Source organism: Equus przewalskii, chromosome 5 (genome assembly GCF_037783145.1).
Source record: "Equus przewalskii isolate Varuska chromosome 5, EquPr2, whole genome shotgun sequence".
Lineage (NCBI taxonomy): Eukaryota > Metazoa > Chordata > Mammalia > Perissodactyla > Equidae > Equus > Equus przewalskii.
The window spans coordinates 36,714,598-36,786,686 of NC_091835.1; the positions used below are offsets into that span (position 1 = coordinate 36,714,598).

At 41.3% G+C, this 72,089-nt stretch overlaps 2 protein-coding genes and 1 pseudogene across 5 annotated transcripts; 1 reads left to right on the top strand and 2 right to left on the bottom strand.

The window, feature by feature from the left end:
* The first annotated feature begins 20,752 nt into the window (after positions 1 to 20,752).
* Positions 20,753 to 32,383, top strand: LOC103556661 (C-type lectin domain family 4 member C-like; annotated as a pseudogene).
* A 901-nt stretch (positions 32,384 to 33,284) lies between these two features.
* Positions 33,285 to 34,475, bottom strand: LOC103556653 (small ribosomal subunit protein eS4, X isoform). The gene has a single exon (XM_008528865.2). The coding sequence runs from the start codon at positions 34,191 to 34,193 to the stop codon at positions 33,402 to 33,404; it is 792 nt and encodes a 263-aa protein (XP_008527087.2). The 5' UTR covers positions 34,194 to 34,475; the 3' UTR covers positions 33,285 to 33,401.
* Positions 34,476 to 42,408: 7,933 nt separating this feature from the next.
* On the bottom strand, positions 42,409 to 55,021 carry DPPA3 (developmental pluripotency associated 3). 4 transcript variants are annotated; one of them, XR_011540312.1, is made up of 4 exons: positions 54,673 to 55,021; positions 44,063 to 44,316; positions 43,780 to 43,812; positions 42,409 to 43,009 (listed from the first exon to the last, which is right to left on the bottom strand). XR_011540312.1 is itself a non-coding variant. In XM_008528863.2 (4 exons), the coding sequence occupies exons 1-4, from the start codon at positions 46,422 to 46,424 to the stop codon at positions 42,899 to 42,901; spliced, it is 480 nt and encodes a 159-aa protein (XP_008527085.2). In that variant the 5' UTR covers positions 46,425 to 47,083; the 3' UTR covers positions 42,409 to 42,898. The 4 variants fall into 4 exon arrangements, 1 of the variants encoding a protein (XP_008527085.2); XR_011540311.1 differs by lacking the exon at positions 54,673 to 55,021 and adding an exon at positions 46,003 to 46,319; XR_011540313.1 differs by lacking the exon at positions 54,673 to 55,021 and adding an exon at positions 45,290 to 46,008.
* Positions 55,022 to 72,089: the final 17,068 nt, after the last annotated feature.

Here is a 72,089-nt window from a genome sequence, read left to right on the forward strand (position 1 = left end):
AAAAATGCCTCCAGACATTGCCAAATGTGGGGGGGAGGCGCGGGGAGAGGGCAAAATTGCCCCCAGATAAAAACTATCTTGTGTCGCATCATCTGTCTGAGCTTGGTATATGCTGCTCTCAACTTCGTACTGATTCTACCTTCTTAGTTTGAGAGGTATCGGGAGTAAAAAGAGTTTAAAGATTGTAAAAAGAAGGTTCAGGGATTGAGAAATATGAGCCACATACACTATTTTCCATGGAATCACTCTTTTTTCTTTCCTGAGAAGGATGCGTGGATGTGAAACTTCAGGTGGGAATGTCTTTACAGATACTGGCAGAGCAGCCAGGGCAGTGGTTCCCAACCTTGGCAGTAGGTTAGAATCAGCTGGAAAATAAACAGATTGATAGATGATGATGATAGATAGATAGATTATTATTATATAAATGTATAAAATATATATAATATAATATGTTTTATATCAGCCTCAAGTCTGTCTAGGGAAATTCACATTTGACAGTCCAGAGATGGGCCCCGAAGAGGTATTGTTTACAAGTGTCCCAGATGAGTCTAACTGCAGACCCTGTTGAGAATGATCTAGGGTTATGAAGGAGCACTGTAGCAAACAATAATTAGACAATACATTTTTTTCATGGATAAAACTTTTAGGGCAAAGAATGATTTTCTGGCAGATTCAAATATCTGAAACGTGGATGCATCTTATCTGAATACAGACAACGTTTTGAGTTTAGATTCCTTTCTAAGTATAAGGAGGAAATCTTCAAAATTTGAAAAAGATATTAATCATTAAAATCAAATGGTTTCTGGGGCCGGCCCCGTGGCCGAGTGGTTAATTTGTGCACTCCATTTCGGTGGCCCAGGGATTTGCCGGTTCAGATCCTGAGTTTGGACCTAGCCCTGCTCAAGCCATGCTGAAGTGGTATCCCAAATAGCACAGCTAGAGGGACCTACAACTAGCAAATAAAGCTATGTACTGGGGGGCTTTGGGGAGAAGGGAAAAAAAAATTGGCAACAGATATTAGCTCAGGTGCCAATCTTTAAAAAAAAAAACGTAGAACACCAAGCAAGAGGAAAACTGCTTCCAGACTTCACCATCCTGAGCATTAAGGAGCTAAAGGCATTGAATTTTGTAGTTTGGGTAACTCCTCTTGATACTATTCAAACATTCTTTTTTTTTTTTAAAGGAAGATTAGCCCTGAGCTAACATCTGCTGCCAATCCTCCTCTTTTTGCTGAGGAAGACTGGCCCTGAGCTAACATCCGTGCCCACCTTCCTCTACTTTATATGTGGGATGCCTACCACAGCATGGTGTGCCAAGTGGTGCCATGTCCGCACCCGGGATCCGAACTGGTGAACCCAGGGCCACCGAAGCAGAACGTGCACACTTAACCGCTGTGCCACCGGGTGGGCCCCTCAAGCGTTCTTTAATATATTTGTGACAGAGACTAATAGTTGCTTCTCAAATAAATTCTCTGTCTTCCTTAGTAAAAGACTGTAATTTTTAGCTTGAGATGTTGCTGCTCAGCTCAATGCATACATTTCCAAGCCATTTTTTTTGTTCAGATTTGGCTAACTTCTATTTTAACAAGATAATTCCCTCATGACTCTCCCTGTCTTCTTTTTTCTCTTTCTTTTTCTTCTCCCCAAAGACCCCCTAGTAGATAGCTGTGTATTCTAGTTGTGAGTGCCTCTGGTTGTGGTATGTCGGATGCCACCTCAGCATGGCCTGATGAGTCGTGCCATGTCCATGCCTGGGATCCAAACCAGCGAAACCCTGGGCTGCCAACGTGGAGCACATGAACTTAACCACTCGGCCACGGGGCTGGCCCTCAAGCCATTTTTATAATTAGATACGGCCATGGGATTAAGTTCTAGCCAAAGAAGGACGAGTAGATGTGTTGTATGAGGCTTCCCACAAAGGTCCTTGAAAGGAACGGATTGATGGACAGATGAATGGATAAGCAAAATGTGGTATATACATACTGTGGAATATTATTCAGCTTTAGAAAGGAAGGAAATCCTGATGCATACTACAACATAGATGAGCCTTGAAGACATTATGCCAAGTGAAATGAGCAAATGCAAAAGGACAAGTATTGTATGATTACACTTATATGAGGAGGTAGATAGAATAGTTAAATTCAAGGAGATAGAAGTAAAATGGTGGTTAGCAGGGGCTGGGGGAGGGGCTATGGGGAGTTATTGTTTAATGGCTACAGAGTTTCAGTTGGGGAAGATGAAAAAGTTCTGGAGATGGAGTGTGGTGATGACTGCACAGCAATGTGGAGATATTTCATGCCACCGAACTGGATAATTAAAAATAATTAAAATAATTTTTTTGGTGTGTATATTTGACCACAATTAAAAAAATAAAAGGAAGGGGTTGGGTTTTTGACAAAGGCACAGAATTCAATGGAGGAAAGACAGACTTTCCAGCAAATGCTGGTAGAGCAATGGAACATCTATGGGCAAAAATGTGAACTTGACCTAAGCTTCATACCTTACACAAAAACGAACTCAAAATGGATCATGACTTAAATTTAAAGCATAAAACTAAAAACATAGGATGAATCTTCAGTATCTAGGTCTAGGCAAAGAGATCTTAGAATTGACACCAAAATATGATCTATAAAAGGAAAAATTGATAAATTGAACTTCATTAAAATTAAGAACTTTTGCTCCATGAGAAACCTTGTTAAGAGGATGAAGAGATGAGCTCAGGGTGGGGGAAAATATTTGCAAACTACATTTCCCACAAAGGACTAGTATCTAGAGGATATAAAGAACTCTTAAAACTCCGTAAAAAGGGGCAGGCCCGGTGGCGCAGCGGTTGAGTGCACATGTTCGGCTTTGACGGCCCGGGGTTCGCCAGTTTGGATCCTGGGTTCGGACATGGCACTGCTTGGCACGCCATGCTGTGGTAGGCGTCCCATATATAAAGTAGAGGAAGATGGGCACGGATGTTAGCTCAGGGCCAGTATTCCTCAGCAAAAAGAGGAGGATTGGCAGCAGTTAGCTTGGGGCTAATCTTCCTCAAAAAAAAAAAAAAAAAACAGTAAAAAAACCAAACCACCCAATTAGAAAATGAGCAGACATAGAGATGATAAATAAACACATGAAAAAATGTTCAACATTATTAACCATTGGGGAAATGCAAATCAAAACCACAATGAGATATCACTGCATACCTATCAGAATGGCTAAAATAAAAAATAATGAAAATACCAAGCGTTGGAGGATGTGCAGAAACTGGATTCCTCACACATTGCGGGAACGGGAAAGCCACCTGGGAAAGAGTGAGGCAGTCTGTTTAAAACTGTATCCCTGGGTATTTATCTCAGAGGAAAGACACTTACTTTACACATAAACCTTTACACGAATGTTTATAGCTGCTTTATTGATAATAACCCCAAATTGGAAACTGAAAGCAATCTTCAACAGTGAGCAGTTAAACAGACTGGCACAATGACACCGTGGAATACCAGTCAGCGATACAAGGAATGAACTGTTGATACGTGCATACAACATCCTGGATGAGCTTCCAGAGGATTCTGCTGAGCAAAAAAAGTTAGCCCCCAAAGGTTAAATATTGTGTGATTCTTTTTTTCTTTTTGAGGAAGATTAGCCCTGAGCTAACTGCTACCAATCCTCCTCTTTTTGCTGAGGAAGACTGGCCCTGAGCTAACATCTGTGGCCATCTTCCTCTACTTTATATGTGGGACGCCTACCACAGCATGGCTTGCCAAGCAGTGCCATGTCTGCACCCGGGATCCGAACCGGCGAACCCCGGGCCGCTGAAGCGGAACGTGTGCACTTAACTGCTGCGCCACCAGGCCGGCCCCTGTGTAATTCATTTTTATAACATTTTTGAAATTACAAAATTATAGAAATGGAGAGCAGATTAGTGGTTGCCAGGGTTTAAGAAGAGAGTGGGGGCAGATGGTGGTGAGTATGGTTATAAAAGGGTGACATGAGGATCCTTACATTGATGGAGATAAATTTTGACTGTTTCAGTATCAATATCTTGGTTGTGATATTGTACTTGAGTTTTATAAGATATTAGCACTGGGGGAAACTGTGTGTGTGTGGGAATCTGTCTGTCTTATTTCTTATAACTGCACGTGAATCTACAATTATTTCAAAATGAGAAGTTTAATTACAAAAAAAAATTACAAAGAAGGGTCGTGCCCCCATCTGCTTTCCTTCCTTCTTCTGGTTTGCAATGGGGTCGTGATGGCTGAGGCTCTAGCAACTATCATAGATGGTGAAGTGACCTTGAGGATGAATGTCATATGCCAACTTTTGCACATTTACCAGCACATTATTGCATCAGGAAAATCCATAAACCAACTTCATTCATCTCCATCCTCCCAATCACCTACTGGTCCCTCCCTTTATTCAAACAAAGGAGGATCAGGGAAGCTTGTTAACACATCCATGAAGATTGTCTTCCCAGGGCACAGAGCTGGATGAGGAATTCTGTGGAGTAAATCTGGACAGAAAATATGTGATCTATTTTGTAGATTTTGTTAATTAATTTGTATTTGTTAGATAATAAAAATAAGCCAATGAAGGAAATTCAACTCCAAGATAATTTTGGTGTTTTTTTTATATAGGTCCACCCTCACTTTGCAACTTTAGCTCTGGAAAATCAGGGTTTGCAGCACCTGTTATTAAAATAAACAGTAAAAATCAATTAAGAGTTAAAGATGTCACGTCAAAGATTCCTTGACAGTTTCCTTCTTCTTATTCATGGAAAATAATAGCAAATTTCTCATTAAGGCTTGCATTTGAGAGGACTTGAAATTTATTTTATTTTATTCATATTCATAAGCTGGTTTCCATTTTATTTTTTAAGAAATTGGACCTTAACTTTTGGCGTAAAAGAATGAGAGTGATAAGCCATATTCATTTTAGTTTATTGTTTAAAGGAAATCAATTTCCCATCAAAAATATCATATACAAACTTTTGTGGGAATATATTTATGTGCATTTTTCTGAGGATGGTTTTCAGCGATCCCCAGAAAAATGGGCCCAGGGTCCATGCAGTTTTAACACTGTCACTGTTCTAACATGAGTTCAGGACTCCTCACCCTACAACTACTGTGCCTTAAAAGGCATTTTAATATGGACTAAGGAAAAAGTCCAGTCCTCAAACTTATACATGCAGGATGTAGGTTAGATGATAAGCTTTCAGTGGAAGTTATAAAGAGACTACATATGAAGATGGACAAATATTCTTCTTTTCTTTCTCCCAGATACTTTCTCTTCTCTATGGTGTACACTTTTCTCTTTTCTTTATGTTTTACCAGTATGCAACGCCAGGCCTGGGTAAACCTATTGAGGAAATAGGCACCATAGCCATTATCCTAGAGGAAAAATGCATGCGATGGGAAGCCTAGATTGATACTACCCCAGGACTGAAGGTGAAGGGAATGTATTTTGAGTCTCTTTTCCCTGCCCCTTCTTGAAATCAGTAGGGCCAAGACCGGGGTGTGAGCCCAGGTGAAAGTACTGTTCCTAGATTAGGGGGAAATTCCTTAAGACTAACATAGTCCTGACTGGTTTTCTTAATAGGGTTTCTTTCTGAAAATGATTTTTCTGGATGGGTAGGACTTATGAAAAAAAATGCCACCAGGTAATGAGCTTTTCTATTTGTCAACAAATTGTTCCCTAAATTAAATCTATAGGCCTTAAGTTTGATGTAAGATGAAGCAACTTTAATAGGGCAGTAGTTTCCATTTGGCATAAATAGTATGTTTTAAGTATAAGACAGCGATTGTCTTTTAATGTGATCATTTGAAAGGATGGGGAAGTTGCTTGCACAAAGGCCTTGAAAAGTATATGCACATTGGGGCTTGTTTTCTTGCTACTGTTGGAACTCTCCTAGAGAATGTGGTGGGAGCATAAAGCAGTGACAGAACAGGCATTGAGGTGATAGGGATGACTTTGGGAGGAGAGGTAGACAATTCTGAATGAAAGAATGGTGAAATCATAATAATTTCAGTATTAAAGTAGGCATGGAAGCAAGATACTAGGATCAGGGAAAGAAGAAAGGAGGAAACCAAAACCAAAACAACCCAGGCCTAGAAGCCTTTGAAAGAATAAAAATGTGACCAGACAAAGAGATGAGAAATTGAAGATCAGTGATATTGAAGAAAGTAGGGAATCATGGGAAGGATATGAGATTCCAAGGAAAAGAGAGAAGGGAATTGGAAATTGCAGTTTACTCTGGATGAATTTTGCCTGAATTTGTTTCGGGCTTCAGGTTACTATTTGGTCATTTGTTCTGAAGGAATTTCTGTCTTTCATATTTTTTCTCCTTTAATTAGTTTGTTCATAGGCTTTTAAAATTAATTTATTTTTTGATGTTTGTTTATTACTTTTTAAATTAGTTTGTTCTAATTAGTTGAATCAGAACTTCTCCTCTGTCCTAAGCTACTGGAGACTCTGATTTCCCTGGGCCTCTGGCAGTGGAGATGATAACTTGGTGCATTTGTCTTGCTGGTCTGACAAAGAAAGGAGTCTGGTGGCTTGAGATGAAGCCTGGTCTACTGCTGTAATATCCGTCTCACTCTTCAGTGCCTGTTTCATTGTGAGCTCTTTGGGTGAGTTCTTGGCTGAAGTGCAGTGATCTCTTCATCCCTTTCCTGGTCACACTTTATAGATATCCATTAAGTACATTAAGATGTACAATAGTTTTCCCTTTCCTGCCATAAAATGACAACCCTTACTGAGAATGCCATACTTTTCATAAAATAAGTTGTTGTTGGGCCAGCCCCGTGGCCAGATGGTTAAGTTTGCTCGCTCTGCTTTCGGGCCAGTTCGTATCTTGGGCGTGGACATGGTACTACTCGTCAGGCCATGCTGAGGCGGTGTCCCACATAGCACAACCAGAATGACCTCCAACTAGAATGTACAACTATGTATTGGGTTGCTTTGGGGAAGAAGAAGAAGAGAGAAAAAAAAGACTGGCAACAAACGTTAGCTCAGTTGCCAATCTTTAAAAAAAAAATTAAGTTGTTGGTGTTATTATTATTAATTTGGGATAATTATCTATCCTTCCAGGTTTAGTTTGCCCTGTCTTAGTTGCGTTTTCTTCGTTGTGATCATAACTGTCTCAGTCAGCTTTGGCTGCTGTAACAAAATACCATAGACTGAATGGCTCATAGAACAGAAATTTATTTCCTCACAGTTCTGGAGGCTGAAAGCAGGAGATCAGGTGGCACCATGGTTGGGTTCTGGAAAGAGCTCTTTTTCTGGCTGGCAGACAGCTGTCTTCATGCTCTGTCCTCAGATGGTGGAGAGAGAGAGAAAGAGAGATAGAGAGAGAGAGGGAGGGAGGGAGGGATAGAGAGAGAGAGAGGGAGTTCAGCTCTCTGGTATCTCTTGTTATAAGGGCACTAACCCTATCATGAGCTCCCCACCCTCATGACTTCATCTAACCCTAATTACCTACCAAAGGCCCCACGTGTGTGCCAGTTGTAATCGTAATCACCATCTAGTATAGCATCTCCCACTACTGGGTTTATCAGATCACCAATGTTGATCTGTTCCTTTGTTTTAAAAAGCTTTCTATTGGGAGTAGAACTGCCGTTCCTTCTATGATTGTAATAATTGGGTTTTTGGTCTTCATGTGAGAATCTTCCCAATGTGAGAAGGAAATTGTTTGAACAATTATACAATGGAGGAATAAAGAAAATAAATTATTTAATTGCTGCACTCTTTGCCAGATTTTATATTTTTGCTAGACTTCAAAAATTTCTCTACTCTCTCCTGTACCATTTGGTCATCAAAACTTGCTGTACTTTCTGGTATTATGATTACAAATAGAGATAAAACATGTATGAGGAAGTTACAGAATATGGCTTCCTATGGCAAGTGAAAACATGTTTATAATGGTCTGCAGTTTCCTCCTAGTTGTAAATAGGTCTCACAGTCCTTAGTATAACCCTCAGAAACAGAATGATTACTAAAGTCAAACTTTGTTTTACTTCTTACAGTCAAGGACAAGAGGCAAAAGAGACAGAGGGGTTTAAGGATGGTTAATTGTTTGAGAGGAAAGAAGACATGCAGGAACTTAAAGACATAAATTAAGAGACAGAGGAGTTTGAATTTAGTGTCAACATCAGAATGATGAGATAAATGAGTAAAAAATTGAGCGAGGATAAGAGAAAGGTCAGATCTTGCTCCACGTGCATGCTGGTGAACAGACGAGACTATTTTTAGTGAAAGACATCTAAAAGTCTCCAAAAGGTTAGGTTTCACCTTATTTTTCATTTTACCCCATCTATTTTTTTTGTCATGAGAAAGATAGTCTCTGAGCTAGCATCCGTGCTAATCTTCCTCTATTTTATATGGGATGCCACCACAGCATGGCTTGACAAGCGGTGCTACGTCTGTGCTGGGGCGTGCAAACTCAACCACCGTGCCACAGGCCAGCCCCATTTTACCCCATCTACTTATTGGTAGTTACAGCAATCAGAAAACTTCAGGAAAATCAAAAGACCAGTGATCTTTCAGGATTAATAGAATTAGGGAGAAGCTGTTAAGCAGTGGGTCAGCAAAAACTTATTGAATTTCTACTATGGACAGGTTGCTATTTTTGGTGCAGTGTATACAGTGTGAATAAAGTAAAATTTCTTTCCTACACTGTAGTTCACATTCTAGAAGGAGGAAACCAAGATATATATGTAAACTTGTAAACAAATAAGACAAGTGAATACGAGGCCGGCCTGGTGGTGCAGCGGTTAAATGCACATGTTCCACTTTGGTGGCCTGGGGTTCCCCGGTTCGGATCCCGAGTGCAGACGTGGCACTGTGTGGCAAGCCATGCTGTGGTAGGCGTCCTGCATATTAAGTAGAGGAAGATGGGCACGGATGTTAGCTCAGGGCCAGTCTGCCTCAGTAAAAAGAGGAGGATTGGCAGCAGATGTTAGCTCAGGGCTAATCTTCCTCAAAAAAAAAAAAAAAAAAAAAGGCAAGTGAGTACAACAAAGCAGAGTTGGCAGCACATTTTTTACTGGGCTTACACAGAAAGAAGCATCAGAGGACAATAGTGTGGGGTGAAGTGGGATGGGAGAGAAAGACAGGTGTTGTAGACTTTATAGGAGCATAAGGCTCTGTGGCCCAACATAGATAACACTTAAAGGAGTAAGAACTAATCTTTCTTTCTCTTTCCCAGTGACTCATAAGAATTCTGTGTATAGCAAAATTGGCAAGAGGCTGTCCAAGTCACAAGAGTATCAAGGATGCTCAAGTTCGGGGCCGGCCCCATGGCTGAGAGGTTAAGTTTGCACGCTCCACTTCAGGGGCCCAGGGTTTTGCCAGGTTGGACCCTGGACGTGGACATAGCACCACTCATCAGGCCACGCTGAGGTGGAGACCCACATAGCACAACCAGAAGGACCTACAACAAGAACATACAACTATGTACTGGGGGGCTTTTGGGAGAAGAAGAAGGAAAAAAAAAGTTGGCAACAGATGTTAGTTCAGGTGCCAATCTTTAAAAAAAAGTAGCATTCAAGTTTGACCTGCTTTCTCGAAGGAAAGGACATACAAAGCACTTCCTTTCCTGTTAATCTAGTTCCTAGTCAGATATTTTACATTTTTGGCACTGAAATTCTCAAATTCTAGGCTGGTTTATCCTACTGCTCTCTTAAACTAACTAATTGAATATTTTAAAGAGACTTCTCAAAATTGAATTACCAAACAAGGCCCTAGATTTTATTCTCAAAACTCGCTCCTCCCCCTGCCCTATTGTTTGCCCAAGCCTGAAACTTGAGGCTCATCCTTAACAGTTCCTCTTTACTCATCATCCTCACCCCCTCATCCGTTCATCATCAGGTTTAATAGTAAATAATATCCAGCTCCCCAAAGAGTTCTGAATCAACCAAGAAATAAATATAGACAAGATTCAGATAAGAATATAATTGTCAGCTTGGTTGATGGTAAAACTGAATGGTGAAATATGGCTTAGGGTAAATGTTGCTCCCAAGTCCAGGCTTGGTCATCTCCTGGGGGAGAGCTGGTCAGCTGTGTCCAGGATCGAGGACCGCGCATAGCCCAGTGCAGAGAGCCAAAGAGAGGTGAGCCACACCTGTGTGGCCAGTGCCTCTGTGAGCAGTGGCACTGTGGCCTTACTCCTCTCCAGAAAAGAAGTAGGGACCCAAAGGATAGCAGACTTTTGCTATTCAAGAACAAAATAATAATAATTCACTTTTCACTCATAGGGAGAAACTCATAGGGAGAGGGGAAGCAATGGCAAAATCTTCTTGCTCAGTGCTGCCGCACGGAATAGAAATGCTCCCTTGGCAAGAATATGGGGGATGTATGGGGAATGTAAGAATATTCTCTTATTTTTGGTAGTTGTTTCACATTTGCTTTAACAGCAGCTACAATAGAACGTAATGAGCACAGCCCATCTTTATTACCAAGCCAGTCAGTTCCATCAGACTTACTATGTCAGAAAAACTAGTTTTCTATTCATATAACCTCATTAATATGCATTTTGGAAAATAAAAAAACAAAAACACTGAGAAATTCTAAATGCATCTTTCAGGATGCATTTAGGGAAGTCAATTTTAAATTATGGAAACTGTAATATGTTACTTTATCCATTATAAGTCTATGAAAATTTCTCATTAATTTATAATAACGTAGCTAAAATTATGTTTCATAGGAAGTAAGAAACAAGATAGAGGGCATTATATTACTTTGGGAAATGTATTTACATTGATATAATTAACTCTGGTTTGGAAATATAATTAACTTGGTTTAGGAAATGTTAAATGGGAATAAGCATAAAAATTCAGAAATAATCCCATTAATTTTAGTAAACGTTATGATCAAAATTTCTCCTTTTAAGTGAAAAATAAAGATATACAGTCATCTGTTGGTATCTGTGGGGAATTGGTTCCAGAACCCTCTGCGGACACCAAAATCTGTGGATGCTCGAGTCCCTTTTGTAAAATAGCCTAGTATTTGCATATAACCTATGCACATCCTCCTGTACACTTTAATTTATCTCTAGATTACTCATAATATACAACACAATGTAAATGCTGTGCAAATAGTTGTGTGTATTGTTTGTGGAATAGTGACCAGAAAAAATCTGTACATGTTCATTACAGACACAACTGTCATGGGCCTGCAATCTGCAGTTGGTAGACTCCACAGAAGTGAAATTCATGGATGCCGAGGCTTGACTGAATTTCCAAAAGCTAATTGGTGCAGCAACTAGCATACGATTTTATTTTTTGCTGTTGGGGCCTGAAAATAATAAACATTAGAAAAAGTGAAATAGGGGACTGGCCCAGCAGCCGAGCGGTTAAGTTCATGTGCTCTACTTTCGTGGCCCAGGGTTCACCAGTTCGGATCCTGGGTGTGGACGGACACGCCACTTGTCAGGCCATGCTGTGGTGGCGTCCCGCATAGAGGAACTGCAGGGGCTTATGGCTAGGATATACAAGCATGTGCCAAGGCTTTGGGGTGGAAAAAAAAAGAGGAAGATTGGCTACAGATGTTAGCTCAGGGACAATGTTCAAAAAAAAATAAATAGGGGCCAACCTCATGGCATAGTAGTTAGGTGCGGCATGCTCTGTTTCAGTGGCCCAGGTTTGTGGGTTCGTATCCCAGGCAAGGACCTACACCACTCGTCAGCCAAGCTGAGGTGGTGACCTGCATACAAAATAGAGGAAGATTAGCACAGATGTTAGCTCAGGGCTAATCTTCCTCATGCAAAAAAAAGAGGAAGACTGGCAACAAATGTTAGCTCAGGGTGAATCTTCCTCACCAAAAATAAATAAATAAATAAATAAATAAAAGAAAAAGTGAAGTAGAAGATTGACTGTAAATGTATAAATATTTCATGTGATTCATAAAATAGATTATGATTAATTTATTGAATAATACACATGGAATTTAAAAGGAATTACATAATATTTGTATCTGGGAGTTTTATCTAGTTCAATCTGAAAATGTTGGAAGTATCAGAAATTTCCCAGTGTACTTAAAAGTTTCAGTGTCACTAATCCATACCGTTTCAGCTATTCAAAGGTGATTTTTCCTTCCAACCACTGACGTATCCTAGTGATGATTATTGAGAATGGCTGAAAAGAATTGCCTACAGTTAAATCCTGAAAATGCCACTTCTAGTGTTTAATATTTCTCATCAAATCTCTCTGCCCTTACAGACTGTCCCTTTAGGCCCAGAGCCTAGATCAAACATACTTTGACAAAAAGTAGGGTACAGAAGAGGTGAAGTCGTTAAGACTGTCTGTCATCATTTCCACTATACAGTTGACTTCACAGCATCCCTACCAGAACCAGGATATTCCATTTCTAAGGCTTAAAAGGAAATTCATGCTTAAAAGGAAATGTATAGGACAACTCCGGGGAATGTAGATTTCTGGTGACTTGATTAATCATTAAAGGAGGTGTCTAAAAATATTTTAAATGGTCCTTTCACTCAGTGGAGTTTTTACATCCTGAGGTATAGTGAGTTTCAGGATGGATGAAAGGTATGCCTTTATTTTGTAGCATAGAAGAGCTAACATGGGAAAGAAAGTGGGACTTATATGATGGTAAGAAAGAATACATACTTTTGCTGCCACCTGACCTTTGCAATCCTTGGGTATGCACACCCAGTTTGAAGATTTCTGGGCAAAGACCATCTTTCAAAGTGATAGCTCCTCCAGGACCCATGAGGTAAATGAATCCCACCAACCCTCTCTTTCCAAAAAGCACAGATGATTTACGGGGCATTGAAGATTATCATAGCACCAATGAATTATCTTCAAATTGTTATATACGCAAACAAAGCCCCAATATTTTAGCGGTTATCCCAAACAAATTATGTTCCCAGAATCTAGAGCACAGTTCAACCCAGGTGTGCATTTTTATGGCCACTTAAAATTCGTAGCAGAATGATTTTTAGAGAAGACACAGAAAATGCGACAGAAAAACCACCTTGGTTTCAGTCTCACAAGGCTAGGCAGGCTGTGTTGGTCCAGAGTGAGCACAGAGAGGATAAATACGGTGCTCTCTTACAGTGGGAAAAATCTGCCAATGCATGAGACCTCCTCACTTTGGGTGTCATCTGAAATAGTCCCGCCTTCTGACAAACTTGTGAAATTGGCGATGATGATGATCACAGTTGCTGGGGCTTATTTGAGACTCCAGTTGTCTGCACCCCACATCTTTATTATTTTTTTAATGTTATTTTCTTATTGTGGCAAAATATACCTAACATAAAATTTACCATTTCAACTTTTTTAAAAGTTTTAACCATTTTTAAGTGTCCAATTCGGTGGCATTAAGTACATTCACAATGTTGCACAACCAGCAACATTATTCTTTCCAGAATTCTTTCATCATTCCAAACAGAAACTTTGTATCCATTAAACACTAACGCCCCACCCCTCCCTCCCCCCAGCCCCTGGTAACCATCATTCTAGTTTCTGTCTCTATGAATTTGCCTATTCCAGGTACATTTGTGTCTGGCTTATTTCACCTAGCGTAATCTCCTCAAGGTTCATCCATGTTGTAGCATGTTTCAGAATTTCTTTTTTAAGGCTAAGTAAAAATCCATTGTATGTGTATACCACATTTTGTTTACCCATTCTTCTGTTGATGGACACCTGGGTTGTTTGGCTCTTGTGCATAATGCTGCTATGAACACTGAGTACAAGTACTATCTGTTTAAGTCCCTCCTTTCACGTCTTTTAAAATCTATTCATTTTTATTACCTTCTCGGACAGCGTGCTCCACATTTTAAGCAGACAGTTCTCTAAGCCCACTTTATAAATTTCCATTCTCTCTGGCTTTTGTTCATTTCTCTGTCTCCATCCACACCAAGTTCCCAAGAAGATTTCAGCTCTCCGCTCAGTGGGAGCTGTTACTGCATCTTCATTTGCCTCGAGGGGCTTTTCCCTCTACATCTGGGTCAGCTCGATTGCACTCAGCACATTCCTGATCCCAAGCCTCTGTGCTAAGGTCCAGGCACTCAGGCCCCAGGGAGGAATGTTGCGTGCTCCGCTATATGCTCTTTCTTCAAACATTGTCATTCCTCAGCTTTTGAATTTCCCAGGCCTTGAGAAACTAGTTTTATTTTAATGACAACATTCCATCCTATGCTGTGCTATTACACTTCTCCTTAAAGGCAGCATCAGATGTAATTTTAACCTCCCAAAAGTGGTGACATTTGGGGCTAGCTTTGAAGCCTTTCCTTTTTACTTTGCTTTCTTGACAAAAACTTTATCTTTTTCTCCTTGTTTCTTTCTTTCTTTTATACAAATACACCTCAAGGTTTCACCTTGCGGAGTCCTCTGTACTGAAAGATACAAGGCCAATGAATTCTGGACCTGACAGAGTCATCCATTATTCAAACAAGTTCTGTTTACCTACTGAGTTTGGATTTCACATAGGAAAATTCCTCCCATATGTCCGATATCTCTTATTGGCCTGGAGATGACTTACTGTTGTCCCAACTGATTACTTTTTAGTGAATAATGTCCCCTCCACCCTGTAATATCCTTAGAGTCTTTACTCTATTACCTTCTCAAGCATATTTCCTTAGGGCAGGGAAATACCTATATATTTACCCATGACACAGTCACCTTGTAAACATGACTAATAAAGCTCGAAGTATTTCACGCTGTCATCCTCATATTCCTGACCTGAATCTGTCTAAATATTATGTAACCATGTAGCTTACCTGTCCTAGTTCATTAAGAGGAAGTCGTTGTTCCATGATTGCTCTTTCTTTTAGTCTGCTTTCCTGAAACTTTGAGAACACACTTTTAAATTGGTTTCTGAATCCAGGCTCCCTCATGAAATAATCATTCCAGTCTGCTTCCTGAGCTCTGACCTCTCTTTGTTAGAGCTTATTTAATGGCAACTCATCACAATTCTAAATGGCACCTTCTACCATATATGACTCTTTCCATTGGTTCATCTCTAAGCTGATCTCTCCTATGCTAGTCTTTCAACTGCAAGATGAAAAGTAAGGGTTTTTCACTGGCCTGGTATTCAGGTCAAAGGACCGATTCACAAGGACAAAGTATGTCAGAGATAAGCCTCTTGAATTTCCTTTAACTTTTGGTTTAGTATTTCTTCTTGTATTTTTCCTTTCATTTAACGTCTACCCGAGAAAATGACTTATTTCTTAAACAATAAAGATCCTTGCCCTCTTTCTCTTTCTATTGTTGAGGCACTTTACTTGAAGTCATTCTAGTTCTTTGAAGTTCTTGGAGGCATTTTTAGACTTCTGAAGGCTGCAAACTGCAGGAAGGTAAAACCAACTTGACACAATGTGATAAAAGGAAGATTCTAGAATCTAAGGAATAAATCTCATGAATCCAAGAGTTTGGCATCTCTACATCTTGGTCCTTGGTCTTCAATGATGTTTACAACAATATAAAGAGAAACAGAATTGGTAGCAGGTTTAGCGATACTCATTAATGGCTAAACCTAAAATTTCACTGGGCGGAAACTCATATATGAGTGTCCTGAACCTCGCATGGAATGTAATTGCTTTTGCAGCTTCATCTTCTGTCTTGTACTCCTGGCTGAGAAACATAATAAAGAGAGCCATATTTCATCTAGTGTTGCCTTAGAAGCTCTTATTGGCTCTGGTGAAAGCACTGGCCTCTCCACTTTGGAATCTGAAGTCCTAGGGAAAGGATATTCCCTTTCCTATGTAATGTCTCCTGAGTGCAGGGGAAAAAAATCTCTACATTCAATTATTTAAGACCAGATTTCAGGGCTGGCCCAGTGGTGCAGTGGTTAAATTTGCACATTCTGCTTTGGTGGCCTGGGCTTTGCTGGTTTGAATCCCTGGTGTGGGATCTATACACCACTTGTCAAGCCAAGCTGTGGCAGGTTCCCATATATAAAGTGGCAGGAGATGGGCAGGAATGTTAGCTCAGGGCTAGTCTTCCTCAGCAAAAAGAGGAGGATTTGCAGTATATGTTAGCTCAGGGCTAATCTTTCTCCAAAAAAAAAAAAAAAAAGACTAGATTTCTTTTATCCATTTTGAAGTATTGAATAGACTGATCTTAACCCATAATAGAATCCTTTTCCTTGTTAATTCCATCTGGCACTCTGCAAATGAGGACAACAGCTGAAAATGTGAAAATTCCAAATGCCACAGCTTACCTCTATTAAAGCTTCCTTTCAAAACTTTGACCTTTGAACGTTGCATGTGTGCAGACACTGGCTATAATCGCATGAAACACCTTAGTCTCCTCACATGTTGTTTGGTCCTCAGCTATTCTTGTACATATTCTAACACTTTCACAGCCAACCCAGTGGGTGTTGGGGTTTGAGAGTGTAAGTGAAACAAAAGTTTATCTCCACCCATCTTAGGTTTCCAGCTGAGGCTCTTTATCAAAAAGACAGATTAACAAGAGAAAAACAGTTTACTAACATGTGCAGCACACATCATAAGGAAGAAACTTCAAGGAGAGTAACTCAAAGCCGTGGCGTAGAACTCTCACTTATATAGCACCTTCAACAGAAAGCAATACATGTGTGGAGAAATAACAGGACCAAGAAAAAGCAGTTTCAGGCTTCCAAAGGCAGCAAACCGCAGGAAGGTAAATGTATGGGAGGAAACTAATGGGGTGAGGTTTGTTTGCAGAATCCTCTGCTGCCCTCTCTGGGCTGATAAGATTCTGTCTCCACTAAAAGAAGAATTTAGATCTTGCCTATAAGCAGAAAAAAGGGAGCGTGGAGACAGCTTTTCCTGCATTTTCTGCCTCTTGACTGCCTTCAGCTCAAAACAATTTTTATATCAAAGAGGCATATTTGGGGGTGACATGTTCTGGTTTCCTTCAGAGCAACCAGGCCTGCCTTGTTTCCCTTAAAGACAGTCAAAGGGAGATAGGCCTGTGAAAAGAAAGAGCACCCCAGCAAGAACAAGCAAAGGCTATTTATTCGGAGGGAGGGGGTTAGCAATGCCGACTGGGGGCTGTTGATGCAGGGAAGCTGGGGGCAGACGAACTGGAAGTGGGGCTTCCTCTTTGATTGGTTAGGGGAGCACGTTTAGCTTTCTCCACTTGGTCCTAAGTTGGAGTCAGGGGCACGAATTAGGGAAGCTGTCAGTTATTGATTAATTCCGAGCTGCTAAGGCCAAGTGCTACAGAGGTTGTGGTTTGGCTTCCTGGACAGGTTGCTGATATGGTTTATGGTTTGACTGCCTGGGCTGGTTGTTGCACGTTGTGAGTCAGAGTTCTGTTTTTATACGTGTTCTGGTCACTGTCCGTTTGTCTATTCAGTCTCTCAATCTTATGTGTATTTATGACCTTCAATGATATATTCTGTGCAATTATAAAACATGGACCAATGGAGATTGGACACTTGCCTCTTGTCTGCCAAAAACCACTCATCTATTCAATGGGAAGAAAATGTAATCTTTTCTTTTTTTTCAGAGACAAAGGACTTTATTACTCAAAGCACAGCAAGTAGTATAAGTTTCGTGTTTTGTGTTGTTCCTCTTGCCCCACAGGTCCCATGGGGGTGATGTGAAGCAGCACAGGTAGATGCCGAGCACACAGTGGGTCTGCATCACAGCTGAGGAGCCCCAAGCTTAGAGAACTTAAATCTTTTATAAAAAACTACAAGCAAATCTGCCCAGCCTTTGCCCTGGAAGGAGACATTATTATACTAGACAGTAAACAAACTTGCTCTCTGCTCTGGAGGAGACACTATCTCTGTCTACCAAGACTGTTCAATATACAAACATCTTTGAAAAGATAGTCCAGGGGGCCGGCCCAATGGTGCAGTGGTTAAGTTCTCACATTCCGCTTCAGCGGCTCAGGGTTCAGTGGGTCGGATCCCGGGTGCAGACCTACGCACCACTCGGCAAGCCATGCTGTGGCAGGCGGCCCACATATAAAGTAGAGGAAGATGGACATGGATGTTAGCTCAGGGCCAGTCTTCCTCAAAAAAAAAAAAAGAAAGAAAGAAAAAACAAGATAAATCAAATAAGAGGCAAAATTGGCGTAAAGTGAAAATAAAGGTAGGGAAGACAAAGCAAAACCAGGAATAAGTTTAGCACACACATTGTGGTCTTAATCTCACACCCTATTACTCCAGGGGTCTCTGGATTGGGTTCTGAGTTGGCCAGGACAAAAAGGGAAGTTACAGCATCACAGGATCCAAAACATAAACACAGGCAGTTATTCAGAAGAAAAGTTGGCCGTTTCTGTACTCAGATAGGAGATAGAGTTCTTCCCCTGCTCCTCTTTGAGAGCACACCCTGTAGTGTAGTGAAAGCTTCCTCAACAACATCCCTTCCCCAAACACAGCAATATGCCTGTGACGCTCTCCCACAGTCTCCCTTCCTGCAGGATACACATATCCCACACCTCAATTCAACTAGGGAAATTCGAGGGGGACAAAAAACCCCACGGCTGCTCAGAGGTCGCTCAGAAAGCTTGAAAGAGGTCAGATTTGGTGACCAAGGCCTCACCTGCTGACCTGCCTTGCTGAGACCTGCTCTGACCTCATTCCTGGGAACTCGCGCCTGTGATGGAGGTCCCTCAGCGGCCCTAGTCTAATCACTAGGCCTCCATCCTGCAGCCTTGGCCCCAGTCCCTTCTGGCTTCCCCTCCCACAACAGTGGCAGACATCACTAATCCAAAATGCAGTCTTTTTTGTTTGTTTGTTTGTTTTTAATCAATGCTTCTCTGAAAGGTGACAGTGCTAGTAGAAGAAGACAGTGTTAACAGGATGAGTCAGGAATGTGGAGAGGGGAGTTCAAGCCACTATTAACTCTTGCCTGGAGCCTTGTATACTTTCTTAACCGATTTCTCTGCTTCGACTCTTCCTCCTCCCTCAAACCATTCCAACACAATGCCAGAAGAATCTCTAAAACTGTAAGTCAGATCTTGTTATTCCACTGCTTTAAACCCTTCAGCCCTACTCTTTTTTCTTTTTTTAAGGATTGGCACCTGGGCTAACAACTGTTGCCAATCTTTTTTTTTTTTCTTTTTCTGCTTTATTTCCCAACCACCCACCCCCCCGCCCCCGACACAGTTGTATGTCTTGGTTGCAGGTCCTTCTAGTTGTGGTATTTGGGACGCCGCCTCTACGTGGCCTGACAAGCAGTGCCATGTCCGCACCCAGGATCCGAAGCCTGAGCCGACCACAGCAGAACGCGCGAACTTAACCACTGGGCCACGGAGCCGGCCCCCCTGCTTGATGAGGTCTGGACCCACCTATCCAGTCTTCTCCCTGTTTTTCACAGCTACCTCTCTCCCTCTTATTAATTATGCTCCTGCCCCTACTCTCTTTCCTGCCTCAAGGGTTTGTGTTTACTATTCCTCGTAAACTCTTCCAGGGGCTGGCCCCTTCCAAGTGGTTAAATTCGCGAGCTCTGCTTCGGCAGCCCGGGGTTTCTCCAGTTCAGATCCTGGGTACAGACATGGCACCGCTCATCAAACCATGCTGTGGTAGGCATCCCACATGCCACAACTAGAAGGACCCACAACTAAAAATACACAACTATGTACCAGGGGGCTTTAGGGAGAAAAAGGAAAAATAAAATCTTAAAATAAACCCAAAACCCAAAAAAATAACTATCCATACATGTCAAATTATACCAAAATATTTGTTTGAGTATAGTATGTGCCAAAATATATAAATAAATATTTTGGTATAATAAATTAAAATATAAATTTTTTTTTCTGCTTTTTCTCCCCAAATCCCCCCAGTACATAGTTATATCTTTTAGTTGTGAGTGCCTCTAGTTGTGGCATGTGGGATACCACCTCAGCTTGGCCTGACGAGCGGTGCCATGTCTGTCGCGCCCAGGATACCAACCAGGGAAACCCTGGGCCGCCGAAGTGGAGCATGCAAATTTAACCACTTGGCCACGGGACTGGCCCTAAAATATGAATATTTATTTTGAGATAATATGTACCAAAATATAAATGAAAATATTTTGACATGGTCTACATATTCACAATATGTTAGAGGGAATACATTGATTTCTGTAGTGCTATGACAGCAGCAAAATTGGTGCTTCTAAAGAGGAGAGAATTGATTTTTTCAGGATTTATTGCTCTTAAGTACCTTGCACATATTACATCATCTCAATCTCTCAAAATTCTGAGAAACATCCCTATTTACAAATGAAAAAAATAAATTTAAGTCTCAGAGTGGTTATATAACTCTCAAAATTACAGTGCAGAAAATGAGGTCCACACTATTCTAGGCTCATACTTTGTGACTGGATACTAAATTCTGAAGGATATTTACATTTATATTTAATAAGAACCTTTAAACTATAATAGAAAATTGTCAAGATTATTTTCACCAATGATGTAGAGATGGGCCATGTTTAACCCCCAATAAATGATGAGTACCGGGAGTCAAAGTATTTGTGTGTAAAATAACTTTACGGGCTTAAAGCAGGGAGTGGAAAACTAAGGCCCACGGGCCAAATTCAACCAGCTGTCTGCTTTTGTAAATAAAATTGTGTTAGAACACATGCCCATTCATTTCCATATTGTCTGTGTTCGCTTTCACGATGCAATAATGGAGTTGGGTGGTGGCAACACAGACTATATGGCTTGCAAACCCTAAGATATTTACCATTTGGCCTTTTACAAGAAAATTTTGCTCGTTCCCTTTTAGAGTGAAATGATTTAGGGATTAGTAAATATACCAGTAAATGAATTCAGCTTTGGAAAATCAGTGGGTAGCCCTGATAAATCTAACTGAAATGGTGAGCCTCATAACTTTATATGAAAGGTCAATTTTTTTCTTCTTCTTCTATATTCATTCTGAAAGACTGGAGCTGTTGCCCAGCCCTCTAGAGTTCATTTGAGTCCAGCTGCTACTATGTTTCTACTGTGAAGCAATCTTAGGCTGAGAGTCAGAAGAATTGCTCTCCCAAGGGAGCGCGTCTGATGGTGATCACCACTAGGGATGAGCAGGTACTTTTTTTTTTAACTTTTTTTTTTTGAGGAAGATTAGCCCTGAGCTAACATCGGCTGCCAATCCTCCTCTTTTTGCTGAGAAGACTGACCCTGAGCTAACATCCATGCCCATCTTCCTCTACTTTATATGTGGGATGCCTGCCACAGCATGGCTTGACAAGCAGTACCAGGTCCACACCTGGAATCCAAACCGGCTAACCCGAAGCCGCCGAAGTGGAACGTGCAAACAACCACTGCGCCACCAGGCCTGCCCGAGCAGGTACTTTTTTGATAGGCAAGGTGGTCAGCAAGACTTCATTCCTCTTTTAGCTTAGAAGATTTGTTATGGCCCTGAAATTTGGAGACAGAGGAAAGATTTCTGGTAAAAAATAAAAACAGAAAAAGAAGAAGAAAGAAAGAAGGAAGGAAGGAAGAAAGATCTTCCTAATCTGGCACATTCAAGAGCTATTTTAAGAAAACAAACTCTGGAACAAAATTCAGGAAAACAAAATAGTGGATTTTTTCTCCCTGAAGCCCCAGTGCATGTTGTGCATCCTAGTTGTAAGTCTTTCTAGTTCTTCTGCGTGGATGCCGCCAGAGCACGGCGTGATGCATGGTGTGTACATCTGTGCCCAGGATCCGAACTGGTGAACCCCAGGCCGCCAAAGCAGAGCATGCAAGCTTAATCACTATGCCCCTGGGCCAGCCCCCAAAATAGTGAATTTGAGAGGTGAATAGAAAATGAGAATACTTGTTATCTAAGAAAGTCACACTAATTAAATATATTAGTATTTTATAATGCATCCTCTGCATATCTTACCTTCTTTTCATTATTTTCTCTTTTTACCTCTCTGTATTTGATTTTGAATAGTTTCCTCTGTCCTTTCAGTTCACAAATCCTTTCTTCAGTTGTCTCTATTCTGTTATTAAGCCCATACATTGGGTTCTAATTTCAGTTATTGCATTTTTTTTTTTTTAGGAAGATTAGCCCTGAGCTAACTGCTGCCAATCCTCCTCTTTTTTCTGAGGAAGACCGGCCCTGAGCTAACATCCGTGCCCATCTTCCTCTACTTTATGTGTGGGGCGCCTACCACAGGATGGCGTGCCCAGTGGTGCCATGTCCGCACCTGGGATCTGAACTGGCGAACCCTGGGCTCCCAAGAAGCGGAAAGTGTGCATTTAACCGCTGCGCCACAGGGCCGGCCCCTCAGTTATTGTATTTTTGAAATCCAGAATTTCTTTTTGTTTCTCCTCCAAATATGCTATGTCAAATTTTATAATATTAAATTCTATGCTCAAGTTTGTCTTTTATCTCCTCAAACATAAGAAGCATAGTTGTTTCATACTCTGTTTCTAATGATACCCATGCGCATAATTATCTTTTATTTTGTGCTGGACATTATATTTGAAAAATTATTTATAAAAACGATTGCAGGACTAAGGAATTGTTTTCTTCCGGAAAATAATATTTTCATTTGCTTCTGCCACATGCCTTGGCACAAGATGTCTTATATTATATTAATGTAGTTTCAGGGTTTGAAATGTCTATACCATTCAGATGATTCAAAACCAGATTGCAATTTATATGAGGTCTGATTTACCACCTATTCAAACGAACTCATTTCTGGGTCCTGGACTCCAACTTTGTCTCCCAACCCCCACCCTAAAACGCTGTCAAAAGTGCTATTCATTCTGTCTCTCCCACTACCTTGTAAACATAAATGTTTTCTTTCACTTTCTTATACCACACCCAGTACAGAGTTTTAAGCACTCTATAGACTGCATGAACATGTAGTGAATAAATGAACAAAAGAATGAATATCATAAAAAAGCAGGTAAGCACACACAAGCCACCAATGTCTCATATAGGTTCCTGTGCATTCAAAATCATCGAAAAGCTAAGTCAAAAATATCTGTTGTTGTTGGTATAACATTGCTTGACTTTCTCAAACTCAATTCTAGATCTCTACCTTTCTTGTAACACAATATAATACACTAGTTAAGAGTACTGGCCATAGAGTGAGTTAGATCTCTGTCATTTATGAGTTCTGTGACCTTTGACAACTTTCTTATCTTCCTAAGTTTCAGTTTCCTCATTTGTAAATTGGGAACACCAACAGTAGCTTCTTCACAGAAACGTTGTAAGATCTAAGTAAAAGAACTTACGTAAGCTCATGGCACAATACTTGGCACAGAGTAGACACCCAATAAATAATTGCAACTATGACTATTATTATTATAAACATCTTACTTTTAAAATGACTTGTAATGTATGGTGACCGATAAAAATTAGATTACTGGTGGTGAGCACGATTCAGTCTATACAGAAACTGATAAACAATAACGTATACTGAAATTACACATTGTTATGAACCATTATGACCTCAATAAAATAACTGAAAAATTAAAAAAATATAATAAATAAAATAAAAATGACTTCTAACCATTAACATTTGGACAGTGCCATACAAAATTTTAAAACAAATTTAAACTCTAGCATCCCGGAGAAAAAAATGCTGTTCCACCCCTCCACTGCCCCTTCTGGATCAGCAAAATTTCCCTGCAGCAAAGGTCGCCATAAATTCCAAACACATCTCTCTGGATTTTCATTTCATCAGCATCTTGGACTGGTAATTTTTCACAATTTCGTGAGCTCTTTGAGACCAAGTTTTTCTTATTTTATTCAGTTTATGTATGAATGTAAGTATTTAGTCCATCATTATTGAAAATAGAAGTCTCACTACATTAAGCTCTGATACCAGCATTGATATCAATCATTTATATAAAATGCATTTATAGAAAAATACTTAGAAACAATTTATCTCTCAGAGAAGGGATATTATGAGGACATGAGAAAAAAAATTAATCAAATTGCAAGGACCCAGAATTAAGAATTGAGAAGTATAAAAATATAAAGCATCACTTAAATTTCCCAAATAATTGATTTTACAAAAATCGATTATACAATGGGGCCAGCCGGGTGGGGTATTGGTTAAGTTCATGAACTTTGCTTCAGTGGCCTGGGTTTCACAGGTTCAGATTCTGGGCACAGACCTACACACGACCCATCTAGTCTTGCTGTGGCAGCATCCCATATATAAAACAGAGGAAGATTGGCACAGATATTAGCTCAGGGACAATCTTCCTCGAGCAAAAAGAGGAGGATTGGCAACAGATGTTAGCTCAGGGCCAATCTTCCTCACATACACACAAAAAATTTAAAAATTGGTTATACAATGTTGGGGCTTCTGAAAGGATCCTAATTATCATCTTCCCTGCCAAACCTATGAATGGAGAAATTAAAGAGGATAAGACAGAAAGAACAAAAAAAAAATCACCTGATAAAGGCCAAATTGAAGGATGTAAATTAGAGTGACTTCAGAAGCAGACTGTCTTACCCACTGAGATTGGCTCACACTAAGGACAAGGATGATCCATGGAAAAGCAAATGAGGTCTCTCATTCTTTGTGAGCAGGCTTCTCCTCAAGAAGAAGGCAGGCTGAGCCGTGCTATGAATGCTCAGTTAGGATTCCCAAATGCACCAAGCATACCCAGTTATTTTTACTTAATTTCCCAGTCAAATGAAACACTTCTCCTCTCTTGGCCATGAATAAAAGGCAGAGAGAAACAGAAACGTTAATTAACTAAGTCCCTTCACAGGAAGAGTATATTAAGAGTGCGGGGGCGGGGGTGGGCGGCCCGGGGCCGAGTGGTTAAGTTTGTGCGCCCTGCTTCTGCCCCCAGGGTTTTGCCGGTTCGGATCCTGCGTAGGGACACGGTACTGCTCATCAAGCCACGCTGAGGCAGCATCCTACATGCCACAACTAGAAGGACCCACAACTAAAAATACACAAATATGTACCGGGGTGCTTTGGCAGAAAAAGGAAAAATAAAATCTTTAAAAGAGTGAGGGGGAAAAGTTCCCCATTAACATGCAGAACCTTGAAGAATCTGGTCATTTGGCAAAGAAATAGGGAAAGTGAGTCTGACATGAGAATTCATTACGATCATGGATAGAAGTCACTCCTGTCCTGATCAGCCGGAGCAGGAAGACCTGCGCTCCTGGGCAGCGCCCCCATGTGGTTGTTTCTGGGTCCTCCTTTTCCTCTCTTCTCCCTCAGGCCATAAAGAGCTCAATTCAGCCTGAATCTCTAAAGGCTACGACTCCTTTCTTTTCTTCCCTCAGGATTTCATTATCCAGAACCTGTACGGCAATTTTGCTTATTTTATAGGGCTGTCGGCCCAGAGGGGAAAACGCATTGGCAATGGGTTGATCAGACACCATACAATGAAAGTGTCATGTGAGTACAGGGTTAGATAAAGGAGTCCTCAGTCCTGGGTCAGGCAGGGTGTCCAGCCCTCAGCTATTAAACGAACCAAAATACCCCACAACACTTTTTATCTTAATTTGACACCAAAGTCTGTGTTTTTATCTACATTTATGTCTCTAAATAAAGTGAAACAAAATATGTCAATTAAGACTATAATCAATTAATAAAATTTAATACTTTTCATAAAGCAAACATGCTAAATTCTAAGAATCTTGTAATAACTCTTATTTATGTAATTCTTTCAAAACTTTAAAGTACTTTAGTATACATTACCACCTTTGACTTGCATATTAACTATGTGAAAAATTTAGGGAAATTACTCTGGTCCCCATTTTTAAGGCAGGAAAACTGAGAATCAAGGAAATTAAATTACTTAAGTTACTTGCCCAAAATAACAGGGGATAAGTAGTAGATCTAGAGATTCTTGTTTTTCCCCAAGGAAGATTTGCCCTGAGCTAACATCTGCTGCCAAACTTCCTGGCCACTGATGAATAGTGTAGGTCCATGCCCGGGAACCAAACCTGGGCCACCGAAGTGGAGCATGCCAAACTGAATCACTAGGCTACTGGGACTGGCCCAGATCTAGAGATTTTAACTACCTTTTCAGACTCCAAAAGGAGTGCACTAAAAAAAAGAAGTGGGGCCTGCCCAATGGCATTGTGGTTAAGTCCTCATGCTCTGCTTTGGCAGCCCAGGGTTCACCAGTTAGGATCCCAAGCATGGACCTATGTACTGCTTATCAAGCAAGGCTGTGGCAGGTGTCCCACACGTAAAAAATAGAGGAAGATGGCCACAGACGTTAGCTCAGGGCCAATCTTTCTCAGCAAAAAGAGGAGGATTGTTGGCTGATGTTAGCTCAGGGCTAATCTTCCTCAGGAAAAAAATGTAACAAACTGTATTAATAGTTGAGACCAGGGAGAAATCTTTTGTTTATTTAAGAAAACCCTTTGGTATTGGAAGTTCAATGGGAATAGGACACAAGGATGGACAAATAGAAGGAAGCTGCTGGATATCTGTTGGGAGAATGTTTAATGTGTCCTGAATTGCATAAGATGACAAGAGTCCTGGCTGATGTTAGCATAGTTTTCATGGGAAACGCCAGACGTGCAGGTGGAGGAGAAACTGCCCAGACAGGAAGGTTTCTGTAATATGGCAGCAGAAGAGGGGAAGGAATCACTTGGGTACCTCTGACCTTGACTCCCACGCTCTTCAACTCTACCGCCTCACAGTCTCCAACCCTTTTCAAAACACGCTCATCTTTTTTCTCTCTTGCAGGTTTTGGCACTCAGGTGAACGCACTAATCCTGATGAGTGTTGTGTTATGCTAAATTCTGCATCAGAAAAGTGGGGCCGGAATAATGCTCCCTGTAATGAACATCACAGGTCAACTTGCAAGATGGTGACCTACTTATGAACGGAACATCCTCCACGGAAATGTGTTTGGATTGGCATCTACCATTATAGACATAGCTAATTCGCTGTTTTAATTATGTGTAAGTCTTGTATAAGAGATGCCCATAGAATTTTTCATTTGACTGTCACCTATTCCACTTATGATAGAATCAGTTCACATATTCATTCATAAAGTGAACACTTATTGAGCATTTTCCATGTGCCAGGAATGTACTGGAGAGCACTTTTTTTTTTTTAATTGAGGTTATCATAGTTTACAACATTGTGAAATTTCAGTTGTACATTATTATTTGTCAGTCATCTTATGGGTGTGCCCCTTCACCCTTTGTGCCCACTCCCCACCCCCCTTCCCCCTGGTAACCACTAATCTGTTCTCTTTGTTCATGTGTTTGTTTATCTTCCACATATGAGTGGAATCATACGGAGTTTTTCTTTCTCTATCTGGCTTATTTCACTTAACATAATACCCTCAAGGTCCATCCATGATGTGAACGGGATGATGTTGTCATTTTCTATGGCTGAGTAGTATTCCATTGTGTATATATATATATATATATATATATATATATATATATATAACCATATCTTCTTTATCCAGTCATCAGTTGATGGACACTTAGGTTGCTTCCACATCTTTGTTATTTTGAGTAGTGCTGCAATGAACACAGGGGTGCAGGGGTCTTTGAATTGTTGATTTCAAGTTCTTTGGATAGATACTCAGTAGTGGGATGGCCAGGTCACATGGTATTTCTATTTTTAATTTTTTGAGAAATCTCTTTTCCATAGTGGCTGCACCAGTTTGCATTCCCACCAGCAGTGTATGAGGGTTCCTTTTTCTTCACAACCTCTCCAACATTTGTTATTTTTTGTCTTGGTTACTGTAGCCATTCTAACAGATGTAAAGTGACATCTTAGTGTAGTTTTGATTTGCATTTCCCTGATAATCAGTGATATTGAGCATCTTTTCATGTGTCTATTGGCCATTTGTATATCTTCTTTGGAGAAATGTCTGTTCATATCCCCTGCCCATTTTTTGATCGGGTTGTTTGATTCTTTGTTGTTGAGTTGTATGAGTTCTTTATATATTATGGAGATTAACCCTTTGTCAGCTACATGATTTGCAAATATTTTTTCCAAGTTGGTGGGTTGTCTTTTCATTTCAATCCTGTTTTCCTTTACCTTGAAGAAGCTCTTTAGTCTGATGAAGTCCCACTTGTTTATTCTTTCTATTGTTTCCCTTGTCCAAGAAGACATGGTGTCCAAAAAGATCCTTTTAAGACTGATGTCAAAGAGTGTACTGCCTATATTTTCTTCTAGAAGTCTTATCGTTTCAGGTCTTACCTTGAAGTGTTTGATCCATTTTGAGTTTATTTTTGTGTATGGCACAAGAGAATGGTCTACTTTCATTCTTTTACATGTGGCTGTCCAGTTTTCCCAACACCACTTATTGAAGAGACTTTCTTTTCTCCGTTGTATGTTCTCAGCTCCCTAGTCAAAGATGAGCTGTCTGTAGATGTGTGGTTTTATTTCTGGGCTTTCAATTCTGTTCCATTGATCTGTGTGCCTGTTTTTGCACCAGTACCATGCTGTTTTGATTGTAATAGCTTTGTAGTATATTTTGAAGTCAGGGATTGTGATGCCTCCAGTTTTGTTCTTTTTCCTCAGGGTTGCTTTAACAATTTGGGGTCTTTTCTTGCCCCATATGAATTCTAGGATTCTTTGTTCTGTTTCTGTGAAGAATGTCATTGAGACTCTGATTGGGATTCCATTGAATCTGTAGGTTGCTTTAGGTAGAAGGGACATTTTAACTATGTTTATTCTTCTAATCTATGTGCATGGGATGTCTTTCCATCTCTTTATGTTGTCATCAGTTTCTTTCAGGAAAGTCTTATAGTTTTCGTTGTATAGGTCTTTCACTTCCTTGATTAAATTTATTCCTAGATATTTTATTCTTTTTGTTGCGATTGTGAATGGGATTGTGTTCTTGAGTTCTCTTTCTGTTAGTTCATTATTAGAGTACAGAAATGCAACTGATTTATGTAAGTTGATTTTGTACCCTGCAATTTTGCTATAATTTTTTATTATTTCTAGTAGCTTTCCAATGGAATTTTTAGAGTTTTCTCTATATAAAATCATGTCATCTGCAAAGAGCAAGAGTTTCACTTCTTTGCCTATTTGGATTCCTTTTATTTCTTTTATTGCCTAATTGCTCTGGCCAAAAGCTCCAGTACTATGTTGAATAAGAGCGGTGAGAGTGGGAACCCTTGTCTTATTCCTGTTCTCAGAGGGATGGCGTTCAGTTTTTCCCTGTTGATTATGATGTTGGCTATGGGTTTGTCATATATGGCCTTTATTATGTTGAGGTACTTTCCTTCTATACCCATTTTATTGAGTGTTTTTATCATAAATGGACGTTGGATCTTGTCAAATGCTTTCTCTGCATCTATTGAGATGATCATGTGGTTTTTGTTCCTCATATTGTTACTGTGGTGGATCACATTGATTGACTTGTGGGTGTTGAACCATCCTTGTGTCCCAGGTATAAATCTCACTTGATCATGGTGTATGATCTTTTTAATGTATTGCTGTATTCAGTTTGCCAATATATTTTTGAGGATGTTTGCACCTATGTTCATCGGTGATATTGGCCTGTAATTTTCCTTCTTTTTGTTATCCTTGTCCGGCTTTGGTATCAGGGTGATGTTGGCCTTGTAGAATGTGTTAGGAAGTGTGGGGAGCCCTTTTGCAGACAAATAGAGAGGGCACGAGCTTCCTCTCTTAATTTTTGTCTCTTAAATTTTGCTAAGGAGTTAGGTAGCTGTTATGGACTGAAGTGTGTCCCCCCAAATTCATATGTTGAAGTTCTAACCCCCAGGATCCCAGAATGTGACTGTATTTGGAGATTAGGCCTTTAAAGTGGTGACTAAATTAAAACGAGTTCTTTAGAATGTGGACCTAATCTAATTTGACTAGTATCCTTATAAGAAGAGGGAATTTGGATACACAAAGAGGGCATGTGCACAGAAGGGCAACCACGTGAAGGGGCAACAGGCAGGTGGCCATTCACAAGCCAAGGAGAGAGGCCTCAGAAGAAACCAACCCGCTGACAACTTGATCTTGGGCTTCCAGCCTCCAGAATTGGGAGAAAATAAATAGTTGTTGTTTAAGCTATCAGTCTGTGGTATTTTGTCATGGCAGTCCCAGCAAACTAATACAGCACTCATATCAGCATTTAATGCTGTTCCTCCCTGTGTTTGATCAGAAGTATTTTCCATTTTTCTGGGATTCACTACTTGTAACTGAATGCATACCATGTAGCAGCAAGAACACAATACACGTCCACAGAAGGTAATTAATGTTCCAGCTTTGGCCCAGTAAATTACTTGGGCTTCTTAACAGTCTTTGTTCAGTCTTGGGCTAACATCTCAATTACAGGTGCAGAGAAAGAGGAATTAGAGATTGTTATTTTCCTGGTGGGTTGGCATAAAAAATTATATTCCTTGACCTCAGATATCTCATAATTTCATGAAACATATAGTTTCTGTGTATGGACTGTCACCAAAATGGCTTCTGATTTGTTCTTATTCCTCTTTTACCAAAGTTCCTACAGATCCCCTTATTTCTATTACAATAAAAAACGTATTATATTTCTATGACAGCATATAGTTCATTGCTCTAGTATGGTAATCACAGCTGATTATGATAAATCTTTGTTCACGCAGATCTTCCCCATGTGACCTCCTGAGGTGATGCCCAGATCACCTTGGTGCTCCTGAGTCATTTCATTTCTTCAGCCACTCATTTCGTGACTATACTTGAGGATGGGTTAGTTTTACAGGTCTGATCTTAACCATCGTTTGTAGAATTTACCAGTTTAATTCTCAGAGAGCAATGTACATAATACTTGTCATTTGGCCTTCTATATGAATAGTTTTAAGACTTACTTGCACATTATAATCACAATCTTGGGGAGCTGTTAAAAATTACCCCTTCCCAGGCATCTGTAAGTTTTCAAATTTCTCAGGATTGAGAACCTCTGATCTATATTTATTCCTGTGCAATATCATTTTATGCATAAACTCTGAACTGTGGGGTGGGAAACTCCAGAACAGATGTGAGATAACTGCATTAGTTTTCTGTTGCTGCTGTAACAAATCACCACAGATTTAGTGGCTTAAAGTAACTTGAACTTATTTTCTTGCAGTTCCAGAGGTCAGGAGTCCAAAATCAGTCTTAGTACGCTAAAGTCAAGGAGTCAGCAGGGCTGGTTCCTTCTGCAGTCTCCAAGGGGAGAATTCATTTTGTTGGTTTTTCCATTTCTAGTGGCCGCCTGTATTCCTTGGCTTGTGGCCCTGTCCTCCACCTTCAAAGTGTGTCACTCCAATCTCTGCTTCTGTCATCACATTGCCTTCTCTAAGTCTGGCTACTCTTGTGTCCTCATAAGGGCCATTGTGATTACATCAGGCCTCCCTGGGCAATCCACGACAATCGCCTCATCTCAAGATCCTTAATTAATCACATCTGCAAAGACTCGTATGCCATATAAGGTAACATTCACAGGCTCTAGAGACTAGGATGTGGGCATATTTACGAGGCCTTATTCAGTCTATCACAATAACTTGACAGAAAATATAAAGAGTAGAGGGGCCAGCCCGGTGGCGCAGTGGTTAAGTGTGCACATTCCACTTCAGTGGTCCGGGGTTCACCGGTTCCCGGGTGCGGGCATGGCACTGCTTGGCACGCCATGCTGTTGTAGGCATCCCACATATAAAGTAGAGGAAGATGGACACGGACGTTAGCTCAGGATCAGTCTTCCTCAGCAAAAAGAGGAGGATTGGCAGCAGTTAGCTCAGGGCTAATCTTCCTCAAAAAAAAAAAAAAAGGAAAATATAAAGAGTAGAAAGTTTCATCAGACTTGCACTGAACTCCATTTCATTTATTTCAAGATGTCTAACAGAATGCAATGCTGAATCATGTATACCAAGGTCACATACATAAACCTTGTTTAAGGAGTCTCAACTACTGAGATATAAATGTGTAATGGCTTTTTTTGTTCCAATAGCTGCTATCACTGGGCTCTATGAAACTCTCTTTCTTACAGGGTAACGGGGGCTTTATTAATGAAATGTTAGTCCAGTTTCACGATATTTGAGTCTCCTTCAGTTATAAAAACACTTTGATCTCAGTTATTAAAAGTTAAAAATATAATAGTTTATATATAACTAAAGGAAAATAAGGGGGTGGGGGAATTGGATGAAAGTGGTCAAAAGGTAGAAACTTACAGTTATAAGATAAATAAGCACTGGGGATGTAATGTACAACATGATGACTACAGTTAACACTGCTGTATGGTATATTTGAAAGTTGCTAAGAGAGTAGATCCTAAAAGTTCTCATCACAAGGAAAAAAATATTTTTTAACTTTTTTTGGTATCTATGAGATGATGGATGTTAACTAAACTAATTGTGGTAATCATTTTGCAATATATGTGAGTCAAGTCATTATGCCGTACACCTTGAACTTATACAGCGCTGTCTGCAAATTATATCTCAATGAAGCTGAAAGAAAAAAATAACTAAAGGAAAATAATGTGTTTTAATTGAGGTAACGCTGGTTTATAACATTATATAAATTTCCAGTGTATGTCATATTTCGACTTCTATATAGAAGTCATGTTCACTACCAATAGTCTAGTTGCTGACACTGTACACATGTGCCCTAAAGGAAAATAATTCATAATAAAATATATATTCAGCACATAAATTGTTCATTTTAAACTTTGAATTAGATTCAAAGCTCTTCCATTCTGGTGAAAGTCAAGGGCGGTTTGGATTCCCAGCTTCCTCTCTGTGGCAATGATCTAAAAACTCGGCCATTTCACAAGGTTGAATTTACTGGACTTTAGGGAGCTCAGTGGGAGCCTCCTCCCTGCCCAGTCCTTTCTGCCGTGTCACAGGGATTGAGCTGAGCTCAGATTTTACTTACTCACCCTCGCAACCATTTTCTCTTGAGGACTTCTCGCCCAGTTCCTTTTGGGGGGACAGCCATGGGTAGGTACCGGCAAGATGGCTTGGGGTCCAGGCACTTTCTAAACTTTACTTGCTTGGCCAAATGTTGGGGACGCAAGGTGGCTCCAGACACTCTGCCTACCATTATCCTGCACCCCTATCTCACTCCTTTCTCACTAATCAGTAGGATCAGGCAGGGGCCATCAGGCTCTCCACTGGTTCAGTGGCCCAGCAGTTAGACTAGAGATGACTTCAGCTCCCCGTTTGAGGGCACAGAAGACACTTTGGTCACACCTGATGCTACTATAGGGAGGAGGAAGTCACATTAAATGCCCTCCACCTTCCCCACAATAAGGCACAGTCAATAAGACTCTGCAAAATCTGCATTCCCCAAGTGTATTCTCCTATTCTATCTCTAGCCTCCTTTTGACAGATGATGATGTTCTCATGTCCCTTCTCATGAGATGCTGGCCCTCAGCAAACTCTGCAGGGAGGAAACAGCTGGAGTTTCTTTGGAACTAAAATGTGGCTATGGGTCCTGGTGACCAGGAAACAGGAAAGATCTCATTTACCAATTCACACAAGAAAGTTACACACAACATTTCTTCCAAAGCTATTTATTACTAGATGCTCACCATTTTAAAAAATGGATCTTTTTTTTTCATGCTGTATTAGTTTTAAATAAGTACAAAGACTCTTCTAAGCATGTCACCAGACATCATTTCAGCCACTGCTCTGTTTGGTTGCCAGTCTCACATCTCTCTCTTCAGCAATGGTGAGGCGGATGCCCTTTCCACGGGGAAGGGAAATCCACGGTTTGTTGCCTTTGCCAATGACGAAAATGTTGGAGAGCCGGGTGGCGAAGCTGTTGCCGTTGGCATCTTTCACATGAACCACCTCGAAAGAGCCAGGGTATCTCTCTCTGTTGGTGATCACACCAATTCTTCCCAGGTTAGCACCTCCGGTCACCATACACACGTTCCCAGCGTCGAACTTGATGAAATCAGTAATCTTGCCAGTCTCCAAGTCGATCCGAATGGTGTCGTTCACCTTGATGAGAGGATCAGGGTAGCGGATGGTGCGAGCATCATGGGTCACCAGATGAGGGATTCCTTTCGGGCCCACAAAGGTCTTTCTCACTTTGCACAACTTGTACTTGGCCTCTTCAGGCGTAATACGATGAACAGCGAAGCGACCCTTGGTGTCATAGATCAGACGGAAATTCTCTCCAGTCTTGTCAATGCTGATGACGTCCATAAAACCAGCAGGGTAGGTTACATCAGTGCGCACCTTGCCATCAATCTTGATGAACCGCCGCATGCAGATCTTCTTTACTTCATCTCCCGTCAGGGCATACTTAAGTCTGTTTCTCAGGAAAATGACGACGGGGAGACATTCTCTCAGCTTGTGGGGACCGGTAGAGGACCGAGGAGCAAACACTCCGGTCAGTTTATCCAGCATCCAATGCTTCGGAGCCCCTAAACGTTTCAGATGCTTCTTGGGACCACGAGCCATGGCTGCGATGTAACGAAGACGGCCGTCTTCTTCCGGTGCGCCGGGAAAAGAGGGTCGCAGGCTGCGTGATCCAGAGCCTCGGGCGTTCCGCCCTGCTCCCGGAAAGGCGGATCTTAGGATAACTTACACGAATCAACACAGTGTGGTGCTAGCGTAAGCACAGACGTAGAGATCAATTGTATGGTGTGCAAATTATATTTCAATAAAGCTGTTACCAAAGAAATATTTACAAGATGGCAAGAAGTATAGAGAAAGTATAGAACATCTGGATGGATCAAAAAACACTCGGAAGTTGAATTTTAGGGGAACCAGTTGTGGCAGCCCGTCTCCAAGGTGATGCTAGGGATCCCTGAACCCCTGGCATTCATGCCTTTGTGTGATCCCCTCCCACACTGAACAGGGTTGACCTGTGTGATCAATACTGCAATATTAAGTAAATGACAGTATGTGACTTCTGAGGCTAGGTTATAAAAAGACATTGTGGATTCTACTCTGTTTAGTCTGGGGAAAGCCAACCAACATGGTGTAAGGATATTCAAGCAACCTGAGGGGAAGCCACGTGGGAAGGAACTGAGGCCTCTTGTCAATAGGCAGCAAGAAACTGACAGGCATGTGAGTGAGCCACCTTGGAAGCAGATTCTCCAGCCCCAACCGAGTGTTCAGATGGCTGCAGCCCTGGCTGACTTGACTGCTACCTCCTGAGCCCCTAAACCAGAACCACCAAGCTAAACTGCTCCTAAATCCTCAGCCACAGACAGTGTGAGTTTAAAAATGTTATTAGTATTTTAAGCTGTTAAAATTTGGGACAATCTTTTATGCAATAATGGATAATACACTGGTCATTCACAAATTGACCAAGAGCCAGGTTAGGAAAAGAACCTGAAACAGAAAGCTGAACGCATGTCCTAATCTATGGCTCATTTGGGGAAAATGGAATAATAAATTACTCATGCAGGACATTGTACTGATGCCTTACATGAGTGGTTCCTAACCCTATCAAAACCAATGTCTCCTTTGATTACAAATTTTTTGTAAAGTTTGTTTTCTGTTCTGACATGAAAATCATAGGTAATAAATCCTACTCACATAATTGAAAAGTAGGAAAGTAATACCTTATTTAACATAACTAAAGTAAAGTAACATAATGAAATATATGTTTCAACATGTAAGTGGACATGACTACACTACAACACATAAGATTATCAGGCACTGGTACTTAAGAAAATCACCATGAATGCGACCATAAAGATGCAGATTGATTCAAGAGTGCAGCATTGGCAGCTCAGTGATCATGAGCAACGTTTGCTTCAGTGACTTGATTTTCCAAAATGTTGACCAGCTTCTGGTAGAGTTCGGGGTAAAACAAACCCACCTTGATTTAAAGGCTATTTTGTTAATAGAAAGATCAGTGTAAATCACAAGCATGCAAAAATCCCTGGTGGTGACATATAAAACAAATACCAAAAAGATGAACGACTCCAATTCATGGAAGGGAGTGAAATACCTCAATGTTAAAAATCCATGAGTTCATAACAATATTAAAACAAAACCCAAAAAGCTTCATCAGCCATCTGTGGAGGGTGCTAGGGCACCAGTGCATTACTTTCAAAACTAGTAAGCGAGTGAGAAAGAATCAAGCACTTATCCTGCCTCCTGTAAAAATTGTGTTTTAGAATAACCAAAGAATTGATGATGAAGGAAAAGTCTTATCTATAGAAAAATTCTAATTAATAAATGCAGAAGGGATAATAGAATTGGTATACCAAAATTTGTGACACCTGATGAAATAATGGATCTAGCCACAATCATCAATGGCTACCAAAAACTTTAGATGAAAGGCTGATGGTGAACTTGATAATGGAGATATCAGACTAGCAACACCTGAACCCATTGATCACTCTCCTTCACGTCACAGAGTAGAGATATGAGCCATTATATGGTCCCTACCTTGATGTAGTGGGAAGGATGCAGCCCACCAGAAAGCTTTCTTGCCCTGCCCCCACCTCCAAAATAACTAAATCTGCTCAAGCTTCCAGATCTAACTACTTGTCTACAGAAAACACAGGAGACAGAGGAATGTCTTAAACAGTTAAGTGCAATAAGCCCAATTCAGAAAATGGAGAGTTTTCCAGGACAATTGACCTTGTTTCTTCAATGAATAAATAACAAGGAAATAAAAGGAAGGGAACTTAGGAGACATAACCACCAAGTAGGTGGACTTTGTTTGGATCCTAAGCCGAACAAACTGAATAGTTTCAAAACCAAAAAACTTTGATTAGACAATTAGATAATTTGAACACTGACTGATTGTTCAGTGACATTGGAGAATTAGTGATTTGGGGGCATGTGATGATGGTATTGTCATTATTAGAAAATAAAAAAGGAGTCCTTAAGAGTTTATCGAGAGGCTGGCCCAGTGGCGTAGTGGTTGAGTTCACGTGCTCTGCTTTGGCGGCCCAGAGTTTGCAGGTTCGGATCCTGAGCACCGCTTGTGAAGCCACACTGTGGCAGCATCCTACATAAAACAGAGGAAGATTAGCACAGATGTTACCTCAACAACAATCTTCCTCAAACAAAACGAGGAAGATTGGCAACAGATGGTAGCTCAGGGCCAATCTTCCTCACACACAAAAAAGAAGACTTTATTGGGGGCTGGCCCTATGGCCGAGTGGTTAAGTTCACGCACTCTGCTTCAGCGGCCCCAGGTGTCACTGGTTCGGATCCTGTGTGCAGACATGGCACCGCTCATCAGGCCATGCTGAGGCGGCATCCCACATGCCACAACTAGAAGGACCTACAACCAGAATATACAACTATGTGCTGGGGGGGTTTTGGGAAGAAGAAGAAGGGAAAAAAAAAAGAAAAGATTAGCAACAGATGTGAGCTTAGGTGCCAATCTTTAAAAAAAAGAAGAATTTACAGAATGGAGTGAAGATAATCTAGCATCACTTGAAAATAAGCCTGTGCAGAGTGGAAGGTATAGACAATATAAAACTGACTATATGTTTATAATTGTTGAATCTGGGTGATAGTTGCGTGGTAATATACTGTGCTATTCTCTCTACTTTTGTGAATGTTAGAAAATTTTCATAATAAAAAGTTTAAAAAGGAAGGTTTAGGCTCAAGACTCAGAAAGTCCACAGGTTTTTTTTACCCACCAATATTGTCTTGCCAACATTCAAAATTTATATGGTTCTCAGAATAATTCTTCATTCTACAGGACTGTCCCATGCATTACTAGGCTTCTAGCATTCATAGCCCTGCTGGCTAAATGCCGTTCGCACCATCCCGAATATTGTGCCCACCAATCTCACCACCACCACCACTACCATATACATATACATTATGTATTTCAAAATGCCCCCTGGGGGTCGTAATAACTCTGTTGAGAACCACTATTTCACATGGATAATCACTGAATCCTCAAAAACATCCAAATAAACCCTTGCTGTTCCACTTGTGGTCCACAGACCAGCAGTAGGTGCATAATGTGAGAGCTTGTTAGAACCTCAGGTCCCACACCAGACCTAGTGAATCAGAACCTACATTTAACAAGATCCCCCAGCGGATCTGTATGCACAGCAGTCTCAGAAGCAGTTTTACCAAGTAGACATGATTCTCCCCATTTTACAGTTGAGGAAAAGGAGATACAGGTAAGAAACTTGTCCAGGCAGTTTGACTCCAGAGCCCTTGTCATAACTATTTCCATTAGAACACAGGAATAAACTAGAAAGCAGGAAGGTGTGGAGACTTTACGTCTAATAGGGAGCCCCTAATTTCAGAGTTAAATGGTGTTGAACCAAACGGTGTAGGCAGAGAACAGCCACGTGGAGATGAAGAATGGAAGAGAAAGGCCTAGACTGAGAGGGACGCTGGAGGCCTGCCTCTCCACCTGCTCAGCTGAGAGAGAGGATGCAAAGTGACAAAGTTCATAAACGCTGAGCATCATTAAGTTTATCCATGCCCAGGAGGCAGAAAACCAGGAACCGCAGAGGCTGTGTTCTGAGGCCAACTGAGGTGGAGGTGGGACTGCGTCTCCTCAAACACTAGGAAAACTTCACAGGGTCGGGTCTGGTGCCCTTTCCCCTGGGGCCTTCTACACGCATCTCCTACTAGTCCCAGTGAGAAGGAACCTCAGGGTTCCAATGGTCTTGGGATAGAGATATGGTGTAATGGGGATACAGACCTCAAATCTTCTTTTTTGAAAGACTTACTTTAAAACTCTGGCCCCAAGTACCAATCCCCAAAAGGGAGCAGTGATCCTTGGAAAAATAGCTGATTTAGATCTGGGTAGGAAAAGTACAAGATGAGTCCAAAACATTACACCAGAAAGCGATAATGTGCTCAAAGACTCATGGTGATATGTCAAAAGGACGTAAGAGTCAACTGACTAAATTTGGGACAATTGGAGCTTCAGGAAAAGCAATGGTAATGATTAGAAAACATCAACTATGGCCAACTACGGCAACTATGCAGAGGTTAAGTCCACACATTCCACTTCGGCGGCTTGGGGTTTGCTGGTTTGGATCCCGGGTGCAGACATAGCTAGGCAAAAGCCATGCTGTGGTAGGCGTCCCACATATAGAGTAGAGGAAGACGGGCATGGATGTTAGCTCAGGGCCAGTCTTCCTCAGCAAGAAAAAGAGAAGGATTGGCAGCAGATGTTAGCTCAGGGCGAATCTTCCTCAAAAAAAAAAAAAAAAAGAAAACTAAAAAAGGAATCTATGATTTTGTGGTGGCATTTTATTAAAAGGATAAAAGGTAGTGGTGGTGGGGATTGGGGAGAGTGTTCCTCATTACAGGATGCCAGCTAAGAAATAAAGGAGTACTGGAATTAGAAAATTACCATTTTGCAACAACCAATTTAATAATTGACAGGCAAAAGTCGATTCATGTGAAACTCATTGAATGAAAGTTTCTGGGAAACAATATTCACATAATCTCAAAGTCTCACCTCCCAGATCACTAATTACAAAGAGGTAGGCATCACCTTAATCCCGTGAGCAAACACATCACCACCAGTAATGAGACAACTGTCATCAAATATTCCGTGATGCAATGTAATGGGAGTGGTCATCACCTGTGTGGTGTTCTTGCCTACGTTTAAGCTGAATATAATCTTGTGGAACATAATCCAACAAATCCAGACTGTGGGACATTCATGAGGAAAAGGTTCAGGGAAGATAAATGACTTGCCTAGGGTCACCACTTCTATTGTGGACACAGGCAGTCTGGTTCAAGGACTCCAGCTCTTAGTCACTATTTTAATCTGAACACAGGGGTAGAAACATCAAGGTATCCTGTGACCTTGATGCTTCAAAAATGTCAGTGTCATGAAAGACAACCAATAAATGCAGGACTTTCCAAATTAAAAGAGCATTAAATGAAATGACTGAGTCTTAATTGGATCCTGGATTTTTAAAAAATCTCTAAAGGACATTAGGGTGTATTAGATAACATTACATTGATAATATGGGTGTGATGCTCTTGTGGTTATGTAGAAGAATGTCCTTTAGGATAATACATACTGAAGTATTTAGGGATGAAGTATATGGTGCATCTATCTTTAAAAGAGAAAGCGGATGCAGCAAAATGTTAAGTGGCAACTCTAGGTGGAGGAGATATGGGTGTTTCTTGTCCTTTTTCAATTTTTGTGTAAGTTCAAAATTTAAATTTGGAGGAAAAAAACTAGATAGGAACACTCTAAGATAATTTGCAAAGGAAGGGACCGTGATGCAGGTGTCTGACCATGTAGAGTAGAAAGCTCTTGCTGGTCCCCAAATGGAGGGAAAAAAGTCTAAGGAAGGTACATGGATGCATAGGGAATCTCCTTTGAATTCTCCCAAGTAATATGAATTTCTCCTTTACCGTTAATGTGACCAGAGAAGACTAAAAACTAAGCCTGAGGAAAATGGCATAGCGACATAAAATACATCATTTTGTGCTCCAGAATTCCAGGTAACTGCTAGAATTTGAGGTACTAGATACCTCTGAATGCAGGGGTACAGCACGGTGGGGGATGAAACCAGGATCAGGAATAACAGCCAGACCCCACCCTTAGTCCCCCAGCTCACAGCATACACTATACCCTGGCAGGTTTACTATCTGCACTTACCTGACAAGGGCTAGGCACTGAATTGAAAAGACAGATACTGTTATTATCCGTCTTTTGCAGATGAGAAAACTGAAGTACTGAGAAGTTGAGTGATTTGCCCACGGTCATACAACTAGTAAGCAGTGGAGCTCAGGTTGGAAGCCACGCAAAGTTTTTCAGGGGTCCACATTCTTAACCACTACCAAATACTGCCCTCTAATAAAACACCAAATGTGATTTTTAGATGAGAAAAGGGTGAAGAGCACTCAGCAAAAAAGTATCAAAGCATCAAAAAAAAAATTATGTGAAATAGCGGACCATGAAGGACTCCTAGCTATAAAGAAATCAAACTCAGGAACCAAGGTGGGGGACTCCAAGAGCACAGGAGGAAAGGAACCGTGAGCTTGCAAAGCTCACACTGTCAGCGAGCACGACAAACGTGGGAGGCACAAGGGAGAAACCATGGAAAACTCAGTAAATGGAAGATGGAAAGTAGAACAAAGTTAAGTAGAAGTAATTATTTTAAAAGGATTAGAGAAAAATATAAAGACAAGCAAAGGCAATCCAAAATACACTAATTGGACTCCCCACAAAAAAACAAAAATAAAGGAACAATTCTGAAGATACTATTCAAGTAAAATTACTGAAAGAAACTGAAAGAACACACCATGTTTGAAGAGGAAACGACCCAGAAAGGGCAAAACAGAGTAATTCTAGCGAACTTAATGGTCTTCAAATATAAAGATCCTTTTGAGCAATAAGGCAAAAAACAGACACCGGAGGGAGCCGGGGAGCAGGCCACGGGTCTCATTAACGTTCAACATTTACAACATTAGAACAATATTTACAATATCCTTGAGGAAAAGAAGTGAGACTAGCAGTCTTCCAAGAAATAAAGCACAGTTTTGGACACGAAAGACCTCAAGGCATCCCAAGTCCTTTCTGAAGAAAGCCCTAGAGAACAAGCAAATCAAGTGAGAGGTAACTAGGTCAACTCCAGCAAGAGACGGCAAGGAGCATGAAATATATTTAACTGTAGGAAAAAGACTTTAAAAGGCATGCAGGTAAGCGTAACCATTACACTCACACTTCAGTTTAGCTCTACAAAGCTGACACCAAGATAATTTAAGTGACACAAATTAAGAGGTAGAGGAGACTGAAGGGTGAGGGAAAAATCATTGTTCACCTTAGGAAAATAAGTGCTAAAAGTAAAGGCACGAAGGGATTTAAGTTATAAAGGTAACCACCAGAAGAAAATGTGAATCTTCCTAAATTCCTGAGGAACTAGACACATACACACAAACACAGCAGACGTGATGAAATCCAATAAATCACCCATTAAAAGAAATTTTCAGACGGTATTACACAAAACTCAATAATCTTTGCTTTATAAGAGTCACACAAAGAGTGATTCAGAAAGGCTGAAAATATAAATAGGCAAAGGTATACAGTTTCTTTAATTTGATCCTTCTGTCATCGTCTAAGAGAATGTTCTTATTTTAAGATACAAACTGAAGTATTTGGGGATGAAAAGTTATATCTGACATTTACTCTCAAATCATTCTGAATACCAATAGGTTGTTATTCCTTATCTACCTTAGCAGCGTGGCATTTATTTCTTCACCCAGGTCTCCAGTTGCTTCCCTTAGGTACTCAATTCTTTTTTAACTGAACACAACACTTTAACCACATGATAGTTGCAGGGCAGAAGACAATTTTATATATCCTTTGTATCCCACAAAGAAATTCAGGCCTGTGTATGTGATAAGTCATGAAAGAAAGAAAACAGCTGAAGTAAAACACCACTGGATGGCATCTTTCCTTGGTATTTTATGTCACTATCATATTCTTTCAATTCCCTCCAATCAACTACTTCCTAATTAAGCAACCTCCCTCCATTTTTGACATCTCTTCCAGGAAGCTGATATGTGTAAATGTCTGTGCCCTTATTTTCTAACCTTACCCAAATGTAAAGTTTCTTCCCCGTAGGACAATATTCCAATATATTAGAGAGCTAGATACTTACATCCTAGGGATGTGATGAGGATAAGAATTACTGTTCACTGATACACAGCTAGCAAAAACGAGTACAAAATAAAGAATGAGAAAAAAGAACACGAATTTTTAAAAGGTACTCAAATATATCAATTTTATTAAGATCCTCTATACACACATTATTTGCTACTGAAAATTGAAATAGCACAAAAAATTATCACAATTCAAATTTTTGAAAACTAGAAAATCTAATTAATGCACCCTGCTCTAATCATGCTCTAGCCAAATCACCCAATGTTTTCTTTACATTCTTTCTACACAAGTTATTTTGCTTCAAATTCTTCATGTTGGGTTTCATCTGACTGACCACAGGCTGCTAAAACACGCACAATACTTGAGACATATTAGTGCTTCTCTAGGTGAAATCAAGAACTTAAAGTATATTGAAGTCATTCAGATGCAAACTACATAGATTCCTTATAAATTACTGGTATAAAGGTAGAAAAGAGATGCAAGAAAAGACGACATCACAGAATTTCTATCACAGGTCATCAAAATACTGGTCTACAGTCCATCCGAGCGTAATCATCCTAAAATTACTAGCAAGAATTAAGGTTTATGGCTCAGTCGACTCTGTGTCATAGTTGTTCTCCGTATTCTCAGAAACATCTCTATGATACAGGCAATAATGACAGCTACATCTAAATCTTTGAATTCTTGATTCAACCTGAAAAAAACAATGAAATGGATCATTTGAGTTAGTAGTTAAAAATAATGAAATGGAGTAGCTGTACCTGAAAGAGATGTCACAGCTCTTAAATCTAATGTTGGTTATTGGAATAGCCTTTGGAATACGGAACACTAAAAAAAGGTCAACAAAACAACTATTTTGGGGGGGAAAAGAGGCAGGATTGAAATGTGTGGGTACCAAAGAATGCCAGATTATGGGTCATTTTGTAATGGTAACAGTGGCTGATTGTCAATCAATAAAAACATACTCTATGTCAGTTCTCTGAATGCCTTAAATGTGAATAACTCATTCTGCTGCTGGACACTCTACTCAGGTGTCTGCCCTCTCACTGCACGGTATTGTCATGAGAATCATGTTTGGGGACAGCACATGAAAAAAAGGTACAAACATAACACCCAGAGTGATCCTTAATATAAACTACAGACTTCAGGTGATAATGTGCCAATGTGGGCTTATCAACTGTGTAACAATGTATCACCCTGGTGGGGATGTTGATAGTGGGGGAGGCTGTTGAGCTGTGGGGTCAGGGGGACATGGAAACTGTACTTTCTGCTCAATTTTGCTGAGAACTTAAAACTACTCTAAAAAAAATAGACTTAAAAAAAAACAGTACAAACAGAACTGATTTCCCGAGAGTTCCCGGACACTCCGAAACTCTAAACCCATTCCCTTTTCCTCCTCTGCAAAAACAAAAAAAAGGAAACCAGATACCCACCCACATGTGTAGTAAGAAAATTTCTATTTACCTCAATTTCCTTCTGTCGTGATTCTCTTTGAAGCTTCATGGGAAAAAAAAAAACATTTATTGAAAACTATCAAGAAAAAGTTGGATTACTAATGTTATACAACGACCATAAGAGACAGAGGTTCGGACAATTTTAAAAATGTTAAATGTTATTGACATCCTGCCCTCCTGAATACAGTTGATGAGTGACTACTGCTCATCACTACTTACATCTTAACTTATAGGAGTTGCGCCCTCCCCCACCTAGAGTTGGGCAGTGCTGTCTGCCCAGATCACAAACTCACCACAGGAAGTTGGCCGGAGTAGCGGTATTTAATAATTTGTATCATCCTTTGCATCCTTTCTTTCCGAACAGTTAGCAGTGTCCTTACTCCCCTTCTCCTGTAGGGTATGTCATCACTTAACCCTTGGAATTTCTTTTCTCTGTCAGGCTGTTGGGATGGATGTTCTGGTAGAAGGGGAGGGAATTTGGTACTAGGGTTGAGAGTCAAGTTACTAAGGTTCTTTATTAGTGCTTCTGAAACAGGCGGCGAGGCAGCTGAAAGAAAAGAGTTCAGATCCATTAGGGTGAATCGCATCATCCAGAGGTCACTCACTTCCTGGCTCAAACGAAGTGCTCTGTTAAGCAGGTGAACAATGGACAATGGGAGGTTCCTAAGGGTGGAAGATCACGTATACCACGTGCATTACCTACTGTGCTTGTTTAGTGCGCTGCACACCTTAAGAGCATATACTGAGAACGTATCATTAAGAATCTGCTATGGAGCCAGCCCTGGTGGTCTAGTGGTTAAAATTCCGGGCAGCAGCCTGGGTTTGTTTCCAGGTCAGGGAACCACACCACCTGTCTGTCAGTTGTTACACTGCAGCGGCAGCTCACACAGAGAACTAAAAACTAAAAAACTAACTAGGATACACAACCATGCACTGAAGCTTTAAATTAAAAAAAAAGAAATCCACTATGATGGGAAACGTTTCATTTTTTAAAAACGCTTCTTCTCTTCTTCCTCCTATTGGTAGTTCTGAATGTTAGATATTTTTTTCCATGGGGTCAAAAGGTACCTAAGTCTATGATTCCAAGTGGAAAAATATGGGACAGAAATCAGGTATTGGCAGTTTTTCCGTTTTCATTTGTGTGAATTTTTAACATAGACGCGGGGACGTAAAGCGTTAATGCAAATTAAAATGTTTCTGTGAAAAAGTTTCAGTTCAACTTTACAAACAATTATAAATAAACCTGTTAAACTTTACTGGAAAAAACCCCACGCCTATGAAATAGACGAAGAAACCTCAAATACAACACTCTCTCCCGAAATGCCCATTCTTAAGCAGAACTAGGAAGTCAAAGTAACTGTTTTCCTCAGCTTTTTCAGGGTATTTGATCTTTCCACTCAAACCCAGTATTTTGGGAAGTCACTCACTCTAGCCAGAACCATTCTGCATACCCCATACACACTCACATTCCATACAATAAGACAGTTAACATTAATTTTCCCTGTATGCGAAAGGATTACTATGAGTCAGGAGCCATTCAACTTCTAGGGACTTGCGCACGTGGAAATAAAGATCTCTGGTTGTAGAACTGTCAGGTACTAAGGCAGATTCAAAGAAAAGACGAGACTGGGTATATTACACGGATAGTCTCCTTATTAATTTTTCCCCGTCGCATATATTGACCAGGGTTCTTAGATGGAGGTGAGGCAGTCTGGAACTGGCGGGGGGTAGGGGCGTGGAATAGAGGACGTCAGCGAGCATCCGACCCAGCTTCCTAGCAGCCCAGTGGGTAGTTGGGGTTGCTGGCTCAAGGCCATCCACCACCACTACCCTACACCCCCCAGTTCTGCCTTTAGGGTAACAAGGTTTCAAACTAAGTGAGCGCGTCTCCGTGGCCAAGCCCGGCACTGGGTGCGGCTCCAAGAAGTCTTGAGTTTCCGCCGCAGGAAGAACGCGGGAAAGCGGAGACCTAATTAACAGTATTCTTGGAGCACTGTTTCTAAGAAAGCAACTCTTCAGTGTACGTCCTACTAATTTACATTACAGAGCACATTCTCTGGCTTTTATAAATCCGCGCCTTCCTTCAGTTTCCTCTGCAAAGCCATTTCCCTGTTTATTAACATTCCTAAAGGGTAAATTTAGCTGGAAAGCCAATTCCGAACATGTGGGTGAGTTTAAGAAAACCTTGAGGTTAAATTGAAATTTAGGTTTCTTTTTTTTTTTGGTGTTTTACCTTTCCTGACACGTATCGCTGACGCCGAGATACTGCATCGCACGGCACTGAGCCGCCTTCTAGAATTCCGATTGCTCCTCCCTAGAAACGAGACTTAGAAGCCTACAGCATTCCTGAGCACAGGGAGCAAACAATGCAGTTCTCAAGAGCCCTCTCCCCTTTTTTTCTTTTTCCTATTGTATTTTTTCACTGGAGGAACCTACACTGCCTGGCGGTCCTCTGCTTCCAAGGTTTACTTAACTGCATTCCTCTAGAAAAGGCTGAAGTCAGTAAAGAAAGGAGGGTCAGCTTCTCCACTCCCCGAACTCCTGGTAGTCGAGAAGGCCACCAGCTGGCTTACCTGAGTCTTCCTGGGAATTTTCTTCACTGGGCGTCTGAGAGGACTCCACGGCCCAGGTTGGATTAAGCTTGGATGAGTCCATTGGAAGTTTAGTCACAGCTTGAAGCTCTTCCTAGACCTTTGGGTGCAGCAGAAGGTGATGCTCAAGACTCTCAAACTATTACAAAGTAGCCTGGCAAGAACTGTATAGCCCAGAAAGAGCGAGAAAAACCCAGCTCCAACAAACAGTGGTGAGAGAAAGAACTAACCTAAAAGTTTAGGTCCGGTGTCCTGTTAAAAACTACAGATAAGCCAATCAGCCAGCCTATTTTGATGTAAATGCTAATGATTAAAGGGATAAGGTGAGTGGGCTAGTCCTATTAGTGGACTAATAGGATAATTTTTCATCATGCCCTCTGTCTAGTCGGCTGGAAAATTTATAAAGAGTTTCTGTGGTTGTATCTCCCTAAGGTTGCCTTAAAAATCAGCTTTTTTCAAACTCTACTTCTGGAGGTGGCTACTGGTTTGTGAACTGGGCTTTAGGTGATCCCGTGTAGAGAGAAGGGCAATTCCACCCCACTCTCCCCCACCAATTAAATCCTAATTAGGTTAACTGAGAAAGTTTCCTTGCGTGATTCATCTTAGACCTTTGGAAGCTAGTAAGGGAAAATAGAGGAGAAATAAAGCATCCGTTATAAACAGTTTAATAACTTAATATTTCATGGATGTGTATCTTGGATCTGTAATTTTATAATTGTTTTATAGACTAAATTTAATTGCATTTAACATTTGTGAGCAACTGAAATTAATCAAATTGCTACCCGCCCCCCTCCCCACCCCCCGCCAAAAACCCCTACTTTGAATTCTGGCAAGGAGAACCAACATTAACTGCTGATTTCCTGCAGGATGTGGGAGAACGAGTCCCCAGCTGCCCCCCTCTTTTTCCCATCGCCTCTTCAATGAGCAGCCTCCCCCATTCCCCCTTTAGCAGGAAACTATGAGACAATACTCAGAAGCAATCTGGTTTGTTTGTTGTAAAAAGCAAAAGTTGAAGTCACATCAAGAAATATTTTTGTAGGGGATGAGGAGGAGCCATAAGCATATGTCATGTCACAACACTTTATTCAAGTGGTTCTCAAAAGTGTGGCCTCCAGACAAGCAACACCAACAGCACCTGGTAACTTGTCAGACATGATTAGAAATTATCGAGCTCTACCCCAGACCTACTGAATCAAAGACTGGGACCTAGCGATCACCATTTTAACAAGCTTTCCAGGTGCTTCTGATGCATGCTGAAGTTCAAGAAGCAGTGCCTTATGGCACTCTTAACTTTCCCTTCCTGTTGTTCTCTCAGCTGTTCGCACTTTCTGGGCTGCGTCTCCTACAGCAGGCTCTGAGAATTCCATTGGAGAGGTGGGGCAAAAACTGGATAGGAGGAGGTTTAAGATTAAGAGGTGAGATAGCGAAAAAACCCGACCTAGACTCTCCCTCAAGAAACCCAGGGGGCCGACCCCGTGGCCCAGTGGTTAAGTTTGCACACTCTGCTTCCCAGCCCGGGGTTTCACCAGGTCGGATCCTGGGTGCAGACATGGCACGGCTCATCAAGCCACGCTGAGGCAGCATCCCACATGCCACAACTAAAAGGACTCACAACTAAGAATATACACCTATGTACCGGGGGGCTTTAGGGAGAAAAAGGAAAAATAAAAGTCTTAAACAAAAAAAGAAATCTAGGTTTAGGAAGAAGGTAAACTGGGGCTGGCCCAGTGGCGCAGCAGTGAAGTGCACACATTCCACTTTGGTGGCCCGGGGTTAGCGGGTTTGGATGCCGGGTGCAGATGTGGCATGCATGGCTCAGCAAGCCATGCTGTGGCAGGTGTTCCACATTTAAAGTAGAGGAAGATGGGCACAGATGTTAGCTCAGGGCCGGTGTTCCTCAGCAAAAAGAGGAGGATTGCCAGCAAATGTTAGCTCAGGGCTAATTTTCCTCAAAAAAAAGAAGGTAAACCATAGCTAGAAGAAGGTGTGGGATGTGGATGATGGAATTTCAGTTGCTTAAATGCGACAGAAGCTGAGCCAAAAGCAACAGATGGTAAAAATACTGAGAGACAGGGTAGTTGAGAAAACACAACCCCTAAATATGCTTTAAAAGATCAGAATAAAAAATCATAACACCTTCCTAGTTAGCATATTTTTTCTTTAGAGTATGAAAGATGAGATAAAAAGCCAGACAAACTGAATGAAGCAACTTGAAAAAAACAGACTATAAAAGAACACGTCAAGAAAACTATCATGAATTTCTCTAGAGAAAAAAACCATATTTTTGAAACAAACAGGATACTGTTTTTAAACGAGGAAAACTCAGAGAGCAAAAACAGAAAAGAGTAGCTGGAAATTAGAAGTTTGATATTAGAAACAAAAAAAGAAGGAGTGGAAGATAAAATGACAGACATTCCCTTAATAAGTGAGGCAAAAAAACAGATGTAAAATAGGAGAGAAGAGATGAGAGAATGAGAATGTAAGAGCAGAAAACATAATGGCTTCAGACTCAACAACAGTAGGCACTGGAAGATAATGGAGAAATACCTTTCAAATTCTGAGGGAAAATGATTTCCAACCGAGAGACCTATATTCAACCAAACTATTGAGCAAGTGTAGAACATTTAATTTCTCAAAAATGTCACCACCTGCGTAGATGCCTTTGTCTTGTGGGAAATTAACTTGATATAAGAACACTAGCAGGTAAGCTAGTCCAAAGGTCAGGAAACAGAAAGGCTCACAGACCATATTAAAAAGCTCGTATCACTTGGTTTTTAAAGTTGGTTTAAAATGCACAGCAAAAAGCCAGGCAAAAGGAATAGAGTAAGTTAACAGATTTAGAGTGTTAAAAACAAGACAACCAGCCCAAGATGGAATCGCTCATGCTAAGCCCCACTTCCTCAAACTGAGACTTAATGACAGTTTTGGCTCTCCCAGAAATGGACTGCTAAACCAGTCAATCAGAAATCGCCTGATCAGCATTAGTTAGGCAATCTAATGGATCCCTGCCGTTCCCTGAAGGAAAGTAACCTCACAATAAACAATCTGCTTTTTTGCCTAGTACAACTTCCTCGTTCCTGCTCCTTCTGCCTGTAAAACCTCTCTCCTTGTACAGCTCTTCGGAGTTCCTTTCTGTCTGCTAGATCGGATGCTGCCCAATTCATGAATCATTACATAAAGCCAGTAAGATCTTTTAAATGTACTGAGTTGAATCTTGTTTACGAAGAACAGGATACCAGTTAGGCAGAAGGATCTTACTTCCCAAGTTAAGGGATGTGTGGTTGATGGGGGCCTAAAATACGGCACCTTGGCATATTGAATATTGTAAGCTGAAGGAGTTTGAGAAAACAGCAGAAGTAGGAAGTTCTCTGACCTTCCTCCCCACCCTTCTCCCCTGAAGCAGGTCTTAATACCCTCATACGAGGGTATGGTGCCCTGCCCATACCTGGAGGAAAGGAGCATCCTTATCTCTAAGTCAGAGGGACACTGAGAAGAATCGGATGAACAGGATTTGCTAAGTTTCTCCCAGTCTACTACAATCACCTTACACTCTTTGTCCTATCATCTCTTTCCATGACTTTCCATTCTTCATCAAACCTAACATAAACATACTCAGGTTTAACCATTTCTTCAGGTCTTCATTTCCTTATGAAGGCTTCTGTGTCATGGAAAACTTACAGTCAATAAATTTGTATGCTTTTCTCCTGCTAATCTATCTTTGTCAGTTTAATTCTCAGACCCAGCCAGAGACCTTAACAGGGTCAAAGAAAATGTTTTCCTTCCCTACACAGTGTTCATAAGTCCTGTCTCTCCACTGCTCCATCCTTCCCCGTTGATGGGGTGGTTATGAGGACCGGAGTTGAGGTTTGAGGTGGGGGCCTGCAGACAGAAAGTGCCAGGTACCAATGATATACTGATGCTACCAGTGAAACAGGCCTGACCATAGCTGGAGCTTGCCAATTAGCCTGGTGAGCAACTGTGAATATAATTTGCATTTCTAGGGCAGAGCATATATGGACCCACAATGGGATAATAGTGAGTGCCACTACTGGGTGACTGATTTAGGGGTGACATAGCTGTGACACAGTGATAGGATCATGACTTATTCTTTCCATCCTTTTCTTTCTGTAAGTAGTAACTGTTTTTTCTATCTTACAGGTTACTATTTTACTTACTGTATATTTAAACACATCTTATAAATTCTGCCTGGCTTACTTGCTGCTCATTTACTCAATATCAACACTTACTATGAGTTTCACCTCTGTCTCATAAGCTACTACTTTACTGTCTATGCTTAACACTGCTGGAGTTTCATCCATCCCAGTTCTTTTTTCCCTCTATTGCAGAATTGAATATTTTCAAAAAACACTGCAAATGCACATTATACCCTTTATCAGGAATGTTGATCTAGGGGCTGGCCTGGTGGCATGGTGGTTAAGTTCATACACTCTACTTTAGAGGCCCAGGGTTTGTTGGTTCAGATTCCAGGCACAGACCTACACACTGCTCATCAAGCCATGCTGTGGCAGCATCCTACATACAAAATAGAGGAAGATTGGCACAGATGTTAGCTCAGTGACAGTTCTCAGATTCATACAGATATGGTGCACCTTGTGCAGACCATTTATGTTTTGTATTTTTGAAAGTTCAAAAAATGAATCATTGGGGCTACCCCCATGGCCTAGGGGTTAAGTTCAGTGCACTCCACTTTGGTGGCCTGGGTTTGGTTCCTGGGCATGGACCTACACCACTCGTTGGCAGCCATGCTGTGGTGGCAACCCACATACAAAATAGAAGGAGATTGGCATGGATGTTAGCTCAGGGTGAATCTTCCTCAGCCAAAAAAAAAAGAATTATCTTCTCTTAGTAAGATTAATAACTAGGATTACAAATAGAGCTAGGGAAGGGGGCTTACTAGGAAGAAAGAAAAGAAGTCAAGAGAGAGCAGCTGGGAAGCTGTCCCAATTCATTTATGGGTCTGAGTTTTCTCAAATGTTGGGCTCTTTTCCAGACATCGAGAACTGTTGATGTTTCAAAGGAGTAGGGTTACTTAATTAAATGGAAGGAAAGGAGCATCCAATTTATCAAACTTAATTTTGCTCTTAAAGATTACGATTCCCTTTATAAGTTTTTTAGTAAATTAACATCACAATTACAAAATATGAGTCTAACTAATACCAATTTCTTGAACTCTGCATGGTTTACTCTTTTGGGGGGGTGTTAATTATGTAGTAATTTTTATTTTCTTATTGAGATATAATTGACATATTTGATAGATTTATATACTGCAATATGATTACCTCCATCCCGTTAGCTAACACCCCATCACATCACATAATTATTTACTTTTCTGGTGAGAACAATTAAGATCTAGTCTCTTAGCAACTCTGAAGTTTAACACAGTGTTGTTGACTATAATCACTATGCCGGGCATTAGATTTTCAGAACATATTAATCTACTAGTTGTGATGCGGGGTCGGTGAGCCGAGGAGTCGAAAGAAAGATTTCTTAGACTCTTAAGATCTGGCGGTAGTGCTCCTTTATTTAGAGAATAGTGTGGAATAGCACGGGGACAGGACCTATGGGCAGTCAGAGCTTCTGCTGCCGCCGCTTCTGCTGCCCCCGCTGGCATGGGGACAGAGCCCATGGGCAGGCAGAGCCGCTGCTGCTGCCCCGCTGGCATGGGGACAGGACCCATGGGCAGGCAGAGCTGGTGCGTGGGGACAGGACCCACGGGCAGTCAGAGCTCCTGCTGCTGCTGCCCCGAGTTGAGGGTTAGGGCTAAATTTAAGGCATAGGTATGTGAGTCATCTCTTTACGAAGACAAAGGAAAGAACATGGAAAAAAGTTAAAATGGTATCAGTGCAGGTGGGGTCTGGTCGTTGGGTGATCCCATGACTTTTAGACAAGAATCAAATCGGATTAAGTGAAGGTCAGAAGCCACCACCCTAAATCAGTTACATGAGATGGCCAGACAGCAACCAACTTAAGTTCTTGCCTTCCCCATTAAGAGTTTCTAGGGATAAGGTCATCTCTCCTCTTCTTCCTGGTACAGAGAGGGAGGCACCTTTTACAGATAGAGGTTTCCCTTAGAAATGTAAATGTTTCCCAACAAAGGGGCAAACAAATTCCACTCCTTGGAGCCTGAATCTCAGCTGTAGTTTTAAAACTAACCAGCCTAAAAATCCTCATCATAAGCCATTTTAAAATTAAGCAGCCTAAAAATCCTCATCAGTTGCACATGACTTACTCTTTTAGTGCCTAAGGCTTTGCTATTTGTTCCTTCATGCTATTCTCCACTCCCCTCAGTAGGAGACACAGTGGGACAGGCACAAGAGGCTGAAGAAGTGTTCGGCAAGAAAGACTTTTAAGGAAATAGTTGCAGTTAACTTAAAGTTTTTCTGTGTGTTGGGGAAGACTACCATTATTCACCCTTTTGCCCTAGAACACCCAGGCCTAGCCTGCAAATCAGTGAGATTTTAGGTAACCTCGAAGAGATACAACTAGAAAAGATAGCTTCTTTACATTTTCCCGTAGAATTGTAGAAGGTGTAGTTCCTGTGCGAGAATAGAATTGGAACCATATCACTCCTAATTTAATCTCAGTATCCGCCCACCTAATTCTTTCAGTCAATGGTTCATTTATTTTTAAAGATTGGCACTTGAGCTAACAGCTGTTGCCAATCTCCTTTTTTTCCCTGCTTTTTCTCCCCAAATCCCCCCAGTACATGGTTGTATATTTTAGTTGTAGGTCCTTCCAGTTGTGGCACGTGGCATGCCATCTCAGTGTGGCCTGATGAGCGGTGCCATGTCCGCACCCAGGATCGGAACAAGCGAAACCCTGGGCCCCAGAAGCAGAGCGTTCGAACTTAACCACTTGGCCACTGGGCCGGCCCAGTTTCATTTATTTTTAAATAGGCTAGCAGAGCGGTTTGTTTGATAGGCTGAAAGGACGTAGGAGTTGAATTTCTAGGCCAGTTCCACCTCCCATTTCTTGGAAGGCGGCCCCAATTGGGCTGCTTCAGACCAACCTGAAGCAGTTTGGAAGCCCTGAATGTCACCTTTCTGTCAGGACCCAAAGATCTAGCAAGAGCTTCAAGCACTGACTAGACCTCCATGGACCCACCACAGGAGTTTACCCAACCTTGAAACAGAGTATTCCCAGATGACTAGGGAGGAAAATTTCCCGGAAGACACAGCTAAGCAAGATAACTCCCTTCTTGACAAAAGGGGAAATCCAGATTCTTCGTATTAATTTCCAGCCCTTGAAGGACGAATATTGTCAATGAAAATAATCCATAACAAATCTATAAATGAAAATTTGGGTGAGTTTATTCTGAGCTGAAATTTTAGGATTATAACCCGGGAGAGTCTTTCCACAAAGGAACAGAGCACTCCAAAGAAGTCGGGGTACACAGGGTGGTTACGTACCCTCAAAGAGGGTGTTTCACATATGATTGAAATGTCCCTGCCACAATAGTCACAAGATCGCCCTGTCGGCACAGCGCTTGATGGACACAGCAGGTAGTGGGTCTGCTATCCTGGTGGGCGTAGCAGGAGGCAAGTCTATTGTCTCAAGCTGGGCGGTCACAGGTGAGCGCAGCAATCAGCTTCTAGCCCAAGGAAAGATACTTAATCCTTAAGGAGACGCCAATGTTGGGAGGGAGAGGGAAGTTGCACCTTTATCTCAAGGGCCTTTGCTCTTGCCATAGGGAATCTCTAAAGCAGATATACAATGCATGCTCAACAGCCTCAGTCAGGCCCTTTTGGAAAGATAAGGTCAGGCGGAATTAGGTTTACACCAAATGGCTTCCTCATATATTCCAATATATCCTATTACTTGCCATTTTTATTTGTCAATATAATTAAGGAAACCTCCTCAAATCAGAAGAGGAACGAGTATAGGCCCCTCCAGCGGCAAAACCAGGAGAGAAAATCTATAAGGGTGAAAACTCAGTTGTGCACAGAACCCTGGAGCCCCAGCCTCAGTTGCCGGAGGGGACAGACAGAATCCACGCAGGACAGACTGCGAGCCTGCAGAGGTTTTGCGTCAACTTTTGCCCATAAGAAATGTCATGGATGGGAGAAAGGAACGAAATAAAAGGAAGTTGAAAACTTAAGTCGAATTCAGACTCGTCTTAACTTCTCACTCCTGTGAGATTGACTTTCTAGCCATATTTACCCTTTAGGAATGTTAAAAAGTGAATTGGCTTCATCCGCCTAAGGCTGGAGGAGGGGTAACACCTTTAAGAGCCCGGAATATACTTTTAAAATTCTAATCTGCCCCGGGGATGTAAACTGATGACGTCGAACCGTGGCTCTACTTTCTCCCTTATCTGTTGAGCCGGCCTGCTCTCCAGCTGCCTCCTCCAGCGCCGATTTCTCGTTGACTGCGCCCCGCTGGTTTCAGACGGAGAGAGCCGCAGGCAAAGTAAAAGTTTTGCCCTCAGGCAGCATACGTCCTGGAGGGGACAGACGACAAATCATCGATTTAGTATCTAGGGTCGGAGAGTGAAAAGTATTCCCAAGAGAGGAAAAGCCAGGCAAGGGACGGAGGAGGGCTGCCGGTGGGAGAATTCTCAGACGCACAGTTAATGACTGACTTGCGCTCCCGCCACTGCTCTCCACGGCGTCTGGCGGGCGGTCCCCCGGGGGCCTGGCTCCCTCCTCCCCGCGAGCCCCGCCCCCGCCCCGCGACCCTCGCCCCCGCCCCGCGACCCTGACTTCCCTTGGCTCCCGGCTCGCGCAGCAGGACGTTTCCTCCAGTCTTCCAAGGCCTAGCGCCCTGCCCCTGAAGCCCGACGTGTCGCGCGGTACCGCCCCTCCCTTCGCCTCTTTCCTTCTCCACGGCCTACAGTCGGCTGCCTTTGTGGGGATCCACCTTAGTTCTTGAAATTCCACGGTGGAGAATCAATACTCCCGGGGTGGAATCCTGTCTCTAATATCAATTAGATATTGATATCTAATAGCTTGATGGAGAACATTTAATGACTTTGCAATATGACAGCCCTCTAAAGAGCAGAGAGCTGGGGGCCCGCCTGGTGGTGCGGCGGTTGAGGGCAAACGTTCTGCTTCGCTGGCCCAGGGTTTCACCAGGGCCAGTCCTGGGTGCAGACATGGCACCGCTCATCAGGCCTTGCTGAGGTGGTGTCCCACATGCCACAACTAGAGGGACCCACAACTAAAAATACACAACTATGTACTGGGGGGCTTTGGGAGAAAAAGGAAAAACAAAATCTTAAAAAAAAAATGGTAGAGGAAGATGGGCGCAGAGGTTAGCTCAGGGCCAGTCTTCCTCAGCAAAAAGAGGAGGTTTGGTAGCAGATGTTAGCTCAGAGCTAATCTTCCTCAAAAAAAAAAAAAAAAAAAAAAAAAGAGCAGAGTGCTGGACAAGCTCCTTCCTGGTGGGAAGAGGGAAGTAGGGGTGATGGATTTCCCAAAATTTTCAGTTTGAATGAAGCCATCTGGAACGGTGAAGGAACAGGTGAACTGGTCAATTAGACAGCAGAGGAGAGTAGCAAATACTGTCAGCCTTCCCAGGTGTGCCTAAGGACGAGCTTTCAGGAAAGACTTGTTTTCTTTCTTTATAGGGCTCCACGGAAGACGGAGGGAATGCTGGTGGGGCCCTCCCTAGGTGGACTTTGCATTTCAGTTCTGGAAATCCAGTCCAGAGATCAAAGGAATGCCTTGTGCCTTTGTGCCTGTTGTTTCACTGGCTTTCTGCTGTGGCTTCTTTTTTTCAGAGAAGAAACCCAAAGACAAAGGATTGTGGTGTTTCCTTTGTTTTTCTATCCTTAAAGAGCCTCCAGTTGAGTTCCTTGTTTCACTTGTTAAAGAGGGTATCTGACTGGGAAGGGGCAGGGGACTTCCAGATGTGCAGTCCACCCTAATAGTTCGTTCTTAGTCTTTTTTTGTATTTTTTGAGGAAGATTAGCCCTGAGCTAACATCTGGTGCCAATCCTCCTCTTTGTGCTGAGGAAGCCTGGCCCTGAGCTAACATCCATGCCCATCTTCCTCTACTTTATACATGGGATTCCTGCCACAGCATGGCTTGACAAGCGGTGCCATGTCCGCACCCGGGATCCGGGCCGGCGAACCCCAGGCCGCCAAAGCAGAACGTGAGAACTTAACTGCTGCGCCACCAGGCCAACCCCTTACTTTGTCTTCTTTCAGCAGCCTCTTATGCTCCTCAGAAATGCTGATAGAGGGCCTCAGCTCTGGTACCAGCCCCCATCCCTCTACCGAAGGAGAACAGGGCGGGAAGATTGGACACCAATGCTTGACTTCCCTGTAGTGCAGTGTCCGTGATCCCGGTTGTCTTTTTCCCTCCAGCTCTCTGTCTTTCCTCCATCATTATCCCCATTTTATTAGCTAGGTATAATGTTTGAATGCCTTTCTGATTTCAATTAGCTTTTATTCTATTTTATTTATTGACCCCAGGAAGAAGCACGATGTCTCATGGAATGCCAATGTTGTAGAATTTTAATGTCAATAAATTAAGATGAAATATTAAGAATTTGAAACAAAACATTGTTTGGAAAAGGGAGGTGAAAACAGAACTTGGAAGTATTGCATAGCATTGTAGTTAAGGGTATTAACTAATGAGGACTCTACGTCAGCTCAAAAAACCTGGCCGGAGATCAGAGCAGTGCCATATGCCCGGTATGAATTGTTCAGTTGACATTCTGCCTCAGGCTCTGTTTTTTAGAAAGAAAATCCAGGGACCCAGCATTGTTTTTCCTTTGGTCTTCCACCCCTAAAGAACCTCCTATGCATACAACTCAAGAATAAAAAGACATATAATAACCCAATTGAAAAATATATGTATTGGGGCCGGCCTAGTGGCATAGTGCTTAAGTTCACGTGCTCCGCTTTGGCGGCCCAGGGTTCCTAGGTTCTGATCCTGGGTGCAGACCTAGCACTGCTCATCAAGCCATGCTGTGGTGGTGTCCCACATAAAACAGGGGAAGATTGGCATAGATGTTGGCTCAGCAACAATTTTCCTCAAGCAAAAAGAGGAAGATTGGCAACAGATGTTAGCTCAAGGCCAATCTTCCTCAAAAAAAAAGTACATATATATACACATATTAGTGTAATCACATACTTTTTATTGTCAGCTGAGAGGGCCTAAAAAGTGACCCCCATAGCAATGAGCATGCCTTGTGCCTGTATCTTGCTTTCTAATACCATTAATAAAAGGACCCAGGGCTCCTTGGAGAAATGGCTGATTCTAGGACTGGGCAGGGAGTATACCAGATAAATTCAGAGTACTTGGGAGTGCCAGAAAGTAAGGAAATGTTAGAAAAAAAAACAAACCCACAACCCACACATTGTTGAGGTGTGTAAAAGGAGTACAAGAACTAACCGAGAGAGGAGGAACAATTTGAACAACAAAATACATAAAGTGGTACTGGATTATAAAATAAATATCAAAGTATAAAGTAAATATCCATGAGTCCATAAAGATATAAATAAACGAGTAAATTAATAAATGGAGGAGAAGAGACAAGTCTCCTATGTGGAAGAATTCCAAATAATTTATGTATATCCTCCTGCCTCAGTGAGGATGAACATAACTCCCCACTCCTTAGGTGTGGGCTGCACACAGTGACTTCATTTCAAAGTGTACAGTATGGGGGGCCGGCCTGATGGTGCAGCAGTTAAGTGCGCGCGTCCACTTTGGCGGGCCGGGATTCACCAGTTTGGATCCTGGGTGCAGACATGGCACTGCTGGGCAAGCCAAGCTGTGGTGGGTGTCCCACGTATAGAGTGGATGAAGATGGGCACGGATGTTGGCTCAGGCCCAGTCTTCCTCAGCACAAAGAAGAGGATTGGCAGCAGATGTTAGCTCAGAGCTAATCTTCCTCAAAAAACAAACAAACAAACAAAAACAAAGTATACAGTATGGGAAGCAGGAAAAAAGAAACAACTTACAGTGGAGACAACAACACTAATAAACACTCCCTCAGCCAGGTGATCAAGGCCAACATCAACAGTGACCAGTCATGTTGAGAGTGTGAACCTTTGATATGACGTGATGAAAATGGCACTCTACCTCTGTGGTCTTCCTTTCAGTAACCCATAGCCCAAATTTTATCATGAGAAAAACAAAGACAAATTCCAGTCATGTGACATCCTACAAATACCTCACCAAGACTCCTCAAAATTGCCAAGGTCGTCAAAAACAAGGAAGGTCTGAGAAATTGCCACAACCAAGAGGAGCTAAAGGAGACATGACAACTGGATGTGACAAGGTATCTTGCATGGGATCCTGGAACAGGAAAAAAACATTAGGTAAAAACTAAGGAAATTGAAAAAAACTATGACTTTATTATTTTTTTATTTTTCTGTTTATTTTTTTGCTGAGGCAGATTCACCCTGAGCTAACGTCTGTGCCAGTCTTCCTCTATTTTGTATGTGGGTCGCCACCACAGCATAGCTGCCACTGAGTGGTGTAGGTCTGCAACTAGGAACGAAACTCGGGCCATCAAAACAGAGCGAGCCAAACTAGGCCACAGGGCAGGCCCCAAACTATGACTTTATTTAATATTAATGTATTAATATTGGTTTATTAATTTTAACAAAGGTATCACCCTAGTAGGGGAAACTAGGTGTGGAACTCATGGGAACTCTGTATTATTTTCTCAATTTTTCTGTAAATATAAAGCTTTTCTAAAAAATAAAGTCTATTGAAAAGCCTTGATTTAGAAAAAAGCCAAAGAAAAAAAACCAAAAAGGAAGCTAGCTCACATGCCAATAATAAATAAGGGAGTAGTGTTAGAATGAAGTATAAATCAAGTTGCTTTGTATGCATTTTTTTCCAACACGATAATGTCATGCACCACCAAGTAAAAGCATCTGATAGATAGCAACGTGTACAGCCTGTCCCCCCAGGCTCCGGCTCTTGGCAGCCTGACCTCTGCGTTGTGTCCTCTGTGTAAAGTCAGCAGCCTCAGCTCTTTCTCCATTTGACTTCATCAAGCCACCTTCACATTTATTAGGAATTTTGTATCTCTTTCTAACAGTGCTAATATGTTTATACTAGAATTGTTACTGTTGTATGTAGTTGCATACATTCTGGGTGCTTTTTGCCTCTCAGCCTTGTAGTCCCCGTAACGACCGTGTGCATGTGTATCTGTCTGTGTGCGTGTACATATATGTAATTCTGCAGAACATGAGGTTTTTCAGAAGTCATATGTGGAAGGCTGAATAATGGCCCTCCAAACACGTCCACACCCTCATCCCAGGAACCTATGAATATGTTACCTTAGGTGGCCAAAGAAACTTTGTACGTGTGATTAAGAATCCTGAGATAGGGGATTATCCTGGATCATCCAGGCCTGATAAGAGGGAAGCTGGAGAGTCAGACAGAGAAAAGGCTAAGTGACAAAAGAAGCAGAGGGAGAATAAGCATAGTGATGAGGAGCCGTGAGCCAAGGAATGGCGACAACCTCTAGAAGCTGGAAAAGATTCTCCTCTAGAAGCCCCAGAGGGAGCGTTGCCTATCTGACACTTGATTTTAGCCCAGTGAGACGGATGTGGGGCTTCTGATCTCCAGAACTGTAAGATAATAAGTTACTACCAAGTTTTTGGTAATTTGTTGCAGCAGCAAAAGGAAACTAATACATCTTATATCCTGTATGACAGAAACATTTTGGGGGAAATATTGTTCTAAGACCTTATTAGAAAATCACATTAATGGTACAGATATCTTATGATTTTAATTTAAATGGGTTGCAAGAACTAGTTAACAATATATAAGGGATTTGTAACAATACCCTGCAAGCAAAACCCCCTTTCAAGGAAATAATTTAGGTGTTCTCTAATACCCAAGGTCATGTACCATTCTAGGCCGGCCTTGTGAGAAGCCAAATGTTATGGCCCACAGGAGACTAATGTGAGAGAATAGAAAGAAGCCCCTATAGTGGCTACCTTTCCTGAAGCCAGGGTCACCCATCTAGCATATGTGGTTTGCTAGTCTTTGGTGCCCTGATGCATATAATGTGACTCAGAATCCTGTGGGGTATATTGTTACAGCCTTCATTTTCCACCCAGCCAATGGAAGCTCACTAGCGAGAGAAGTCATGTGTTATAGAGATTTTGCTAGAATGTGGATGAATTTCAGGTTGGGAAAAATACCAATACTGAACTTAAGAATTTGGGGAAAATTGGTTAAAATATATAGCTTGATCATTCTGCAATATATATAAATATCAAATCATTAAGTGGTACACCTGAAACTAATATAATGTTATTTGTCAATTAAAAAATATATATATAGCTTGAGGTTAAGTGCTGTAGCTCTGCATTACTAGCTATAAAATACCTTGGGGTGTGTACGAACCCCAAGGGAACAAGCCATCAATGAAAAGAAAGAAGTGGCGTTTGTTGCTGTGTGCCAGTGGTCATAGCGTAACAAGCTCTCCCTAGTGCTATCTAGGCTGGACAAGAATGGGCCAAGATGACACAATGAGAGTTGTATTCAGATATTCACTCCTTCAATAGGTGTCTACTGAGCACTTACCAGGATTGATCCAGGCAAAAGGATTAAATCAGTGAAACAAAACAGATCAAAATCCTTGCCCTCCTTCCCCTGAATGAAGGGATCTTAATAAAGACACTACAGAGGCCTGAAACATTCTTAATAAAAACCCTACAGTGCTTGCTTTCTTGGGCTTGAATATCCATTTTTTATTTAATTCTACATCCCAGTGCTGAGATATTCTGTACACAGTAGTCCCCCTCTCTTCTGGGGGGATACCCTCCAAGACCCACTGTGGACACCTGAAACTGCAGATTGTGTGGAATCCTCTATTTACTATGTTTTTCCTATATGTACATACCTATGATAAAGTTTAATTTATAAATTAAGCTCAGTAAGAGATTAACAACAATAACAAATAACAAAATAGAGTAATTATAACAATATACTGTAATAAAAATTATGTGAATGTGGTTCCTCCCTCCCTCAAAATATCTTACTGTACTATACTCACCTTTCTTTTTCTTGTGCTGATGTGAGATGATACAATGCCTACATGGTGAGATGAAGTGAGGTGAATGATGTAGGCATTGTACCATAGCATTTGACAATACATCAGAAGGAGGATCATGGAGCCATGATGATGTACATGGTTGGATGATGTCAATGGTTACCTGAACACAAACAATACACTGGACAAAGGAATGATTCATGTCCTGGGCAGAATCGAGCAGGATAGCGCAAGATTTCATCGTGCTTCTCAGAAAGGCCCACAATTTAGAACTTATGAATTGTTTATTTCTAGAGTTTTCCATTTAATATTTTTGGACTGAGTTTGACGTGGGTGACTGAAACTGTGGAAAGTGAAACTGCAGATAAGGAATGACTACTGTAGAAAATACGTAGGTACGTGAAGTGTATAGCAGGAGAGAGGCAAATTGTGCATGCAGAAGCAGAATGTTTCCCCTGATCATAGTAAGGGTTTGTATCTCTGCAGAAACTTATCCAAGAGAAATGTGAAGATGAGATGAGTGAATCTTGTTATTTACCAAACTCGGTGAGAATATACAAATAGCATTGGGTGAGGAGTTACAGGAATCAGCATGAAAATAAACTGACAGAGATTCTTCAAAAAGCTAACCATGGAATTACTATATGATACAATTCCACTCCTACCCAAAGGAATTGAAAACAGGGACTCAAAAGGATACTTCTATGACAATGTTCATTGCAGCATTATTCACAGTAGCTAAAAGGTGGAAACAATCCAAGGGTCCATCAACAGATGAATGCGGTACATATGTACAAAATGTGGTGTGTATGTACAATGGAATATTATTCATCCATAAAAAGGAATGAAGTTCTGCCACAAGCTACAACATGGATGAGCCTTGAAAACATTCAACTAAGTGAAATAAGCCAGACACAAAAGGATTAATGTTGTATGATTCTATTTCCATGAATAGGCAAATGCATAAAGACAGAAAGTGGATTAGAGGTTACCAGGGGCTGGGGAGGGGGGAATGGGCAATTATTGCTTAATGGTTATAGAGTTTCTATTTGAGAATGTTTTTGGAAGTAGTTAGTGGCAGTGGTTGCACAATATTGTGAATTATGCATTTAGAAATGCTTAAAATTATAATTTTGGGGCTGGCCCCACGGCCGAGTGGTTAAGTTCTCGTGCTCTGTTTCCACGGCCCAGGGTTTCGCAGGTTCCGATACTGGGCGCGGACATGGCACCGCTCATCAAGCCATGCTGAGGTGCGTCCCACGTGCCACAACTAGAGGGACCCACAACTGAAAAATACACAACTATGTACCGGGGGGCTTTGGGGAGAAAAAGGAAAAATAAAAAAAGTCTTTTAAAAAAATTATAATTTTGTTATGTATGTTTACCACAGTAAAATTTCTTTTTACAAAATAAAAATAAACTGAGCATATTTGTGAGGGATTACTATAGAGTACAGATTATGTTAGGGCAATTGTCAAGGATGGAAAATAAAACTGAGATGGATGTTATAATAGCCCCAGATTTCAATTTTGGAGAGATTTTGATGTGAGTAAAAAATTTTAAGACTCAAGAGCAGTGAAGGTCTTAGAAGCTTAGGAGAAATGGAATAATATCTTAGTTATGATCACAAAACAGCGGCAGGTGAAAGCAAGATCATGATGACTCTGGAGTCTTTTTCCTATCCATAGTTCCCCTTGGCGTAAAGGGAGACCCATTCATGTGTCTTGATGAAACCGGACCTGACATATACATAAGTGCTTGGGAATCTGGCATATGATTTTCTCATCGCTGTTCTAAGGGAAATGTCTCTACTCTGGGGGTAATGAGAATACCTCCACCTATGTTCTGGATTTCAGCCCTTCTCTCTTTCTCAAAACTGGCTCTTTTTTTTTCCCCTTGTGTCTTCAACTTTGGTTCCTTCCCATGAACATTTAAACATGCTTACCCTACTTACAAAAGTAATGTCTTTCTTTCTGTCTTCTCTCCCTCTTCCACTTTCTCTCTCATCTTTCATTCAATGCTGACTTCTTAGCACCTTGCCATTCCTTTTTGTTTTTGGCCTTTCACCCCTCAACCTGTGGTCCACCTGGAGTCCTGCTCCCCTGAACAACTTTCTCTGTAGCTGCTCTGTTCATGATTATCAAAGTCCCCTGAAAACCCAGCGGGCACTGTTCAGGCTTTTATTCTCAGAAATATTTGACCTTGTTCAAGAAGTCTTTCTCAAAACATTCACTTTGCTTCCACAATACCACATTCTTACCTTTTTCCTGGGTGGAAAATCAGTTTTCTCTTGTATTTTGTTCTGGTAAAAGATAAATTGAGGCATACTAAAAATTTTAAGAGTTTATTTGAGCAAAAATTGATTCCTATTGGGCAATGCCAAACCAGAAGTGGTTAGGAGTGCTCTGGGACTGGCGCCAGGGTAGAACTGTTTTAGAGAAAGTACAGAGGCAAACAAGGAGATTATTTGATTGGCTATGGCTTAAAGCCTAGTTGGCTGTTTGCGTTGGTTGTCCTGAGCATTTTGATTTTGTAACCTTGAGGCATTAACAGCCTTCGATTTTCGTTTGCTTACATAGGCCACCATGGCGTTAGAGCCACATCAGGCTAATGGGCTCCTTGTTTAATTAATTTAACAGTTCTTTCTATGGATTCTGGGTCGATTATGCTTCTCATGCTACATCAGATGCCATCAAAGATTTCATGGATATGCTTCAAGAAGTTAATGAACCTCCCGAAATGCAATCAGAGTTATGAGTACAGTCTTGTGCTACATAACGATGTTTTGGTCAATGACGGACGGTATATACGACAGTGGTCCCATAAGATTAGAACCATATAGCTTAGGTGTGTAGTAGGCTATACCATCTAGGTTTGTGCAAGTACACTCTATGATGTTTGCACAACGACAAAATTGCCTGATGATGCAATTCTCAGAACATATCCCCCTGGTGAAGTGATGCATGACTGTATGTGTTTTCTCTGGAGAGCAGATAGACTACTTTTATTACATTTTTCCAAGCGTCCGTGATTCATAAAAGATAATGATCCACTGTTATTTTTAAAAAAAAAAATTGGCCCTGAGCTAACATCTGCTGCCAATCATTTTTTTTCCTTCTCCCCAAAGCCCCCCAGTCCATAGTTTTATATTCTAGTTGTAGGTCCTTTTAGTTCTGCTATGTGGGAAGCCTCCTCAGCACGGCTTGATGAGCTGTGCTATGTCCGCACCCAGGATCCTAACCAGTAGAGCGTGTGAAGTGAACCACTTGGCCATGGGTCGGCCACCATGATCCACTGTTCTGAGCAAGTTTCCTGGGCAATCAAATGACTCCTAAATCCACATGTGCTATCAGATCCCCCTTCTCAGCTCCACAGTGGTATATGCAATGGTCTCTTCAACATCTCTGTTTGGATATGAAGGAGACAGCTCAGATTTACTTGGCCTCATGGTTGTCACCCCCAAACCGGCTCTATTTCCTCAGTTTTTTACTTCAATGACTGGCACTCCCATCCATCAGCTGCCCAAGGCCAAAGCCTAACTGCCATGTAGGAGTCCTCCTTTTCTTCAGCTTAGGTGTTCAATCGCCAATTCTCGCTAATTCTACTTATATATGTCTATCTTTTTGATCCCCACTGCCACAGCCACCATTGTTTCCAATCTGAATCGCTGCTACAGTCTCCAATTATTCAGCCCCCTGCAATCTACTTTTCCACATTGAGGGCCATCGTATGCCTTAAAGAAGGGTGATGGGGCAGGTCCAGCCTGTGCTCTAGCATAGGGCTCTGTTAGTCCAGTTGAAGATGCGTCTAGATAAGCTTTCTAGAGAGGGAAACTTTAAAAAAATATACACAAAAGCTAATCTGTGCTATCACACAGGTCCTGGCCACAGAAGAGCCAGCATGATGTCAGTTTGCTTAAAACTCTTCCGTCTCTCAGTTGCCCAAGGGTTAAACTCTGCATTTTCCATGTGGTTTACAAGGCGTTTCGCGATCTAGCTCCTCTGTTACTTTTCCCTCATCGCTTCTCTCAGATTTGGCTTGTGCTTTGCTCTATTCTCAACTTCATCCCAATTCCTGTGCACCTACAGGCTTCACATGAGGGAGCACACGCATACCTCTCCCTCCTGCCCCACCCCGCGCCCAGTTCCTATGATGGTAATGGCAAACTTTTATCAAGGCTGTGTCAGGCTGAGCACTTTACCTTCATTATGTCAGTGAGTCCTAACAACAGCCCTGTGGGATAGGTACTTTTATTTTTTCCTTTTGCTTATAAGGAAACTAAGGCACAGGGGTTAAGTAAGTTGCATAAATTCACATGGGAAATAATGGTGCCCTGGTAGGATGCAGACAGCCTGTCTTCAGAGTCCACGTTCTTAACCTCTCCTCTAATCCTCACTGAAATGTCATTTCTTCCAGGAAGCAGCGCTGATCCCTCAATTCGAGGTCAAGTGTCTTTCACATTACCGCCTCAGGATCCTGTACCCACCCTAGGACATCATCATTGGTTTCCTCATTGGTATCCTTACCAGAATGCAAACTCTATGAATGCAAAGGTAACCTCTGTTGTTCAAGAGTCTTATTAGTATGACGGCGTTCACACTGTCTTGCCAGTGACAGGCATTAAGAAATATACCCAGGGGCCAGCCCTGTGGCTGAGCGGTTGAGTTTGTGCCTCGCTTCGGTGGCCCAGGGTTTCAGCAGATTCGGATCCTGGGCGCGGACATGGCACTGCTCATCAGGCCATGCTGAGGCAGTGTCCCACATAGCACAGCCAGGAGGGCCTACAACCAGAATATATAACTATGTACTGGGGGGCTTTGGGGAGAAGAAGAAGAGAAAAAAAAAAGAAGATTGGCAACAGATGTTAGCTCAGGTGTCAATCTTTAAAAAAAAAAAAAGAAATACACCCAGTAAGCTGTCCAGATAATATTAATAACCTAAAATTTCCAGGAAAGAATTATTATTAGTACAGTGTTCTTTGATATTTTCTATACGGATTTTTTTCTTAATGCTGCTATAGACACACAGCATTTATTTCACTATTTATTAATGTGTCACAGTAAAGCTTGAAAAACACCAACCATTGCCTGGAGCAAAGTTTTGTCATAAATATATGTCATAAATGTCAAAAAATCAACTAATTGATTTGTGCATTCTTAAATCACTGGGGAATGTATATTTCATACTTGTGTGTGTGTGTGTGTGTGTGTGTGAGGAAGATTGGCCCTGAGCTAACATCTGTTGCCAATCTTCCTCTATTTTGTATGTGGGATGCTGCCACAGCATAGCTTGATGAGTGGTGTGCAGGTCTGAGCCAGGGATCTGAACGCAGAAACCCTAGGCGCTGGAAGCGAGCATGTGAACTTAATCACTACGCCAATGGGCCACCCCCCCATACTCTTTTTTTTTTTTTTTTTTGAGGAAGATTAGCCCTGAGCTAACTACTGCTAATACTCCTCTTTTTGCTGAGGAAGACTGGCCCTGAGCTAACATCCATGCCCATCTTCCTCTAGTTTATACATGGGATGCCTACCACAGCATGGTGTGCCAAGCAGTGCCATGCTGGCACCCAGGGTTCAAACCAGGGAACCCCAGGCCACCGAGAATAGGAACGTGTGAACTTAACCACTGCGCCACTGGGCCAGCCCCTGCCCCTTCATACTCTTATATATAATAAGTCACAAGCATTCAGAAAGAGTGGGTACATTTCTTTTCAAGACAATTTTAGCTTTTCTGTTTTTTCCTCTCCTTTAAAACTTGTAAATTCTGCCACTAGTTTTGAAACAGCCAAGATAAACTTGGAGTTCCTAAATCTCAAAAAAGGTCAAAGAGATTAATCCTAAGAGTAAATGTCATGAACAACATCTTTTCTATTGTCTTCTGACCTCTCAAACAAGAATACTTTTAAGAATTTGTTATCTAAGAATGCAAGGTTTGCAAAACATTGTTATCCAAGGCAATAGGCATGACTGCACCAATCCTTATCAGCTGCAAATTTATACCTGTGGAGGAAAGAGGACTGCGGGGTTTTTTTCCGTTTTCTTTGCTTTAGGCCCAGAGATTAAGGGTAGTCTTTTAGATGGACAATTTAGACATTTAAGCATCAATATTTTATTTTCTTGCTTTTGGGGGAAACCAAAGTTAACAAATCTGTTATCCAGAAGAGAAATTGTTCACAAATATTTATTTAAATTTTAAACTGCCATTAAGAACTTGTTTCTTAATCATAATACACAAAATATTAAACATAAAGTTTCATAATATTTTATCTTTCATCTAATTTTAATTTACAAAGTTATTCAACTCTGTTAAAAGTTTTTAAAATTCTTTTTAATTTTATTTTAGTTTATTTTAATTTTTGTTATTTATTTTATTTTATTTTATTTTATTATTATTTTTTTTGAAGATTTTATTTTTTCCTTTTTCTCCCCAAAGCCCCCGGTACATAGTTGTATATTCTTCGTTGTGGGTCCTTCTAGTTGTAGCATGTGGGACGCTGCCTCAGCGTGGTTTGATGAGCAGTGCCATGTCCGTGCCCAGGATTCGAACCAACGAAACACTGGGCCGCCTGCAGCGGAGCGCACAGACTTAACCACTCGGCCACGGGGCCAGCCCCTATTTATTTTATTTTTTAAAAATATTTTTATTTTATTATTTTATTTACCCTGTCGAGGATATATAACTGTTGCTATATGCTTATATTTCTTTTTATTTCTGGATTAGTTTATCAAGTATCTAATACTTTGAGGTAGAGTATTCCGATTATGAAAATCTTATGAATATATAAATTTATAGATTAAAGGTAGCAATTTTCTTGATAAGATTAAACAGTCTTAATTTTTTAAATTCATCTTAGCTGTGAAAGAGAAACATTAATAATACTAAATATTCTGTCAGTGTTTCTCAGATTTTGTGACTTAAAAAACCAATGACATTTCCTATTTTCCTCCCTAAAAAAACATTCCAAATATTTTTTTGCCAATAAGAACATTAACAAAAAACTACTACTGTTTACTCTCACCATCATTTCCTATAATATAAGAGAAAGACATGTTCTTGGATTAAGTTACAGGCCAGACCCACAAAAGACGGTTGGGACTGGTCACAGATATTTATCTATGAATATATATGTATATAAATGTGCTAGGCCAATTTTCTTCTGTTGATTATTGAGCAATAATTTGGCCATGTTGTACAAAAACTTAAAATGTGCATATTCATTAACCCAATTCTATTTGTAGAAATTTCTTCTTTTTTTTTTTTTAAAGATTTTATTTATTCCTTTTTTTCCTCAAAGTCCCCTGGTACATAGTTGTATATTCTTCGTTGTGGGTCCTTCTAGTTGTGCATGTGGGACGCTGCCTCAGCGTGGCTTGATGAGCAGTGCCATGTCCGTGCCCAGGATTCGAACCAACGAAACACTGGGCCCCCTGCAGCGGAACGCGCGAACTTAACAACTCGGCCACAGGGCCAGCCCCTAGAAATTTATTCTAATAGAAGTATTTGGATATCTTTGGTAGCCATAGATATATCCATTTATTTATTCAACAAATAACCTTTACTTATTTATTATATTTATTGTGTACTGTGTTGTCTTACTCCACTAGACTGCAAGTGGTTTGAAGTCAGGGATTTTTTTTTTCCTTCTCCTCAAAGCCTCCTAGAATATAGTTGTATATTTTAGTTGTGGGTCCTTCTAGTTGTGGCACGTAGGATGCTGCCTCAGCATGGCTTTTTGAGCGATGCTAGGTCTGTGCCCAGGATCTGAACGAGCGAAACCCTGGGCTGCTGAAGGAGAGCGAGTGAACTTAACCACTCGGCCATGGGGCTGGCCCCTGAAGGCAGGGATTTTTACTGTTTATTTCATTTAAACATCCCAAATGCTTAAAACAATGCCTGGCACAAATACTTGCTGAACAGATGAATGAAATTATTAGTATGTTAGAAGATACACCCTATGAACCAAACAGAACAGGATAAAGGACCTTGCACGTTGTGGGAAAGGGGCACAAACGAAATTAAAACAGAATGGTAAGGATAAGCTTTAAGGAGAGGGTGAGGAATGTGCAGACTTGAAGGAGGAGAGGGAGTCAGACATGGGGACATTTAGTGAGAGTCTTCCTGGCAGAGGGAACAGCGAGTCCGTGAAGAATTGGAGGAGCAGCAAAGCCAGTGTGGCTGGAGCAGGTGAGCGAGGGGCAAAATTAGTAGATGAAGTAAGTAGAATAAGATCTGTGGAGTCGGTGGTGCAGGTGTTAAGTGTGCACGTTCCACGTCGACCGGGCCACCGGTTCCAATGCACGGTGTGGACATGTCACTGCTTGTCAAGCCATGCTGTGGCAGGCGTCCCACATATAAAGTAGAGGAAGATGGGCACAGATGTTACTCAGGGCCAGTCTTCCTCAGCAAAAAGAGGAGAATTGGCAGCGGATGTTAACTCAGGGCTAATCTTCCTCAAAAAGAAAAAAAGATCTTGTGGACACTGACTTTTACTCTGAGTGAAATACAGAGCTAGAGGAGATTTTTGAGCAGATGAGTGAGCTAACTGACCTTTTTAAAAATTTTGGCTGATGTCTTGATAACGGACTAGTGGGGATAGGGATGGGCCAGGTTGGAAGCAGAGATCAGTTTAGAGGTTATGGTATAAATCAGATGAGGAATAATAGTCTCAGATTAGGGTGGTAGCGGTGGACTACAGATTCTGAAAATGTTTTGAAGGTAGAGCCAATAGAATTTCTTGATGAATTGAATACAGGGTATGAGAGAAAGAAAGGAGTCAAGGATAATTGAAGGCGTTGTCCTGAGTAAGTGGAAGGACAGGGTTGGCGTTGGCTGAGGTAGAAAAGGCTGCAGGGTAGAGTGTGCAGATCAGGAATTCCACTTTGGATAATGTGACTTTTACAATTTTTTACACATCCAAGAGGAGATGAGTAAACAGCTGAAGGGTTCTGTAATTCAAAGGTCTGAGCTAGATATATACATTTGAAAGTCATCAGCATGCATATGATATTTGAAGCCGTAGACTAGATGAGATCACCAAGATAGTGAATGCAATTAGAGAAGAAAAGAGACCTGAAGCCTGAGGTCTGGGACATCCCAACTCTAAGAAACTAATGTGAAGAAGGACCAGGAAAGGAGCCTGAGAATGAGTGACCTGTGAGAGAGGTGGTAAACCAAAAAAGATGCTCCCCTGGAAACCAAGTAAGTGCACAAAGTAGGAGAGAGTGATCAACTGTGTCCAGGGAAGTAGGCGGAGGTTGAGAGCTGGGTATTGCATGTGGCAATGGGAATGTCACTGCTGACCTGGACAAGAGCAGTGCTGTAGAATGAAAGAGTAAGAACTGGCGGCAGCAAATATCATCAGCTACTTCAAGAAGTTTTTTCAAAGGGGAGGAGAAAATGGATCAGCAGGTAATATGGAAAGTAGAGTTAAAAGACTTTTTTAAAAAGATGGAAAAATAACGGCATGTTTGTATACTGCTAGGAAGGATCCATAAAGATGGAAAATGGGTGAGGTGGGAGAGAGGAGAATTGCAGAGTGACGACTTAGAGTAACAGGGATGCGGGCAGTATGCAAGCCAAGAGACCGGCTTTAGACAGTTCATTGACAGTAACAGAAAGGCAGTGTGCAGCTGCATATGTGGGTGAGTGGGTTGAATGTAGAAATATAAATATCTGGAGAAATAATCACTAATTTGTTAACAGTGGTTTTCTTTGCGGGTGAGGTAATTTTTATTCTTATTTTCTATTGTTTGAATATATTTCAAACCATATTTACTTTTAAGAACCCAAGCAGGATACTAAAGTGTTCTTAAAGCTGTGTGATGTTGATGCAGGGGTAATGGCAGTGAACATTGATTGTGAACTTGTTAAGTGCCATGCATTATTCTAAGCATTACATGGACCAACACATCTATTTCTCATAAACTTGTGAGTATGTATTCTCATTACCTTCATTTTTTACAGACAAAAAATTTGAATCACAGAGCTGTTAATTAACTTGGTTCAAGTCACACTAGATTAAGATACACATTAGAAAGAAAATATGGGTGACAAGCTATATTCTCACGGTGGAAAAGTCTTGTCTAAGCATGAAGCAAAAATCAAGCACGGTAAAAGATTTCAAGACTTGACGAAATAAAAGTTAAAAATTTCCAAGTGGCAAAAACCATCTTAAAAAATGTGAGGGGCTGGCGGTGTAGCGCAGTACTTAAGTTCGCGGGTTCTGCTTCGGCTGCCTGGGGTTCACCAGTTCAGACCCCCAGGGGTGGACAGTGTCAAGCCATGCTGTGGCAGGCGTCCCACATATAAAGTAGAGGAAGATGGGCATGGATGTTACCTCAGGGCCAGTCTTCCTCAGCAAAGAGAGGAGGATTGGCAGCAGATGTTAGCTCAGGGCTAATCTCCCTGGGGGGGGGGGCGGGGGGGGGGGAGAAAAAAAAGAAAAAAATGTTGAAAGATTGATTTAAACTGGGAAAAAAGACAAAAGTTTTTAATATCCAGAGTTTGTTAATTGTTCCCCAATTTATATTTTAAAAGATAAATAATCCAAGTTAAAAATGGGCAAGGGAATTTCTTTCTTTTTTTTTTTTTTTTTGCTTTTTCTCCCCAATTCCCCCCAGTACATAATTGTATACTTTAGTTGTGGGTCCTTCTAGTTGTGGCATGTGGGATGCTGCCTCAGTGTGGCCTAAGGGGCAGAGCCATGTCCATGCCCAGGATCCAAACCAGCGAAAC

Bases quoted from the DNA above. Each gene is read 5' to 3' on its own strand.
- DPPA3 (XM_008528863.2), bottom strand. From the start codon at position 46,424: ATGGACTCATCCAAGCTTAATCCAACCTGGGCCGTGGAGTCCTCTCAG. The intron at 44,317-46,342 runs GTAAGCCAGCTG...CTTTTCTTTCAG, and splicing joins AAATTCCCAGGAAGACTCAG to CTGCCTCGCCGCCTGTTTCA. The intron at 43,010-43,779 runs GTAAATAGAAAT...TGTTTTTTTCAG, and splicing joins CACGACAGAAGGAAATTGAG to GTTGAATCAAGAATTCAAAG.
- LOC103556653 (XM_008528865.2), bottom strand. From the start codon at position 34,193: ATGGCTCGTGGTCCCAAGAAGCATCTGAAACGTTTAGGGGCTCCGAAG.